Source organism: Pseudophryne corroboree, chromosome 8, assembly GCF_028390025.1.
Source record: "Pseudophryne corroboree isolate aPseCor3 chromosome 8, aPseCor3.hap2, whole genome shotgun sequence".
In the NCBI taxonomy this organism is placed as follows: Eukaryota; Metazoa; Chordata; class Amphibia; order Anura; family Myobatrachidae; genus Pseudophryne; species Pseudophryne corroboree.
In genome coordinates, this window is record NC_086451.1 from 158,410,453 (window position 1) to 158,481,996 (window position 71,544).

Below are 71,544 nucleotides of genomic sequence, written 5' to 3' on the forward strand. Positions count from 1 at the left end.
GGCAGTAAGCTGAACCTATGCCCTGCAAGTGGGGGTTAGGATTGTGGATACTCTCCTTGTGTCTATATTTCTATCTCTGACCAAGGAGTTTATTCCCACACCCGTTGGTAACCCTTTGGGGTTTTTTCTGTTGCTCTTAGCAACATAATTTCGGGTGCTCCATATGTTAAATCACTACATCTCGCTTCATTGTCCGCTCTATTCCATCTGAGCATTCCTGACACTAGGGAGACACCCAGTTCCTGAGCCTTCGGGCTTCTCCGTTCACTTTGTGTTTATTAGTTATTCCATCACCTTCTGTGTATGTTATGTTATACTGTCTGTGAGTTCATTTGCTCCGCATCCCCCTCTGTTCATACACCGGTATACTTCTGTTAGCACTGGTGTGTGTAACACCTGCATACCCCTTTTCTCTTTTCATATGCAGATGAGGGTTGAAGCCAACTTTGACCCACTGCTTGGATGACATCACCATATGCAAATCCATCTGCTGCAGGCCTTCCTCCAGGAATGCTTGCACTAGTTGTTGCATTTGGTTTGTTGTTTGGGGGTGCTTCAGTATTAGGCAGCCTTCTGCCCTCCCATGTTCATCTGAAAATATGTGTTCTCCCTGCAGTTGTTGTCCCTAGATGAGAGTTCCCTTGTGCTGCCTCAGTTGAATCTCCTTTACTTGACAGAGATGTGCCTGCTCAGTGTCAGTTTTCAGTAGTATCCTCATCAGTGCTCAGTATCACTGCTCATTGTCTTGTGCTGCATTGTGGTCCTTAGCATACTACAGTACATTACTAATTTTATGACTAGTTAGCTACTATAACTCATGTTACCCCCGGATTAACCATGTTGATATTTTAAGTATTATAACCTTGGATAGCTTTTTCATTCAGAAATGTATCCATTCCTTTTTTAAATCCAATTACAGAGTCCGCCATTACCACCTTCCCTGGCAGGGAATTCCACATCCTGATTGCCCAAACAGTGAAGAACCCTTTCCTCCATTGCGTTCTGAACTTTCCTCCAGTCGCAGCGAGTGACCACGTGTTCTTTTAATAAATAATTCCTCTGATAACTCTTTGTTATGTATCTTTACATATTTGAAGATATTAATAATATCTCCTCTTAGGCACCTCTTTTCTAGTATATACATATTCAGCCTAGTAAGTCTTTCCTTCAGGATCTCTTGCACTTACATGAGCAGCAGAGTGGTGCAATGGAAGCATGCTGGGCCCTTGTAATCAGATTTTGGTGATCTTTAAGTAGACAAGTCAAAATTTCAAACCCCCTCTTATGGTGTAGGGTACCTGGCCTTCTCTGATGTAATCAGAGTTAGATTTGATTAAGTGATTTTATAAAAAAAACAGCTAGGAAGCACAATTTAGCAGTGGGTTGCTGAGAAAAAAAAATATGCTGGCAGAAAAGTCAAATTGAGTGTTTAAACAGCTCTTCATTTTCTGATTTTATGTTTATGCTAACAAATTTGCTCTCTGAAAAGTGTCCACAAAGCCAAGTCTCTGATTAACACCTATGTAGGAATGGTTTTTCACCTATTACTGAATTAAACTTGCTTCATTAGAAAGGCAGCAAGATGCATCCTCATTTCAATGTCTACTGAAATAATACAGGTTGACACCAGGAAACATAAACGTCACTGCATCCTTGCTGCTTCCTCAAGTGGAAGTCTGTTTAATGTGAAAACAAGGTGATATCTAATCAGCACACAGGTAAGGAATTAAGAAAATCTTTCTTTATGGGTGAAGATGTTTCTCACAAAATTGTTGCCCCAATGCATCATTGAAATTCAAGCTGGAAAGATGATTTTAATATATCACTTGTACATTTTGTATTGCTCTTCTGGCGACAATGTAGTTTGTTTTTGTCAATTACCATTTTAATAATAGGGTAAAGAAAATTAAGTGGATTTTTGAAAGAAAACAATACTGTCAATATACTATTAAAACAAATTAAAATGGTAAAAGTTATTGTACTTTAAGTAAAAATAAAAGAGCCAAAATATCAATCCCAGTTTTGGATTACTTTAATTAACAAAAAACAATGCATATAGCAGAGGATAGTTTCAATCTGCCTACCTCTGGATTATGGGCCCAGCATGCTTCCGTTGCAGTACTCTGCTGCTCATGTAAGTGCAAGAGATCCTGAAGCACTCACTCATCATGGGTAAGTACCAATGTGTTTCTTACAAAAACTCTCCCGATTATTGACTTTTTAAAGTTTTTCTAGGAAACGTTCTAGATGAATGCTTATTAGCCTTTGTCAGTATGTACTTTTACGAGGTGTCTCTGTGGTGCAATCGGTTAGCATGTTCATCTATTAACCAAAAGGTTGGTGGTTCAATCCCACCTAGGGATGTAATTGACCTTGTGATCAGATTTTGGTGATCTTTAAGTAGACAAGTCAAAATTTCAAACCCCCTCTTATGGTGTAGGGTACCTGGCCTTCTCTGATGTAATCAGAGTTAGATTTGATTCAGTGATTTTATAAAAAACAGCTAGGAAGCACAATTTAGCAGTGGGTTGCAGAGAAAAAAAATTATGCTGGCAGAAAAGTAATATCTAATCAGCACACAGGTAAGGAATTAAGAAAATCTTTCTTTATGGGTGAAAATGTTTCTCACAAAATTGTTGTCCCAATGCATCATTGAAATTCAAGATGGAAGATGATTTTAGTTTAAAGATTTTATTTGTTTTTTTTTCAATTATGTAATACGTCACATAAAGAGATATGGTAGCATAATAATTGTTAACATTGAGTGATCATGAGATTTACTATAACTAATAAGAACAATACATACAAAAAGCTATGTATAGTACTTAACAAAGTAGAGTAATTATTTGAAGGTATGTGATTACTGATGATTATTACATTAAGAACCAATCAAGATGTATAAGCAGTAATTTCGTATATCAGATTAGAGCTTGAACAAGTAAAATGGGGAAGGGGGGGGTGGGGGGAGGGGGAGTATAGGGGTCGAGACAATACGATCGAGACGAGACAGAAGGGTGAGGTTAGGAAGGAAAGGTAGAGTAGATCTGATGGTAGGGTATGAGGTCGTGACTAAATTCTTTAACTGCTAATACTGGTTTTACTCAATATTTCTCCATATGTCAGTGCGAGTAGTATGGTCTAAAGTAGAGATATATTTTCCCACTTTCGGATAAATTTAGCATATGAATTGTCCGGATTGAGCGACAGAGTTCTTTTATCAAAATATATTAATTGTAGTATCCTGTTTTGTAGAGATGAGCGGGTTCGGTTCCTCGGAATCCGAACCCGCCCGAACTTCAGCCTTTTTTGCACGGGTCCGAGCAGACTCGGATCCTCCCGCCTTGCTCGGTTAACCCGAGCGCGCCCGAACGTCATCATCCCGCTGTCGGATTCTCGCGAGACTCGGATTCTATATAAGGAGCCGCGCGTCGCCGCCATTTTCACACGTGCATTGAGATTGATAGGGAGAGAACGTGGCTGGCGTCCTCTCCGTTTAGATTAGAAGATAGAGACGAGTGACATTTGATTTACTACTAATTTTGGGGAGCAGTTGTTAGGAGTACTCAGTACAGTGCAGAGTTTTGCTGATAGTGACCACCAGTTTTATTATAATCCGTTCTCTGCCTGAAAAAAACGATACATACCATATCTGTGCTCAGCCTCAGTGTGCTGCATGATATATCATCTATGTATATCTGACTGTGCTGAGTGCTCACTGCTCACACAGCTTAATTGTGGGGGAGACTGGGGAGCAGTTATAGCAGGAGTACAGTGCACACTTTTGCTGCCAGTGACCACCAGTATATTGTCTGCCTGAAAAAGTTAAACACTCCTGTGGTGTTTTTTTTTTATTATTCTATAAACGCATTCTGCTGACAGTGTCCAGCAGGTCTGTCATTCATTATATTATATAAATATTTACCTACAGTAGTGTTATATATTTTTTTTCATATCTATCATCTTTATCATCTCTATATTAGCAGATGCAGTACGGTAATCCACGGCTGTTGCTATCTCTGTGTCGTCAGTGCTCGTCCATAATTGTATACCTACCTACCTGTGGTGGGGTTTTTTGTTCTATCTTCTTCATACTAGTAGTTTAGGAGTCTGCTGACAGTGTCCACCAGGTCCGTCATTATATTATATACCTACAGTAGTAATATATTTATTATATTATCTATACTAGCAGACGCAGTACGGTAGTCCATGGCTGTGGCTATCTCTGTGTCGTCAGTGCTCGTCCATAATTGTATACCTACCTACCTGTGGTGTTTTTTTTTTCTATCTTCTTCATACTAGTAGTTTAGGAGTCTGCTGACAGTGTCCACCAGGTCCGTCATTATATTATATATACCTACAGTAGTTATATATATTTTTCTTTTATATCATTAATTATCATCTCTATACTAGCAGACGCAGTATGGTAGTCCACGGCTGTAGCTACCTCTGTGTCGTCAGTCACTCGTCATCCATAAGTATACTAGTATCCATCCATCTCCATTGTTTACCTGAGGTGCCTTTTAGTTGTGCCTATTAAAATATGGAGAACAAAAATGTTGAGGTTCCAAAAATAGGGAAAGATCAAGATCCACTTCCACCTCGTGCTGAAGCTGCTGCCACTAGTCATGGCCGAGACGATGAAATTCGATCAACGTCGTCTGCCAAGGCCGATGCCCAATGTCATAGTACAGAGCATGTAAAATCCAAAACACAAAAGATCAGTAAAAAAAGGACTCAAAAATCTAAATTAAAATCGTCGGAGGAGAAGCGTAAACTTGCCAATATGCCATTTACCACACGGAGTGGCAAGGAACGGCTGAGGCCCTGGCCTATGTTCATGGCTAGTGGTTCAGCTTCACATGAGGATGGAAGCACTCAGCCTCTCGCTAGAAAAATGAAAAGACTTAAGCTGGCAAAAGCACAGCAAAGAACTGTGCATTCTTCGAAATCACAAATCCACAAGGAGAGTCCAATTGTGTCGGTTGCGATGCCTGACCTTCCCAACACTGGACGTGAAGAGCATGCGCCTTCCACCATTTGCACGCCCCCTGCAAGTGCTGGAAGGAGCACCCGCAGTCCAGTTCCTGATAGTCAGATTGAAGATGTCAGTGTTGAAGTACACCAGGATGAGGAGGATATGGGTGTTGCTGGCGCTGGGGAGGAAATTGACAAGGAGGATTCTGATGGTGAGGTGGTTTGTTTAAGTCAGGCACCCGGGGAGACACCTGTTGTCCGTGGGAGGAATATGGCCATTGACATGCCTGGTGAAAATACCAAAAAAATCAGCTCTTCGGTGTGGAAGTATTTCAACAGAAATGCGGACAACAGGTGTCAAGCCGTGTGTTGCCTTTGTCAAGCTGTAATAAGTAGGGGTAAGGACGTTAATCACCTCGGAACATCCTCCCTTATACGTCACCTGCAGCGCATTCATCATAAGTCAGTGACAAGTTCAAAAACTTTGGGCGACAGCGGAAGCAGTCCACTGACCAGTAAATCCCTTCCTCTTGTAACCAAGCTCACGCAAACCACCCCACCAACTCCCTCAGTGTCAATTTCCTCCTTCCCCAGGAATGCCAATAGTCCTGCAGGCCATGTCACTGGCAATTCTGACGAGTCCTCTCCTGCCTGGGATTCCTCCGATGCATCCTTGAGTGTAACGCCTACTGCTGCTGGCGCTGCTGTTGTTGCTGCTGGGAGTCGATGGTCATCCCAGAGGGGAAGTCGTAAGACCACTTTTACTACTTCCACCAAGCAATTGACTGTCCAACAGTCCTTTGCGAGGAAGATGAAATATCACAGCAGTCATCCTGCTGCAAAGCGGATAACTGAGGCCTTGGCATCCTGGGCGGTGAGAAACGTGGTTCCGGTATCCATCATTACTTCAGAGCCAACTATAGACTTGATTGAGGTACTGTGTCCCCGGTACCAAATACCATCTAGGTTCCATTTCTCTAGGCAGGCGATACCGAAAATGTACACAGACCTCAGAAAAAGACTCACCAGTGTCCTAAAAAATGCAGTTGTACCCAATGTCCACTTAACCACGGACATGTGGACAAGTGGAGCAGGGCAGACTCAGGACTATATGACTGTGACAGCCCACTGGGTAGATGTATTGACTCCCGCCGCAAGAACAGCAGCGGCGGCACCAGTAGCAGCATCTCGCAAACGCCAACTCTTTCCTAGGCAGGCTACGCTTTGTATCACCGCTTTCCAGAATACGCACACAGATGAAAACCTCTTACGGCAACTGAGGAAGATCATCGCAGAATGGCTTACCCCAATTGGACTCTCCTGTGGATTTGTGGCATCGGACAACGCCAGCAATATTGTGCGTGCATTATATCTGGGCAAATTCCAGCACGTCCCATGTTTTGCACATACCTTGAATTTGGTGGTGCAGAATTATTTAAAAAACGACAGGGGCGTGCAAGAGATGCTGTCGGTGGCCTGAAGAATTGCGGGACACTTTCGGCGTACAGGCACCACGTACAGAAGACTGGAGCAACACCAAAAACGCCTGAACCTGCCCTGCCATCATCTGAAGCAAGAAGTGGTAACGAGGTGGAATTCAACCCTCTATATGCTTCAGAGGATGGAGGAGCAGCAAAAGGCCATTCAAGCCTATACATCTGACCACGATATAGGAGGTGGAATGCACCTGTCTCAAGCGCAGTGGAGAATGATTTCAACGTTGTGCAAGGTTCTGCAACCTTTTGAACTTGCCACACGTGAAGTCAGTTCAGACACTGCCAGCCTGAGTCAGGTCATTCCCCTCATCAGGCTTTTGCAGAAGAAGCTGGAGGCATTGAAGGAGGAGCTAAAACAGAGCGATTCCGCTAGGCATGTGGGACTTGTGGATGGAGCCCTTCATTCGCTTAACCAGGATTCACGGGTGGTCAATCTGTTGAAATCAGAGCACTACATTTTGGCCACCGTGCTCGATCCTAGATTTAAAACCTACGTTGGATCTCTCTTTCCGGCAGACACAAGTCTGCAGGGGTTCAAAGAACTGCTGGTGAGAAAATTGTCAAGTCAAGCGGAACGCGACCTGTCAACATCTCCTCCTTCACATTCTCCCGCAACTGGGGGTGCGAGGAAAAGGCTACGAATTCCGAGCCCACCCGCTGGCGGTGATGCAGGGCAGTCTGGAGTGACTGCTGATGCTGACATCTGGTCCGGACTGAAGGACCTGCCAACGATTACTGACATGTCGTCTACTGTCACTGCATATGATTCTCTCACCATTGAAAAAATGGTGGAGGATTATATGAGTGACCGCATCCAAGTAGGCACGTCAGACAGTCCGTACGTATACTGGCAGGAAAAAGAGGCAATTTGGAGGCCCTTGCACAAACTGGCTTTATTCTACCTAAGTTGCCCTCCCACAAGTGTGTACTCCGAAAGAGTGTTTAGTGCCGCCGCTCACCTTGTCAGCAATCTGCGTATGAGGTTACTTCCAGAAAATGTGGAGAAGATGATGTTCATTAAAATGAATTATAATCAATTCCTCCGTGGAGACATTCACCAGCAGCAATTGCCTCCAGAAAGTACACAGGGAGCTGTGATGGTGGATTCCAGTGGGGACGAATTGATAATCTGTGAGGAGGGGGATGTACACGGTGATGAATCGGAGGATGATGATGAGGTGGACATCTTGCCTCTGTAGAGCCAGTTTGTGCAAGGAGAGATTAATTGCTTCATTTTTGGTGGGGGTCCAAACCAACCCGTCATTTCAGTCACAGTCGTGTGGCAGACCTTGTCACTGAAATGATGGGTTGGTTAAAGTGTGCATGTCCTGTTTATACAACATAAGGGTGGGTGGGAGGGCCCAAGGACAATTCCATCTTGCACCTCTTTTTTCTTTCATTTTTCTTTGCGTCATGTGCTGTTTGGGGAGTATTTTTTGGAAGGACCATCCTGCGTGACACTGCAGTGCCACTCCTAAATGGGCCAGGTGTTTGTGTAGGCCACTTGGGTCGCTGAGCTTAGTCACACAGCTACGTCATTGCGCCTCTTTTTTTCTTTGCGTCATGTGCTGTTTGGGGAGTGTTTTTTGGAAGGGCCACCCTGCGTGACACTGCAGTGCCACTCCTAGATGGGCCAGGTGTTTGTGTCGGCCACTTGGGTCGCTGAGCTTAGTCACACAGCTACCTCATTGCGCCTCTTTTTTTCTTTGCGTCATGTGCTGTTTGGGGAGTGTTTTTTGGAAGGGCCATCCTGCGTGACACTGCAGTGCCACTCCTAGATGGGCCAGGTGATTGTGTCGGACACTTGGGTCGCTGAGCTTAGTCATCCAGCGACCTCGGTGCAAATTTTAGGGCTAAAAATAATATTGTGAGGTGTGAGGTGTTCAGAATAGACTGAAAATGAGTGTAAATTATGGTTATTGAGGTTAATAATACTATGGGATCAAAATGACCCCCAAATTCAATGATTTAAGCTGTTTTTTAGGGTTTTTTTGAAAAAACACCCGAATCCAAAACACACCTGAATCCGACAAAAAAAATTCGGTGAGGTTTTGCCAAAACGCGTTCAAACCCAAAACACGGCCGCGGAACCGAACCCAAAACCAAAACACAAAACCCGAAAAATTTCCGGTGCACATCTCTACTGTTTTGTAGTTCTCGGATAGTCGGGGCAGATTTTTGTATCCAGTGTATCAGAATGAGCTTCTTCGCCATAGTGAGTACTGTTATAAGAAATTCTGAGGGCAAGCTCTGTGTCGGGGGAGAGTTCCAATCTTTGAAGTTTAGGCATAGACATGCTAGTGGATTGAGATCTAGATTTATTTGTAATGCCGAGTTAAGGAAGGCTATAGTTTTACGCCAAAATTTCAGTATTTTAGCGCAGGACCAGAAACAATGGAAAAATTTGGCGTTGGCCATTGAGCATTTAGAACATGATCCAGATTCTGAGGCAATCATATATTTCCTTTGTGCAGGAGATATATAGATTCTATGAATAGTTTTAAAGTGTACTTCTTAAAGATAAGATGAGTGGAGTATGCTCATTATTTTTTGGAGCTGTGAAGTGATTATAAGGTCAGCTTCTGCAACCCCAGGAATATCAGCACTACAGGCAGACGCAAGGTTGCTTAATCCTGTGTTGTTTAATGGTTCCATAAGTATGGAGTAGAGTATTTTGGTTGTTGTATTGGATACATTTATAGATTTGAAGATAGGATCCAGAGGGTGAGGGATCTTAGTTGGAGAGTTTAGGGATGGTATTGATTGTGCATAATGTCTAGCTTGTAAATATAGATAAAAATGAGAATTAGGAAGGTCACAGGTGACTCTTATAGAAGAGAATGGAAGTTTATGACCACCAGGGTCGAAAAGTTTTGTAGCTAGATTAAGACCTTTCTGTGCCCATAGACGAAAAGCTGGGTTAGTGAGAGAGAGTTCAAAATTGGGGTTACCCCATAGTGGAGGGAAGGGGGAGGATGTATGCGGGAATTTTAGGGTTTTGCTCAGCCAGATCCAGCTGCTATAGGTATCTCTGAATAAGGAGTGGTTTAGAAGGTGTTGAGGGATTAAGTGAGTCAGTGTGTGCAGTAGTGCTCCAGGTGAGAATGGATAGAACAGGGATTGTTCGAGGGATTTATCTGTGATTGTTGAAGATTCTGTTAGCCAATCTCTAATTATTCTAAATTGTGTTGTGATTGTGTACAATGCAAAGTTTGGGATACTAAGACCTCCGGATTTCTTTGCTTTGTATAGCTTCTTTAGAGCAAGTCTAGGTCGTTTGCCCTGCCATAAAAACTTTGATATCTTTTTTTCAAGGGTAGTGAGGTCTTGTTTGGATAGTGTGCAAGGTAACATTCGTAAAGGATAATAGATCTTAGGGAAGATGACACTTTTCAATACAGCTGTTCTGCCAAGTAAAGATAAGGGGAGTTTAGCCCAAGCGTCCAGTTGTGAGAAGATTTTTGCAAAGAGAAGGGCAAAGTTAGCTGAATATAAAGAGTGAGGGTTATTAGTGATCTGTACACCTAAGTATTTGAGTTGCGAGGATTGTATACGGAATTGGGAGAGAACCGGTAAAGAATGGAGATCAAGGGTCTGTCTAGATACTGGGAGAAATTCTGATTTAGAGACATTAATTTTGTATCCTGCTATCAGGCTGAATGATGAAATTATCTGTAATATTACTGGGAGGGATTTAGCGGGATCTGAGATAAAGAGCAACATGTCATCCGCAAAAAGTGAGACCTTTAGTTCTAGAGAGGAAATGTTAATGCCTATGAAGTTGGACGTGGCGCGGAGGGCTATTGCTAGAGGCTCAATTGCTAGGACAAAGAGGAGTGGTGACAGGGGGCAACCCTGTCTCGTACCCTTTTGAATTGGGAAGGGGGGAGATAGAAAACCGTTACATGAGACTTGTGAGGATGAAGAGGTGTATAGTGTTCTAATAAATGATATAAATGTGAGAGGGAAGCCAAATCTTTCCATGGTGAGGAACAAATGAGTCCAGTGTACTAAATCGAAAGCTTTTTCAGCATCAATAGAGAGAATAATTTTTCCACTGGACTCACTTGTTCTCTCATCACACGTCTGGACTGCTGCCAGGACCTTACGTATATTAGTAAGTGAATGTCTGCCCTTGATAAAACCTGTTTGGTCGGGATGTATGACTGAAGGAAGTATAGGATTCAGACGTGTGGCTAAGATTTTTGTAAGGAGTTTGTAGTCTGAGTTTTATAAGGAGATGGGCCTATATGAAGCAGAGAGAGCAGGATCTCTGCCATGTTTGAGTATTAGTTTGATGATTGCCGAATTAAAGTAGGTGGGTAGTTCCGCATTGGAGAGGATAGAATTGAAGACAGATACTAATATTGGGGCAAGACGGCATTCAAATAATTTATAAAAATCGCCACTAAAACCGTCCGGTCCTGGGGCTTTGGCTGATTTTAACGACTTAATGGCTCGTGTGATTTCATTAAGTGTGATCGGTTGTGTCAATGAATGAAAATGGTCGCTTGGAATTTGAGGATAAGATAGTGAGGACCAAAAGGATTGGGAGGAGTTGAGGGAGGGGGAAGGCATGGAGAGTTCAGTATTCGAGGGAACTTGAGGGTGGGAATATATGTTTGCATAGTATCGTTGCATAGTTTGGGAGATCTGTTTATTGGATGTAGTATGTGTACCATCTGCTTGGAGTAGGGGGTGTACTGTCATTGGGAGTCTGGTTCCATTAAGGATATTGGTTAATAATTTACTGGTCTTATTACCATATCTATGAAAGTGGTAGTTTGAGTAGAATTGTGATTTGTCAGCTAGGGCTTGGAGCATCTCTTCAAATTTTTCTTTAGCTACTAGGTATATGGATTTGTTTGTAGGGGTAGGATGTAAACTATAATTTGAATAAGCTTTAGAAAGGGATTGTTGTAAAAACAAATAGGACTGGGAGCGAGTTTTTTTTTCTTTATATTCAAAGTTCAAGATGGAGCCTCTTAAAACCGCCTTAGCTGTCATCCAATATAGCGCTGGATTGGTGGCAAGATATTGTTTATTATGTTCATGAAAATCGTTCCATGAGTGTTCTATATGATTAATGAATCTGGGAGTATTAATCAGGTGTACTGGAAATCTCCATGACTTATGTGTAGATCTTTCGTTTTGGGTTTTGACTGTAATCCATACCATGGCATGGTCTGATATAGTGATAGGTTCAATACCTGAGTCAATGACTTGTGTAAATAGATTATTAGATAGAGTGACGTAGTCTATGCGGGATAATGTGTGGTGTGCTGAGGACATACAAGTGTATCCCCTTTCAGTAGGGTGTAAAGCCCTCCATACATCAATCAATTGCAGCATAGATAAGATCGAGGGGACTCCTAATTTGGGTAGTGAGTGAGGGGTTTTTCTGGAATGGGATCTATCCAGATGTGGGTGTGAGATTAGATTAAAATTCCCCTCCCAAGATTAGGTTGTTGGAAGCATAAGGTAGTAGTTTTTGTAGAATAGACTGGAAGGAAGGTTTAGAATAAGAATTAGGGGCATAGAGTGTAGGAATTAGAGTATAGTTTGATAGTGGAAATAATGTACCTGCCCTCTGGATCGCTATCGGTTGATATGATCTCAATTGGGAGCGAGTTAGTGGTTAAGATCACTACTCCTCTGGATTTCGAGTTAAATGAAGAGGAGGCGAGTAATCGCCAGTTTAGCATTTGAAGCTTAAGTGATGCAGGGCGGGTAAGGTGTGTCTCCTGAATGAATATAATATCCAGTTTTTGTCTGTTTAAATAGGTTAATACCTTGCATCTCTTGGCTGGTGTGCCAAAACCCCCAACATTCACAGAGCCAACCCTCAATGTAGTCACTTCAGCGCTTGGCATAGGAGGTTCCGTGAGTGGGATGACATATCAAAGAGAATGTGGTAAAACCTGTAGTGGAAATGGAGACAAAAAGGGAGGACACAAGAGGGATGGGGGAGACAAGACAAATACGAAAGAACATCAGGGTTGTAAATCTCATATAAAGAAATGAGTTAGCATGAAAACATGCATAGTACTTTCGCAAAAGGGAAAAAAAAGGAAATAAGAACAAAACACTAAACACAGTGCTTAAACATGGTATAGTAGCATAACGGGGCATAGCAAGCGTTCTATTACCCTAGCGAAATAGAAATTAAGCCTCTGAGGCATACATGGCGGATAGTATAATTCCTAAACATTCCATATATATGTTAGTACATTTCAAACATAATTATTCAAATATAAGATATAGCATTGGTAGGTGGAAGAGCTTGAGTCTATGAGGATATATCAAGAAATATATAGCAGTATATAAGCTGCAAGAGATGCAAAATAGTGCGAAACAAGGGGGGAGGGGGGGAGATTTTAAGGTAACGTTCGATGTGTTGAGATATACTGTATGTTACAGGCAGGGTAGTGATAAAGATTTACTGATGGTCAGGAAATGTGTCGGTTATATCTTCAGCTTGGGCATGGTTTCGTCGATCTTCGTTGAGAAAAGCTTGCGCATCTTCAGGTGTGTTGAAGTCATAATGTTTATCTGCATAGAATATGCGCAGACGCGCCAGGTACATAAGAGCAAATTTCTGCTTAGCAGAGACCAATGCTGAACATATTGGGGAGAAGGCTTTTCTTGCTCTGGTGAGCTCAACTGAAAAATCTTGAAATAAATGAATGCAATTGCCTTCCCAGGAAAGGTCTTGGATCTGTCTGGAGGCCTTCCATATAGCTAACTTGTGCAGGTAGCTAAGGCATTTAAAAATCACAACACGCGGTCTCTTATCGTGTGGTTTAGGGGGAGGACCGACTCTGTGGACTCTTTCTATTATTAAATCTTTACATTCTGCTTCAATTTTCAGTAGTTGTGGTAGCGTAACAGACACGAGGTTTAAAAGGGCAGGGCCCTTCACAGATTCCGGTATCCCTACCAGTCTTATATTCGATCTCCTAGAACGATTTTCTATATCATCCACCTTGTTCCACAGTTGATGGTTTTCTTTTTGCAGCTTTAGAATAGCACGCTGTGCCTCAGATAAATCATAACAGATAGAGGCTACACGATGTTCAGTGTCAGTGACTCTCCCCTGCAGGTGATGTAGCTGCTGTGTAATGTCTGTCACAGCTTGTGTTAGCAGGGGGGTCATAGTGTTCTTTATAGCGTCTACTATGTCTTGATATGTGGCAGGAGAGTCTGGGGAACGTCGTACCTGTGGTGAGTTTTCATCTGCCAGCGCCTCGGCAGCAGCTTTCTTTGAAGCTGGGATGTTATGGGCTGCTTCTGTGTCAGGCGCCATGATGGGGTCAGCGCGTCGCTTCTCCGGGCGGGTCTGCGGCGGCTTAACGGCGGGCGGCAAGGCAAGGATTTTCTCCATCAGGGAGCTGATAGATTAGGTTGTGCAAGTATCGAGGCACTGGAGGCTATATAAGCCTTTAGAAGGTAAATATAGCTAGGTATAGAGCAGAGAGACGTGATCATGCTGTGCTCTGCATGCAACCGGAAGCGGAAGCCCCTGGAAGATGATTTTAATATATCACTTGTACATTTTGCATTGCTCTTCTGGTGACAATGTAGTTTGTTTTTGTCAATTACCATTTCAGTAATAGGGTAAAGAAAATTAAGTGGATTTTTTAAAGAAAACAATGCTGTCAATATACTATTAAAACAAATTAAAATTATAAAAGTTATTGTACTTTAAGTAAAAATAAAAGAGCCAAAATATCAATCCCAGTTTTTGATTACTTTAATTATAAAAAAAAAATGCACATAGCAGAGGATAGTTTCGATCAATCGACCTCTGGGTTATGGGCCCAGCATGCTTCCATTGCACTACTCTGCTGCTCATGGAAGTGCAAGAGATCCTGAAGACTAAATTGATTAAAGGCCTAAAAGTACTGGACTATAAGGAAAGACTTACTAGGCTGAATATGTATACACTAGAAAAGAGGTGCCTAAGAGGAGATATTATTAACAGTGCCGTAACTAGGCATTTTAGCGCTGTGTGCAAGAACCGACATTGGTGCCCCACCCCCCCCGTACAAGATAGGCGCAGTGCGCGCCGTAGGCGCGTGAAAAATATATAGGGGCGTGGCTTCACGGGGAAGGGGCGTGGCCACAAAATAATAGCAATTCATACTACGGTGCACAGTAGTCTCCATTATTCAAATTACGCTGCACAGTAGCGCCACTACACCAGGTAGAGCCCCTTTTATACATTACAGCAGACAGCGTCCCCCTTTTTACACATTGCGGCAGCCGGGACCCCTTTTTACACATTGCGGCAGCCGGGACCCCTTTTTACACATTGTGGCAGCCGGGACCCCTTTTTACACATTACGTCAGCCAGTCCCCCTTTTTACACATTGCGGCAGCCAGGACCCCATTTTACACATTGCGGCAGCCAGTCCCCCTTTTTACACATTGCGGCAGCCAGTCCCCCTTTTTACACATTGCGGCAGCCGGGACCCCTTTTTACACATTGCGGCAGCCGGGACCCCTTTTTACACATTGCGGCAGACGGGACACCTTTTTACACATTGCGGCAGACGGGACCACTTTTTACACATTGCGGCAGACGGGACCCCTTTTCACACATTGCGGCAGCCAGTCCCCCTTTTTACACATTGCGGCAGCCGGGACCCCTTTTTACACATTGCGGCAGCCGGGACCCCTTTTTACACATTGCGGCAGACGGGACACCTTTTTACACATTGCGGCAGATGGGACCCCTTTTTACACATTGTGGCAGACAGGACCACTTTTTACACATTGCGGCAGACGGGACCCCTTTTTACACATTGCGGCAGACGGGACCACTTTTTACACATTGCGGCAGACGGGACCCCTTTCTACACATTGCGGCAGCCGGGACCCCTTTTTACACATTGCGGCAGATGGGACCCTTTTTACACATTGCGGCAGACGGTGTACCCCAGAGAGAGAGAGAGAGAGAGAGAGAGAGAGAAAGAGAGAGAAAGAGAAAGAGATATACTTACCTTCTCCCCGCTGACAGGCTCCTCGTGTAGCTTCCTCTCGGTGCAGGCAGTGAGCGAGGTGAGAAGGAGGAGGAGGGAGGGGGAGCAGGGAGCCGCAGCAGCGATATTTGATTGGTAGTAAGCGCCGCTGCAGCATCCCCCTCTCCTTCTGTATTGGCTGCCTGGCGCTGCTGTGGATGCTGGGATGCATCCCAGCATCCACAGCAGCGCCAGGCAACCAATACGGAAGGAGAGGGGGATGCTGCAGCGGCGCTTACTACCAATCAAATAGCGCTGCTGCGGCTCCCTGCTCCCCCTCCCTCCTCCTGCCCGGTGCTGCTCTCTCCTCTAGCGCGGCTGCGGCGCACGGCGCAGAGACTTCAGAGGCGGCATGTAATGAGTCAATTTGACTCATTACATGCCGCTGGCCGTGCGCCCCCAGGGCAACTGCGCTGTGTGCCAAGCCCCCTTGGCACACACGTAGTTACGGCCCTGATTATTAATATCTTCAAATATGTAAAGATACATAACAAAGAGTTATCAGAGGAATTATTTATTAAAAGAACACAGTTTAGGACACGTGGGCACTTGCTGCGACTAGAGGAAAGTTCAGAATGCAATGGAGGAAAGGGTTCTTCACTGTTAGGGCAATCAGGATGTGGAATTCCCTGCCAGGGAAGGTGGTAATGGCGGACTCTGTAATTGGATTTAAAAAAGGAATGAATACATTTCTGAATGAAAAAGCTATCCAAGGTTATAATACTTAAAATATCAACATGGTTAATCCGGGGGTAACATGAGTTATAGTAGCTAACTAGTCATAAAACATTATTCAGCAAATATGTAAAATCATCACAACTTAAAACAGGTTGAACACGATGGGCAATTTGCCTCTATTCAACCTCAAAAACTATGTTATACTACAGTAACATAGTAATATAGTAACATAGTATCTGAGGTTGAAAAAAGACAATTGTCCATCGAGTTCAACCTATTTGTGGTGTCCTATGCATGATGATTTGACTAAAATTTCTGACTGATGCTGCTGTCAGCCATTGCATTTTATCCATATTTATAGTAACTATAATGCATGACTATGCACCATACCCCTGGATATCCTTATCCAATAGGAATTTATCTAACCCATTCTTAAAGGTGTTGACAGATTCCGCCATTACAACTCCCTCGGGCAGGGAATTCCAAACACGTATTGTCCTTACCGTGAAAAAGCCTTTACGCCGTATTGTGCGGAATCTCCTCTCCTCTAACCTGAGCGAGTGTCCACGAGTCCTCTGTGTTGATCTAACCAAAAACAGGTCCCGCGCAAGCTCTGTGTTTTGTCCCCTTATATATTTGTAGATGTTGATCATATCCCCTCTTAGTCTCCGCTTTTCCAATGTAAACATGCCTAGTCTTTCAAGCCTTTCCTTGTATTCCATCGTCTCCATGCCCTTAATTAGTTTGGTCGCCCTCCTCTGTACCTTTTCAAGCTCCAGGATATCCTTTTTGTAGTACGGTGCCCAGAACTGTACACAGTATTCAAGGTGTGGCCTTACTAGTGATTTATATAATGGGAGTATAATACTCTCGTCCCTAGCATCAATACCCCGTTTTATGCATGCTAATATCTTATTAGCCTTCTTTGCTGCAGTCCTACTTTGGATACTACTTCTTAGCTTGCTATCTATGAGGACACCTAAGTCCTTTTCCAGTACAGAATCCCCTAATTTTACCCCATTTAGTAGGTAGGTGTAATTTTTGTTCTTGTTACCACAGTGCATTACCTTACACTTGTCTGTGTTGAAGCGCATTCTCCATTTGGCTGCCCATGCTTCTAATTTAACTAAGTCGTTCTGAAGAGACTCGGCATCCTCCTCTGTATTTATAGCCTTACACAATTTGGTATCATCTGCAAAAATTGACACCATGCTCTTTAGACCTTCTGTTAGGTCGTTAATGAAAATATTGAACAATAGCGGTCCTAATACTGAGCCTTGCGGCACACCACTTAGCACTTCAGTCCAAGTTGAAAAAGATCCATTAACCACAACGCGCTGCTTCCTATTATCTAACCAGTTTTTGACCCAAGTGCATATTGTGCTTCCTAGCCCTGATTCTTGTAGCTTGTATATAAGTCTCATGTGTGGTACAGTATCGAATGCTTTGGCAAAGTCTAAAAAGATTACATCCACGTCTTTACCCTGATCTAGGTTTGCGCTTACTGTTTCATAAAAGCCAAGTAAGTTGGTTTGACAGGATCTGTCCTTCATAAACCCATGTTGATTCCTTTTAATGACCTTATTGGTTTCAAGGAACTTCTGAATACTATCTCTTAGAATACCTTCCAATACTTTCCCCACTATAGATGTAAGACTAACTGGTCTATAATTACCTGGTTCAGCTTTACTTCCCTTTTTGAATATAGGCACTACTTCCGCTATACGCCAGTCTTTGGGAACCATACCTGATATAACTGAATCCTCAAAGATCAAAGATAGCGGTTTTGCCAGTTCAGAGTGAAGCTCCATTAGAACCCTTGGATGAATACCATCGGGCCCTGGTGATTTATTAATCTTTAAATGTTTTAATCGGTCACAGACTACTACCTCACTTAAATAAGTACCTATCAGTGTGATATTGTCATTATTGAGATTGTGTGTCAGTCCCTGAATTGGGTCCTCTCTAGTGAATACTGTTGAAAAAAACTCATTTAGTGTGTCCGCTATGTCATTATCATTTTTGCTTAAGACTCCCAACTTGTCTTTCAAAGGGCCTATACTCTCCTTTTTTAATCTCTTGCTATTAATGTATTTAAAGAATTTTTTGGGATTCGCTTTGCTTTCCTTTGCTACTAGTTTTTCAGTTTCTACTTTAGCCGCTCTTATTTCCTTTTTGCAATTTTTGTTACATTCCTTATAGTGCTGAAATGACTCTGCTTCCCCGTCAGATTTGTATTTTTTAAATGCTCGCCTTTTCTTGCCCATAAGTTCCTTAATCTTTTTGTTAAGCCACATCGGTTTATGATTTTTATTCCCTTTTTTGCTACTCATAGGAATATATTTGAGTGTATTTTTAGCTAGCAGGAATTTTAGTACCTCCCATTTCTCCGTAGTATTTTTTCCTAAAAACAAACCTTCCCATTCAATATCCCTGAAAAATACCCTCATCATTTCAAAGTTGGCTTTGCTAAAGTTTAAAGTCCTAGTTGAGCCAGTATAGGGCTGTTTGTAGAAACTGATATTGAATGTGACCATATTGTGGTCGCTGTTTCCTATGGGTTCCCCTACTATAATACCCGATACCAAATCCTGATTGTTTGTTAATACCAGGTCTAAGATTGCATTGTACCTAGTTGGTTCCTCAATTAGTTGGACTAGGTAGTTATCATTTAGTGTGTTTAAAAACATACTGCCCCTAGCAGTATCACATGAATCGTTTTTCCAGTTTATCTCTGGATAGTTAAAATCTCCCATCACTACTATGTCTCCTACTCCTGCTGCTTTTTCAATTTGCTTTAGTAACAATTCATCATCAGATGCGTTGATACCAGGCGGCCTATAGCATACACACAATACTAACTTTTTTGTTCCTTTTTCCCCGCATGCAATTTCTACCCATAATGTCTCAACAGTGTCTACAGTCCCCTCCTGAAGATCTTCCCATATATTAGGTTTTAAAAACGGCTTGACGTACAGACACACCCCTCCACCCTTTTTATTTAGTCTGTCTCTCCTAAACAGTGTATAGCCCTCTAGATTGACTGTCCAATCATGAGATTCATCCCACCAAGTTTCAGTAATGCCTATAATATCATACTGTTTGCTTGCTGCAAGTATTTCTAGTTCACCCTTTTTACCAGTAATGCTTCTGGCGTTTACATACATACAACTAAGATAAGTATTTTCCCTTGCGTTAGGGACATCTTTCACCTTATGTGGCAAGGCTGACCTGTAATCGTCATTGGTTAGTGCTTTGGTAAAATCCCTTTTAGTACCCATGTTAGTAACCTTACTGCCTGCTCTTACCCTCCCCCCAACTTCTCCCCCATTTCGTTTACTACCGCCGTCCCCACTATTCTCACTGCATGACCCGTAGTTTCTAGCTAAACCCTCCCCCCAGGCTCCTAGTTTAAAATCTCCTCCAACCTTCTAACCATCCTTCCCCCCAGCACCACTGCCCCCTCCTCAGTCAGGTGCAATCCGTCACGACAAAAGAGATGGCGCCTGACTGAGAAGTCCGCCCAGTGTTCCAGGAACACAAACCCCTCTTTCCTGCACCAATCCCTAAGCCACACATTTACGTCCCTAATCTCCCTCTACCTCCCTGGACTAGCGCGTGGCACGGGTAATAATTCCGAGAATATTACCTTAGATGTCCTTGCCTTCAGTTTCTTTCCTAAGTCCCTATAGTCTTTCTTAAGGACATCCCACCTTCCGCTAACTTTGTCATTGGTGCCAACGTGCACCAAGACCGCCGGGTCTTTGCCAGCCCCTCCCAACAATCTATCTACCCGGTCCGCGATGTGCCGTACCCGAGCACCCGGGAGACAACAGACTGTACGGCGATCACGGTCCCGGTAGCAGATTGACCTATCTGCCTTCCTGATGATAGAATCCCCTACCACCACCATTTGACTAGGTACCTCTCTATCTTTTATCCCAACCGCGCCAGAGGGACCGCACCTCTGGATGCTAGAGGGAGCAGTCTCCTCCGGCACCGTCATTTCTTCACTATCATCCTCCGATTCCTCGTCCAATCGGGCAAATTTGTTCGGGTTTGATAGTTCGGAGATGTCGTGCCTCCCCCTCTTTTTCTTCCTTCTAACTGTGACCCAACTGGCTACCTGATCATCATCCTCTTCTACCAGTGACCCCTCCCGCAACTCCTCCACCGTTCTGTCTAAACTACGCTCGAGATTGTGAATCTCCCTCAGTCGCGTAACGGTTTGCTCTAGATCAGTTACCTGGGCTTCCAGGGCAACCGTTCACACACACCTCGTGCAGATGTATTCACACTGGGCCGGTAGCTCCAGGTGTGCATACATCTTGCACGACATGCACTGAGTGAGGTCCTCAATCACAGCCCCTCCCATATTGTTTGCAAGGTCTAACTCCCTGTTACACTCAAAGAAAAAGCAGCAAAAATAAAAAATAGAAGACAAGCAATATCACTTATACAATAATTAAGCTGGCTTATACTTATCTATCTTTGTGCGGTTCTTGGTCCTTCACTTTTATGCAGCCGTAGTACTCTCTCCTGTGGCACCTATACTCCACTTAGCAGTTGCAGTTGTTCCAGCTCACTGCTCCTCCTTTTCACTCAGCTTCCAGCTCCTGCTAAGAAATGAAAAAAAAAAATGCCCCTCACACACGCACAATCACAGCCCTTTTGCTACTCCAAGTAAGAGACCCTCTCACTCACTCACAAGGTCAGCCCCTTACAGCCTCACCAGAAGTTTACTGGTACTGCAAATGTGTGTTCCTGATTGTGTATTATAAAACTCAAACTCACCTTTTTAATGTTTCCAACTCACACTTAGAAATCCCAGCAGCACTTGGAAGAGACCAGCCCCACAGAGCAGGCTCCAAGAGTCTAGTCACTGCTTATATAGGCTCACCCAGCTGCTTCAATCAGCCCCTCCCCCTCCTGATTACTCACACCTGAGTTAACCCCTCTGGCTATCACCTCACACTTTATTTGTTTTTTTATTTTTTTCCCTCCAAAAGAAGGGACGTGGCCTGGTGGCCTGAATCTACATTTTGTTGCTCCGGGTGTCCCGGGGGTTGGGGGCTGCACCCGGGGACTAGTGTGTGAGCGGTGCTGGCTCCTGCACAGTGACAGGGCATGGCCACCCAGCATGACGCCTCCCTTCTTGACCATGCTGTAATTGCAGTCGCACTGCAGTTCAGCGTGATCATAAAAAATGGTGTAGCCTCCTGCTGGTGCAGACTGTATGTGCGCGCAGGAAGCCGCCACCATTTTTGTGATCACAGCGGCTGAATGTGATGTCATACAGCCGCTGTGACCACGCCCCCTGTGTCTCCTCCGTTGCAGACACCATTTTGAAGCCTTGCCCCTGCACCGCTCCATCCCTGACTTGGAAATGGAGTGTTGCTGACCCCCCTCTCCCCCCCCGCCCCGATTGACAGGCAGAGGCGATTGCATTCTCTGCGGGGTGCCGCAGAAAATGCAGGCACATGCGTATGCTCTTAGCAATTTTTGCAGTTGGATCACTTATTGTGATTGCAATCCAACCTGAATCAGGCCCTATTACCTATCACAATGCGCTGCGGGCAGTACAAAATGGGGTTAATATAGGAGAAAAACCCCCAGACCTGTGCTCCTTAACTGTACCTGGTGGCTAGTGGAGCGGCTGCCCAGTAATCAGTGTCCACGCCAGTGCGCACACGGCCCACCCCCTACGGCCACGCTGGATCACGGTATAGTGTGGGCACAGAAGTTCCTTACCTCCCCTTCATCAGCCGCCTCGTGATCCAGGAGGGCGGTGTGTGTGTGACTGACCTTAGGAAGAAACCGGAGCCTCTGCTGCAGTGACCCAGCAACCAGGGCACGGGAGTATACAGCGCCGCTGGGAGTGATGAAGCTGCAGTAAAGATGTCTATTAGACCTAGCCTGCTGCAGCCCTTGTAGATTCTCTTAAAAAAAGTTCTTCTTTTCTTGTCAAAATTAATAGCTAAGAATAGGCTGCCTGAGGCAGGCCCCTGTTAAGTGGCCTGCTACTAAAGGGACCAACTACAAACTGAGCTCCCTGTTCATGGAAGTGGGGTTATAGAGGAGGATGCACTGAGCATCTTGGGTACAGTCAAAAGCTTTGAGCCGGTTGGTGCCTCAGATCAAGATCCTACTCTACACCCCAATGTGAATCCTTGTGGAGTCCAGTGTACCCCACAGAAGAAATTAATGTGTCACACCCATTGGCAGCAACCTTAGAATAGCTGCTGATGGGCACAATTGAGAAAGGAAAGGGGGTGGACATTTGAATCCAGCACATAGATGCAATTCAAATATGTAATTTGTACCTTCCTATTTTAAAATATAATGGATGAACTCACCCTGTGAGAACAATCTTCATGATCAAGAGATCTCATATGCAAAATAAGTATGAGTTGGGATAGGGCTGGGGAGGGTGGCTGCTCGGGCAGCCCCTCCCCCGTCAAGTTAAGGAGATTCAACTGAGGAAGCACAAGGGAACTCTCATCTGGGGACAACAACTGCAGGGAGACCACATCTTTTCAGATGAACATGGGAGGGCGGAAGGCTGCCAAATACTGATGCACCATCAAATATCAAACCATATGCAACAACTAGTACAAGCATTCCTGGGGGAAGGTCTGCAGCAGACGGATTTGCATACGGTGATGTCATCCAAGCAGTGGGCCAAAGTTGGCTGGAACCCTCATCTGCATATGAAAAGAGAAAAGGGGCATGCAGGGCATGGCAGCCTTTTGCGGTGCTTGGATGACCCCTAGTTCGCATTAAACACCCCCACCCTCCTTTGGTGTGGGGCTCATGTTGGCCATGCCCCATCCCCTGAAGCATTCAAGCTGATTTCTTGCAACAGCTGGGCACTGTAACAGCTCCAGAGCTGCTCTGTAAGGCAATTAAAAGGGTGTGGACCCTGCAGCACCACCTGTAGTTCGCATTTTGCGTTGGAAGGCACAAAGTAAGCAGACGGGAGGAGAAGTCAGGATAGTGCGCAAGGGCATCCTTTTCTCTTAGTCCGTAGAGGATGCTAGGGTCACATTAAGAACCATGGGGTATAGACGGGATCCGCAAGAGACATGGGCACTTTAAGACTTTCAAAGGGTGTGAACTGGCTCCTCCCTCTATGCCCCTCCTCCAGACTCCAGTTATAGGAACTGTGCCCAGGGAGACGGACATTTCGAGGAAAGGATTTATTGTTAAACTAAGGTGAGCATCTTACCAGCTCACACCTTAAGCATGCCGCAGAACGTGGCATTCAACAGAACACAAGCCAACGGCATGAACAATTGCAGCAAAAAGCTGACCAGAACCGTAACACAACATGTGTATAACCACAAGTAATAACTGCAGACACAGTATGGACTGGGACGGGTCCTCTACGGACTAAGAGAAAAGGATTTACCGGTAGGTATTAAAATCCTATTTTCTCATACGACCTAGAGGATGCTGGGGTCACATTAAGAACCATGGGGTTATACCAAAGCTCTTGAATGGGTGGGAGAGTGCGTACGACTCTGCAGCACCGAATGACCCAACTTGAGGTTATCATCGGCCAAGGTATCAAACTTGTAAAACTTAGCAAATGTGTTTACTAAATAGCTGCTCGGCAAAGTTGCAATGCCGAGACTCCCCGACCAGCCGCCCAGGATGAACCCACCTTTCTGGTAGAATGGGTCTTCACCTAATTCAGTAACGGCAATACTGCCGTGGAATGAGCATGCTGAATCTTACCACAGATCCAGCGCATAATGGTCTGCATGGAAGCAGGACACCCAATCCTGTTGGGAGCATACAGGACAAACAGAGCCTCTGTTTTCCTAATCTGAACCGTTCATGTGACATAAATTTTAAAAGTTCTGACCACAGCCAGAGACTTTGACTCAACGAAGGTGTCAGTGGCCACAGGCACCATGTGGAAAGATGAACCACCTTCGGCAGAAATTGTTGACGTGTCCTCAATTCTGCTCTATCTTCATGAAAGATCAAATAAGGGCTCTTGTGATACTGCATGGTTTGTACTGTTTTCCATGTGCTCCCAGATCTTTCAAGCAAGTAGCATGGTCAAAAAAGTTCTGTTTGAAAAGAAACAAACATTTACTGTCATTTCTATGCAAATGAACTTACATTAAAGCACACTCGTTCTGTCTTTAAACCGATAAAAGAAACCCCAATAATATGGGGCATGCAAAAATTGAGATAAAACTCAGTTTTGCTCCTCTACACGGAAATCTTCAGCAAAAGGTGAAAGATTTGTTCGTTCTGACGAGAAACCAGAGCATGACCAAGATTCCACCTGTCGCCTGAGTGCCATGCCAGCAGTCCTCATTCAGCTCAAAGTGAGCACCCAATTTGAAAGAAAGAAAGCTGATTTCTCACCAGGCTTCCCCTTGCTATAAGCATGGTTTGTACTCTTTTCCATGTGCTCCCAGATCTTTCAAGCAAGTAGCATGGTCAAGAAAGTTCTGTTTGAAAAGAAACAAACATTTACTGTCATTTCTATGCAAATGAGCTTACATTAAAGCACACTCGTTCTGTCTTTAAACCGATAAAAGAAATCCCAATAATATGGGGCATGCAAAAATTGAGATAAAACTCAGTTTTGCTCCTCTACACGGAAATCTTCAGCAAAAGGTGAAAGATTTGTTCGTTCTGACGAGAAACCAGAGCATGACCAAGATTCCACTTGTCGCCTGAGTACCATGCCAGCAGTCCTCATTCAGCTCAAAGTGAGCACCCAATTTGAAAGAAAGAAAGCAGATTTCTCCCCAAGATTTCCCTTTGCTATAAGCATGGTTTGTACTCTTTTCCATGTGCTCCCAGATCTTTCAAGCAAGTAGCATGGTCAAGAAAGTTCTGTTTGAAAAGAAACAAACATTTACTGTCATTTCTATGCAAATGAGCTTACATTAAAGCACACTCGTTCTGTCTTTAAACCGATAAAAGAAACCCCAATAATATTGGGCATGCAAATATTGAGATAAAACTCAGTTTTGCTCCTCTACACGGAAATCTTCAGCAAAAGGTGAAAGATTTGTTCGTTCTGACGAGAAACCAGAGCATGACCAAGATTCCACCTGTCGCCTGAGTGCCATGCCAGCAGTCCTCATTCAGCTCAAAGTGAGCACCCAATTTGAAAGAAAGAAAGCAGATTTCACACCAGGCTTCCCCTTGCTATAAGCATGGTTTGTACTCTTTTCCATGTGCTCCCAGATCTTTCAAGCAATTAGTATAGTCAAGAAAGTTCTGTTTGAAAAGAAACAAACATTTACTGTCATTGTTATGCAAATAAACTTACATTAAAGCTAACAAGAAAGCACACTCGTTCTGTCTTTAAACTGATAAAAGAAACCCCAATAATATGGGGCATGCAAAAATTGAGATAAAACTCAGTTTTGCTCCTCTCCCCGGAAATCTTTAGTAAAAGGCGAAAGATTTGTTCGTTCTGAAGAGAAACCAGAGCATGACCAAGATTCCACCTGTCGCCTGAGTGCCATGCCAGCAGTCCTCATTCAGCTCAAAGTGAGCACCCAATTTGAAAGAAAGAAAGCAGATTTCTCACCAGGCTTCCCCTTGCTATAAGCATGGGGGTAATTCCAAGTTGATTGCAGCAGGAATTTAGTTAGCAATTGGGCAAAACCATGTGCACTGCAGGGGATGCAGATGTAACATTTGCAGAGAGAGTTAGATTTGGGTGGGTTATATTGTTTCTGTGCAGGGTAAATACTGTCTGCTTTATTTTTACACTGCAAATTAGCTTGCAGATTGAACACACCCCACCCAAATCTAACTCTCTCTGCAAATGGTATATCTGCCTCCAACTGCAGTGCACATGGTTTAGCCCAGTTGTTAAAAATGTCCTGCTGCGATCAACTTGGAATTACCCCCATGGTTTGTATTATTTTCCATGTGCTCCCAGATCTTTCAAGCAATTAGTGTGGTCAAGAAAGTTCTGTTTGAAAAGAAACAAACATTTACTGTCATTTCTATGCAAATGAGCTTACATTAAAGCACACTCGTTCTATCTTTAAACCGATAAAAGAAACCCCAATAAGATGGGGCATGCAAAAATTGAGATAAAACTCAGTTTTGCTCCTCTCCACGGAAATCTTTAGTAAAAGGCGAAAGATTTGTTCGTTCTGAAGAGAAACCAGAGCATGACCAAGATTCCACCTGTCGCCTGAGTGCCATGCCAGCAGTCCTCATTCAGCTCAAAGTGAGCACCCAATTTGAAAGAAAGAAAGCAGATTTCTCACCAGGCTTCCCCTTGCTATAAACATGGGGGGTAATTCCAAGTTGATCGCAGCAGGAATTCTGTTAGCAACTTGGCAAAACCATGTGCACTGCAGGTGTGGCAGATATAACATGTCCAGAGAGAGTTAGATTTGGGTGTGGTGAGTTCAATCTGCAATCTAATTTGCAGTGTAAAAATAAAGCAGCCAGTACTTACCCTGCACAGAAATAAAAGAACCCACCCAAATCTAACTCTCTCTGCAAATGTTATATCTGCCACACCTGCAGTGCACATGGTTTTGCCAAGTTGCTAACAGAATTCCTGCTGCGATCAACTTGGAATTACCCCCATGGTTTGTACTCTTTTCCATGTGCTCCCAGATCTATCAAGCAATTAGTATAGTCAAGAAAGTTCTGTTTGAAAAGAAACAAACATTTACTGACATTGTTATGCAAATAAACTTACATTAAAGCTAACAAGAAAGCACACTCGTTCTGTCTTTAAACTGATAAAAGAAACCCCAATAATATGGGGCATGCAAAAATTGAGATAAAACTCAGTTTTGCTCCTCTCCACGGAAATCTTTAATAAAAGGCGAAAGATTTGTTCGTTCTGAAGAGAAACCAGAGCATGACCAAGATTCCACCTGTCGCCTGAGTGCCGTGCCAGCAGTCCTCATTCAGATCAAAGTCAGCGCCCAATTTGAAAGAAAGAAAGCAGATTTCTCACCTGGCTTCCCCTTGCTATAAGCATGGTTTGTACTCTTTTCCATGTGCTCCCAGATCTTTCAAGCAAGTAGCATGGTCAAGAAAGTTCTGTTTGAAAAGAAACAAACATTTACTGTCATTTCTATGCAAATGAGCTTACATTAAAGCACACTCATTCTATCTTTAAACCGATAAAAGAAACCCCAATAAGATGGGGCATGCAAAAATTGAGATAAAACTCAGTTTTGCTCCTCTCCATGGAAATCTTTAATAAAAGGCAAAAGATTTGTTCGTTCTGAAGAGAAACCAGAGCATGACCAAGATTTTCATCTGAAAATATGTGTTCTCCCTGCAGTTGTTGTCCCCAGATGAGAGTTCCCTTGTGCTGCCTCAGTTGAATCTCCTTTACTTGACAGAGATGTGCATGAGCAGCGGCCCTCCCCAGCCCTATCCCAAATCATACTTATTTTGCATAGGAGATACCATTAGTGATGAGCACCGGAAATTTTTCGGGTTTTGTGTTTTGGTTTTGGCTTCGGTTCCGCGGCCGTGTTTTGGGTTCGAACGCGTTTTGGCAAAACCTCACCAAATTTTTTTTGTCGGATTCGGGTGTGTTTTGGATTTGGGTGTTTTTTTCAAAAAACCCTAAAAAACAGCTTAAATCATAGAATTTGGGGGTCATTTTGATCCCAAAGTATTATTAACCTCAATAACCATAATTTCCACTCATTTTCAGTCTATTCTGAACACCTCACACCTCACAATATTATTTTTAGTCCTAAAATTTGCACCGAGGTCGCTGGATGACTAAGCTCAGCGACCCAAGTGGCCGACACAAACACCTGGCCCATCTAGGAGTGGCACTGCAGTGTCACGCAGGATGGCCCTTCAAAAAAACTACTCCCCAAACAGCACATGACGCAAAGAAGAAAAAAAAGAGGCGCAATGAGGTAGCTGTGTGAGTAAGCTAAGCGACCCTAGTGGCCGACACAAACACCTGGCCCATCTAGGAGTGGCACTGCAGTGTCACGCAGGATGGCCCTTCCAAAAAACACCCCCCAAACAGCACATGACGCAAAGAAAAAAAGAGGCGCAATGAGGTAGCTGTGTGACTAAGCTAAGCGACCCTAGTGGCCGACACAAACACCTGGCCCATCTAGGAGTGGCACTGCAGTGTCACGCAGGATGGCCCTTCAAAAAACTACTCCCCAAACAGCACATGACGCAAAGAAGAAAAAAAAGATGCGCAATGAGGTAGCTGTGTGACTAAGATAAGCGACCCTAGTGGCCGACACAAACACCTGGCCCACCTAGGAGTGGCACTGCAGTGTCACGCAGGATGGCCCTTCCAAAAAACACCCCCCAAACAGCACATGACACAAAGAAAAAAAGAGGCGCAATGAGGTAGCTGTGTAACTAAGATAAGCAACCCAAGTGGCCGACACAAACACCTGGCCCATCTAGGAGTGGCACTGCAGTGTCACGCAGGATGGCCCTTCCAAAAAACACACCCCAAACAGCACATGACGCCAAGAAAAAAAGAGGCGCAATGAGGTAGCTGTGTGACTAAGATAAGCGACCCAAGTGGCCGACACAAACACCTGGCCCATCTAGGAGTGGCACTGCAGTGTCACGCAGGATGGCCCTTCCAAAAACTACTCCCCAAACAGCACATGACGCAAAGAAGAAAAAAAAGAGGCGCAATGAGGTAGCTGTGTGAGTAAGCTAAGCGACCCTAGTGGCCGACACAAACACCTGGCCCATCTAGGAGTGGCACTGCAGTGTCACGCAGGATGGCCCTTCCAAAAACTACTCCCCAAACAGCACATGATGCAAAGAAGAAAAAAAGAGGCGCAATGAGGTAGCTGTGTGAGTAAGCTAAGCGACCCTAGTGGCCGACACAAACACCTGGCCCATCTAGGAGTGGCACTGCAGTGTCACGCAGGATGGCCCTTCCAAAAAACACCCCCCAAACAGCACATGACGCAAAGAAAAAAAGATGCGCAATGAGGTAGCTGTGTGACTAAGCTAAGCGACCCTAGTGGCCGACACAAACACCTGGCCCATCTAGGAGTGGCACTGCAGTGTCACGCAGGATGGCCCTTCAAAAAACTACTCGCCAAACAGCACATGACGCAAAGAAGAAAAAAAAGATGCGCAATGAGGTAGCTGTGTGACTAAGATAAGCGACCCTAGTGGCCGACACAAACACCTGGCCCATCTAGGAGTGGCACTGCAGTGTCACGCAGGATGGCCCTTCCAAAAAACACCCCCCAAACAGCACATGACGCAAAGAAAAAAAGAGGCGCAATGAGGTAGCTGTGTGACTAAGCTAAGCGACCCTAGTGGCCGACACAAACACCTGGCCCATCTAGGAGTGGCACTGCGGTGTCACGCAGGATGGCCCTTCAAAAAACTACTCCCCAAACAGCACATGACGCAAAGAAGAAAAAAAAGATGCGCAATGAGGTAGCTGTGTGACTAAGATAAGCGACCCTTGTGGCCGACACAAACACCTGGCCCATCTAGAAGTGGCACTGCAGTGTCACGCAGGATGGCCCTTCCAAAAACTACTCCCCAAACAGCACATGATGCAAAGAAAAATGAAAGAAAAAAGAGGTGCAAGATGGAATTGTCCTTGGGCCCTCCCACCCACCCTTATGTTGTATAAACAGGACATGCACACTTTAACCAACCCATCATTTCAGTGACAGGGTCTGCCACACGACTGTGACTGAAATGACGGGTTGGTTTGGACCCCCACCAAAAAAGAAGCAATTAATCTCTCCTTGCACAAACTGGCTCTACAGAGGCAAGATGTCCACCTCATCATCATCCTCCGATATATCACCGTGTACATCCCCCTCCTCACAGATTATCAATTCGTCCCCACTGGAATCCACCATCTCAGCTCCCTGTGTACTTTGTGGAGGCAATTGCTGCTGGTGAATGTCTCCACGGAGGAATTGATTATAATTCATTTTAATGAACATCATCTTCTCCACATTTTCTGGATGTAACCTCGTACGCCGATTGCTGACAAGGTGAGCGGCGGCACTAAACACTCTTTCGGAGTACACACTTGTGGGAGAGCAACTTAGGTAGAATAAAGCCAGTTTGTGTAAGGGCCTCCAAATTGCCTCTTTTTCCTGCCAGTATAAGTACGGACTGTCTGACGTGCCTACTTGGATGCGGTCACTCATATAATCCTCCACCATTCTTTCAATGGGGAGAGAATCATATGCAGTGACAGTAGACGACATGTCCGTAATCGTTGTCAGGTCCTTCAGTCCGGACCAGATGTCAGCATCAGCAGTCGCTCCAGACTGCCCTGCATCACCGCCAGCGGGTGGGCTCGGAATTCTGAGCCTTTTCCTCGCACCCCCAGTTGCGGGAGAATGTGAAGGAGGAGATGTTGACAGGTCGCGTTCCGCTTGACTTGACAATTTTGTCACCAGCAGTTCTTTGAACCCCAGCAGACTTGTGTCTGCCGGAAAGAGAGATCCAAGGTAGGTTTTAAATCTAGGATCGAGCACGGTGGACAAAATGTAGTGCTCTGATTTCAACAGATTGACCACCCGTGAATCCTTGTTAAGCGAATTAAGGGCTCCATCCACAAGTCCCACATGCCTAGCGGAATCGCTCTGTGTTAGCTCCTCCTTCAATGTCTCCAGCTTCTTCTGCAAAAGCCTGATGAGGGGAATGACCTGACTCAGGCTGGCAGTGTCTGAACTGACTTCACGTGTGGCAAGTTCAAAAGGTTGCAGAACCTTGCACAACGTTGAAATCATTCTCCACTGCGCTTGAGACAGGTGCATTCCACCTCCTATATCGTGCTCAGTTGTATAGGCTTGAATGGCCTTTTGCTGCTCCTCCAACCTATGAAGCATATAGAGGGCTGAATTCCACCTCGTTACCACTTCTTGCTTCAGATGATGGCAGGGCAGGTTCAGGCGTTTTTGGTGGTGCTCCAGTCTTCTGTACGTGGTGCCTGTACGCCGAAAGTGTCCCGCAATTCTTCTGGCCACCGACAGCATCTCTTGCACGCCCCTCTCATTTTTTAAATAATTCTGCACCACCAAATTCAAGGTATGTGCAAAACATGGGACGTGCTGGAATTTGCCCAGATTTAATGCACACACAATATTGCTGGCGTTGTCCGATGCCACAAATCCACAGGAGAGTCCAATTGGGGTAAGCCATTCCGCGATGATCTTCCTCAGTTGCCGTAAGAGGTTTTCAGCTGTGTGCGTATTCTGGAAAGCGGTGATACAAAGCGTAGCCTGCCTAGGAAAGAGTTGGCGTTTGCGAGATGCTGCTACTGGTGCCACCGCTGCTGTTCTTGCGGCGGGAGTCCATACATCTACCCAGTGGGCTGTCACAGTCATATAGTCCTGAGCCTGCCCTGCTCCACTTGTCCACATGTCCGTGGTTAAGTGGACATTGGGTACAACTGCATTTTTTAGGACACTGGTGAGTCTTTTTCTGAGGTCTGTGTACATTTTCGGTATCGCCTGCCTAGAGAAATGGAACCTAGATGGTATTTGGTACCGGGGACACAGTACCTCCAACAAGTCTCTAGTTGGCTCTGCAGTAATGATGGATACCGGAACCACGTTTCTCACCGCCCAGGATGCCAAGGCCTCAGTTATCCGCTTTGCAGCAGGATGACTGCTGTGATATTTCATCTTCCTCGCAAAGGACTGTTGGACAGTCAATTGCTTGGTGGAAGTAGTAAAAGTGGTCTTACGACTTCCCCTCTGGGATGACCATCGACTCCCAGCAGCAACAACAGCAGCGCCAGCAGCAGTAGGCGTTACACGCAAGGATGCATCGGAGGAATCCCAGGCAGGAGAGGACTCGTCAGAATTGCCAGTGACATGGTCTGCAGGACTATTGGCATTCCTGGGGAAGGAGGAAATTGACACTGAGGGAGTTGGTGGGGTGGTTTGCGTGAGCTTGGTTACAAGAGGAAGGGATTTACTGGTCAGTGGACTGCTTCCGCTGTCGCCCAAAGTTTTTGAACTTGTCACTGACTTATGATGAATGCGCTGCAGGTGACGTATAAGGGAGGATGTTCCGAGGTGGTTAACATCCTTACCCCTACTTATTACAGCTTGACAAAGGCAACACACGGCTTGACAAATGTTGTCCGCATTTCTGTTGAAATACTTCCACACCGAAGAGCTGATTTTTTTGGTATTTTCACCAGGCATGTCAATGGCCCTATTCCTCCCACGGACAACAGGTGTCTCTCCGGGTGCCTGACTTAAACAAACCACCTCACCATCAGAATCCTCCTGGTCAATTTCCTCCCCAGCGCCAGCAACACCCATATTCTCCTCATCCTGGTGTACTTCAACACTGACATCTTCAATCTGACTATCATGAACTGGACTGCGGGTGCTCCTTCCAGCACTTGCAGGGGGCGTGCAAATGGTGGAAGGCGCATGCTCTTCACGTCCAGTGTTGGGAAGGTCAGGCATCGCAAACGACACAATTGGACTCTCCTTGTGGATTTGTGATTTCGAAAAACGCACAGTTTTTTTGCTGTGCTTTTGCCAGCTTGAGTCTTTTCATTTTTCTAGCGAGAGGCTGAGTGCTTCCATCCTCATGTGAAGCTGAACCACTAGCCATGAACATAGGCCAGGGCCTCAGCCGTTCCTTGCCACTCCGTGTGGTAAATGGCATATTGGCAAGTTTACGCTTCTCCTCCGACAATTTTATTTTAGATTTTTGAATCCTTTTTTTACTGATATTTGGTGTTTTGGATTTTACATGCTCTGTACTATGACATTGGGCATCGGCCTTGGCAGACGACTTTGATGGCATTTCATCGTCTCGGCCATGACTAGTGGCAGCAGCTTCAGCACGAGGTGGAAGTCGATCTTGATCTTTCCCTATTTTTGGAACCTCAACATTTTTGTTCTCCATATTTTAATAGGCACAACTAAAAGGCACCTCAGGTAAACAATGGAGATGGATGGATACTAGTATACTTATGGATGGACGAGCGACTGCCGACACAGAGGTAGCTACAGCCGTGGACTACCGTACTGCGTCTGCTGCTAATATAGACTGGATGATAATGATATAAAAAATATATATATATCACTACTGCAGCCGGACAGGTATATATTATATAATGACGGACCTGCTGGACACTGTCAGCACTGCAGACTCCTAAAGTAAGCTACTAGTATCAATAAGATAGAAAAAAAAAACACCACAGGTAGGTGGTATACAATTATGGATGGACGAGCGACTGCCGACACAGAGGTAGCTACAGCCGTGGACTACCGTACTGCGTCTGCTGCTAATATAGACTGGATGATAATGATATAAAAAATATATATATATCACTACTGCAGCCGGACAGGTATATATTATATAATGACGGACCTGCTGGACACTGTCAGCACTGCAGACTCCTAAAGTAAGCTACTAGTATCAAGAAGATAGAAAAAAAAAACACAACAGGTAGGTGGTATACAATTATGGATGGACGAGCGACTGCCGACACAGAGGTAGCTACAGCCGTGGACTACCGTACTGCGTCTGCTGCTAATATAGACTGGATGATAATGATATAAAAAATATATATATATCAGTACTGCAGCCGGACAGGTATATATTATATAATGACGGACCTGCTGGACACTGTCAGCACTGCAGACTCCTAAAGTAAGCTACTAGTATCAATAAGATAGAAAAAAAAAAACACCACAGGTAGGTGGTATACAATTATGGATGGACGAGCGACTGCCGACACAGAGGTAGCTACAGCCGTGGACTACCGTACTGCGTCTGCTGCTATATAGACTGGATGATAATGATATAAAAAATATATATATAACTACTGCAGCCGGACAGGTATATATTATATAATGACGGACCTGCTGGACACTGTCAGCACTGCAGACTCCTAAAGTAAGCTACTAGTATCAAGAAGATAGAAAAAAAAAAAACACAACAGGTAGGTGGTATACAATTATGGATGGACGAGCGACTGCCGACACAGAGGTAGCTACAGCCGTGGACTACCGTACTGTGTCTGCTGCTAATATAGACTGGATGATAATGATATAAAAAATATATATATATCACTACTGCAGCCGGACACTTATATATTATATAATGACGGACCTGCTGGACACTGTCAGCACTGCAGACTCCTAAAGTTAACTACTAGTATGAAGAAGATAGAAAAAAAAAAACCACCACAGGTAGGTATACAATTATGGACGAGCGACTGCCGACACAGAGGTAGCTACAGCCGTGGACTACCGTACTGCGTCTGCTGCTAGTATAGACTGGATGATAATGATATAAAAAATATATATATATATCACTACTGCAGGACAGGTATATATTATATAATGACGGACCTGCTGGACACTGTCAGCAGAATGCGTTTATAGAATAAAAAAAAAAAACACCACACGAGTGTTTAACTTTTTCAGGCAGACAATCACAATATACTTGTGGTCACTGGTCACACTGGCAGTGGCACTCTGGCAGCAAAAGTGTGCACTGTTAAATATATGTACTCCTGCTATAACTGCTCCCCAGTCTCCCCCACAATTAAGCTGTGTGAGCAGTGAGCACTCAGCACAGTCAGATATACATAGATGATGCAGCACACTGAGGCGGAGCACAGATATGGTATACTGTGTCACTGTGTATCGTTTTTTTTCAGGCAGAGAACGGATTATATTAAATAATAATAAAACTGCACTGGTGGTCACTGGTCAGTCACTAGTAAACTCTGCACTCTCTGAGTACTCCTAAGCTCCAGTAAATCAAGTGTCTCACTCTCACTATCTATTTCTATTCTAAACGGAGAGGACGCCAGCCACGTCCTCTCCCTATCAATCTCAATGCACGTGTGAAAATGGCGGCGACGCGCGGCTCCTTATATAGAATCCGAGTCTCGCGATAGAATCCGAGCCTCGCGAGAATCCGACAGCGGGATGATGATGTTCGGGCGCGCTCGGGTTAGCCGAGCAAGGCGGGAAGGTTCGAACCTGCCTCGGACCCGTGTAAAAAGGCTGAAGTTCGGGGGGGTTCGGATTCCGAGGCACCGAACCCGCTCATCACTAGATACCATGGTCATGAAGATTGTTCTCCCAGGGTGAGGTTCATTCATTGCATTCTGGGTATGCTGACCCCTGTGATTTCCCCAAATGTGGGAAACTCGACTGCATTATTTGTGGTAGTGGGGGACTGTGTTTGTGCTTTCCTCTGGTCAGCTCTGGTAAAAGTCAGATTTCTTTGTCTCAGATCTTCCTCTAGCCTTGTTCTTCTTTCGAGAGTTCCCTAGTGCTGCCTCAGTTGGATCTCCTTCACTTGACAGGGGGGAACCCGAGCAGCGACCCTCCCCAGCTCTAGCCCAACTCCTACTTACCTGCCAGGTGAGATACTATGATCATGAAGGTGCTTCTCCCAGGGCAAGGCTCACCCATTGCACTCTGGGTGTGCTGCTCCTGCGATTTCCCCAAATGTGGGAAACTTGACTGCATAATTTGTGTTTCCCCTGGTCTGCTCTCGTATAATTCAGATCTCTTTGTCTCAGGTCTCTCTCCAGCCTAGTTTGCTGTCTGTTTCCACTTCTCTTTTCTTGAGCCGCTCCCTTCTATGCCCTTGCGCACTATCCTGACTTCTCCCGTCTGCTTACTTTGTGCCTTCCAACGCACAATGCGAACTACAGGTAGTGCTGCAGGGCCCACACCCTTTTACTTGCCTTACAGAGCAGCTCTGGAGCTGTTACAGTGCCCAGCTGCTGCAAGAAATCAACTTGAATGCTTCAGGGGCTGGGGCATGGCCAACATGAGCCCCACACCGAAGGAGGGTGGGGGTGTTTAATGCGAACTAAGGGTCATCCAAGTGCCGCAAAAGGCCGCCATGCCCTGCATACCCCTTTTCTCTTTTCATATGCAGATGAGGGTTCCAGCCAACTTTGGCCCACTGCTTGGATGACATCACCGTATGCAAATCCCTCTTCTGCAGACCTTCCCCCAGGAATGCTTGTACTAGTTGTTGCATTTGGTTTGTTGTTTGGGGGTGCTTCAGTATTAGGCAGCCTTCTGCCCTCCCATGTTCATCTGAAAATATGTGTTCTCCCTGCAGTTGTTGTCCCCAGATGAGAGTTCCCTTGTGCTGCCTCAGTTGAATCTCCTTTACTTGACAGAGATGTGCCTGAGCAGCGGCCCTCCCCAGCCCTATCCCAAATCATACTTATTTTGCATAGGAGATACCATGGTCATGAAGATTGTTCTCCCAGGGTGAGGTTCATTCATTGCATTCTGGGTATGCTGACCCCTGTGATTTCCCCAAATGTGGGAAACTCGACTGCATTATTTGTGGTAGTGGGGAACTGTGTTTGTGCTTTCCTCTGGTCAGCTCTGGTAAAAGTCAGATTTCTTTGTCTCAGATCTTCCTCTAGCCTTGTTCTTCTTTCGAGAGTTCCGTTGTGCTGCCTCAGTTGGATCTCCTTCACTAGACAGGGGGGTACCCGAGCAGCGACCCTCCACAGCTCTAGCCCAACTCCTACTTACCTACCAGGTGAGATACTATGATCATGAAGGTGCTTCTCCCAGGGCAAGGCTCACCCATTGCACTCTGGGTGTGCTGCTCCTGCGATTTCCCCAAATGTGGGAAACTTGACTGCATAATTTGTGTTTCCCCTGGTCGGCTCTCGTATAATTAGGATCTCTTTGTCTCAGGTCTCTCTCCAGCCTAGTTTGCTGTCTGTTTCCACTTCTCTTTTCTTGAGCCGCTCCCTTCTATGCCCTTGCGTACTATCCTGACTTCTCCCGTCTGCTTACTTTGTGCTCTCCAATGCACAATGCAAACTACAGGTAGTGCTGCAGGGCCCACACCCTTTTACTTGCCTTACAGAGCAGCTCTGGAGCTGTTACAGTGCCCAGCTGCTGCAAGAAATTAGCTTGAATGCTTCAGGGGCTGGGGCATAGCCAAGATGAGCCCCACACCGAAGGAGGGTGGAGGTGTTTAATGCGAACTAGGGGTCATCCAAGCGCCGCAAAAGGCCTCCATGCCCTGCACGCCCCTGTTCTCTTTTCATATGCAGATGAGGATTGAAGCCAACTTTGACCCACTGCTTGGATGACATCGCCATATGCAAATCCATCTGCTGCAGGCCTTCCCCCAGGAATGCTTGCACTAGTTGTTGCATTTGGTTTGTTGTTTGGGGGTGCTTCAGTATTCGGCAGCCTTCTGCCCTCCCATGTTCATCTGAAAATATGTGTTCTCCCTGCAGTTGTTGTCCCCAGATGAGAGTTCCCTTGTGCTGCCTCAGTTGAATCTCCTTTACTTGACAGAGATGTGCCTGAGCAGTGGCCCTCCCCAGCCCTATCCCAAATCATACTTATTTTGCATAGGAGATACCATGGTCATGAAGATTGTTCTCCCAGGGTGAGGTTCATTCATTGCATTCTGGGTATGCTGACCCCTGTGATTTCCCTAAATGTGGGAAACTTGACTGCATTATTTGTGGTAGTGGGGGACTGTGTTTGTGCTTTCCTCTGGTCAGCTCTGGTAAAAGTCAGATTTCATTGTCTCAGATGATTTAATCCGCTGTCCAATCATTTCTGCCTTGCTGACAGTGATGTCAGCGAGGCACTTCTAGAGATGCCGCATTGCCTATGTTTTTCAATGGGCTTTTACAGCCCAGTTCTTGGCCCCGCCCCCCGCTCGATCCCTGTTTCCATTATCTACAGGAGGCACTGCTATCAGTGCCTCCCAAACCTATTTCAAGCCCTAAAATTATTAGAATAAAATAAAGAACATACTTATGACACAGAATATGTGTCATAAGTATGTTCTTTGTGTTATTTTAATAATTAATCACAGGGGAGGCACTGCCTCCCCTGCCTCCCCTGATTGAACGTCCCTGTATCTCTGTCACCCCTGCCTCAGTCAACCACTATCTCCATATCACCCCTGCCTCAGTCACCCACTATCCCTGTCACCCCTGCCTCAGTCACCCACTGTCACCCTATCACCCCTGCTTCAGTCACCCACTATCCCTGTCACCCCTGACTCAGTCACCCACTACCTCCCAGTCATCCCTGCCTCAGTCAGCCACTATCACTGTCACCCCTGCCTCAGTCTCCTACTGTCCCTGTCACCCCTGCCACACTCATCCACTATCTCCCTATCACCCCTGCCTCAGTCATTTATTATCCCTCTCACCCATTTTCTTCCCATACTTACCCAACCCTTTCCTATCACCCCTCCCTCGGTAACCCACTATCTCCCTGTCACCCCTGCCTGTCACCCACTATCTCCCAGTAACCCCTGCCTTAGTCACTGACTATCTCCCAGTCACCCCGGCCTCAGTCACCCACTATCTCCCACTCATACATGCTTCAGTCACCCACTATCTCCCAGTCATCCCCGCCTCAGTCACCTACTGACACTCTCCAGCATGAACATCCTGACGACTGAGGAAATCCGCTTCCCAGTTGAGGACTCCGGGAATGAACACTGCCGATATTGCTGGCAGATGACGTTCTACCCAACGGAGGATTTTTGATACTTCCAGCTTTGCCATGCAGTTTCGAGTGCCGCCTTGATGATTTGTCTACACTACCGTGGTGGCGTTGTCCGATTGTACTTGAACAGGCCTGAATTGAACACTGCCCGCAATTCCAGAATGTTTATCGGGAGGAGAGATTCCTCCCTGGTCCACCGACCCTGGAGAAAGTGTTGCTCCAACACCGCGCCCCAGCCCAGCAGACTGGAATCCATTGTCAGGAGTACACTGTTGGAGATCCAGAAGGGATGGCCCCTGCTCAGCTGTTGGTCCTGTAGCAACCAGCTCAGTGACAGACAAACCTCCGGAGTCAAGGAGATCATTTGAGACCTTATCCGATGAGGTAGGCCGTCCCACTTGGAGAGGATTAACCTCTGCAGAGGGCGGTAATGAAATTGAGCGTACTCTACCATATCGAAAGCCGACACCATGAGGCCTAGTACTTGCATCGCCGTGTGTATCAACACTCTTGGGTGAGAGAGGAAGTATCTAATACTGTCCTGAATTTTCAGGACTTTCTCTGGAGACAGAAACAATCGTTGGCTGTGTGTGTCCAGCAGTGCCCCCAGGTGCACCATGTTCCGAGCAGGGACCAGCGAGGACTTTTCTCAGTTGATGAGCCACCCGTGGACTTGTAGGAATTGGACCGCTAGTTCCAGATAACTGTGGAGAACCTCTTGGGAGTTCACCAGGATCAGCAAGTCGTCCAGATTTGGCAGGATCCTGATTCTCTGATGGTGAAGGGTCGTGGCCAAACCAGAAGGCAGGACCTGAAATCCAAAAACTAACCAGGCACAACACTGCTTAGCTTCCAACATCAGATGAAATTGGACATATCCAGTGTGATGCGGCAGTAGATGATTTTTGCTGTTTCTAACTTCTACTTCTAACTACTGGTACATTAATGAATAAGTTTCAAAATAGAATGCATCAAGATATCAGGTGATATTGGGCATATACAGTGTGGTGTGGCTGTAGATGAGCTTAGTGGTTTCTGTTAGAGTTCTTCTACTTCTAACTACTCGTACATAAATGAATAAGGGCCGATTTATTAAACCTGGTGGAATGATAATTTGCATGGTGATAAAGTACCAGCCAATCAGCTCCTAATTGCCATGTCACAGGCTGGGTTTGAAAAATGACAGTTAGGAGCTGACTGGCTGGTACTTTATTACCTTACACTTTATCAGTTCACCAGGCTTAATAGATCTGCCCCAATGTTTCAAAATGGAATGCACCAAGAGAACGGTGTTGGTATTGTAAAAAAACACACAGCTCCTGGTATTTCCTGGTGGTCTCCCATCCAAGTACTAAAACCAGGACCAACACTGCTCAGCTTCCATGATCAGGAGAGTTTGGGCGAATCCAGTGTGCTGTGGCTGTAGATGAGCTCGTGGTTTCTGTTAGAGCTCTTCTACTTCTAACTTCTGGTACATAAAAGAATACGTGTAAAAATTAAATGTACCAAGAAAAGGGTGTTGGTAGTTTAAAAACACCTAAAGAATCTGATACTACCAAGCAGTCTCCCATCCATGTATTAACAAAGTCTTATACTGCTTTGCTTCAAAGATCAAATGAGATTGGGCATATCCAGTGTGGTGTGGCTTTAGATAAGCTTTGTGGTTTCTGTTAGAGCTCTTCTACTTCTAACTACTGGTACATTAATGAATATGTATAAGTTTGTAGTTTATCCAATATGCCTTTACTACCTTACCCCCCCCCCTCCCCTCCCCTCCCCTCTTCTCCTTATAGCTTCCTTTGTTCTCTCCTCCTCGTGTGTGCGTTATTTGTTTTCTCATACGTCCTAGAGGATGCTGGGGTCACATTAAGAACCATGGAGTATAGACGGGATCCGCAGGAGACATGGGCACTTTAAGACTTTCAAAGGGTGTGAACTGTCTCCTCCCTCTATGCCCCTCCTCCAGACTCCAGTTTCAGAATTGTGCCCAGTGAGACTGGATGCACTACAGGAGAGCTCTACTGAGTTTCTCTGAAAAGACTTATGTTAGTTTTTCTTATTTTCAGGGAGGCTGCTGGCAACAGTCTCCCTGCTTCGTGAGACTTAGGGGAGAGAAGTATGACCAACTTCTAGTGAGTTCAATGGTTCTGCTTCTGGCTGACAGGACACCATTAGCTCCCGAGGGTGCTGATCGCTGGGTACGCCTAGATGCCCACTCCCGTAGCCTGCCGTCACCCCCTTACAGAGCCAGAAGACAGGTGAGTAGCAGAAGAACAGAAGACTTCTTCTCCAGTGACGGCATTCTGAGGTACCGCGCAGCGAGCGGAACGCTGCGCGCCATGCTCCCACACAAACACAGGCACTGCAGGGTGCAGGGCGTGGGGGGGGGGGCACCCTGGGCAGCATAAATTCCTCACAAAAGGCTGGCAAAAGTGGACATTAGTGTGCCTGGGCACTGTCCTTACCCCGCCAGCGTAATTAATTATTTGTTTCTGAGCGGGACAGAAGCGTGCCATTACAGCGGCGGGGCTTCTTCCTCACCTCACCAGCACATCTATAGAGCGTTACAAGTCTATCACTATAGAGTTTATTATTTCCCAGACTGTGTACTTTTGGCGCTGGGTTGTGAGCTGAAAAATCTTCTGTTTCCCTCTGACAGATTTACTGAAGGTCTATCCCCCATAAGCCGGTGTGTCTGTGGGTACTTGGTACATGTGTGTCAACATGTCGGTGGCTGAATGTTTTTCCCAAGAGGAAACTATATTAGGAATGCAGACAAATGATGGTGGCCCTGTTGGCACCACCAATAACTGACTGGGTCAAAGTTTCAGTAATATCAGAGTAAGGTTGGATAAACCTGTGTCCCAGACACAGACGTAGAGAAAAGATGTGATGTTCATGGCTATGCTTCTTTTCCCTCAGGCTATGCTTCTTTTGCCCAGTTACTACACACTGATACTGACACGGATATTGATTCCTATGTCGACCATAATGTTTCCTGATTAGATCCAATATTGGCAAGGAGCATTCAGTACATGATTGTGGATATTAAGGACATATTAACATCACTGAGGACCCTGCTGTTCCTGACAAAGGGGTCTTTATGTAAATATATATATTTTTTTATATATATACATATATGTATATATAGATATATATAATGAAAGCTGATGTAACGTTGCTCCATCTCTGTTTGAGAAAGTCTGTACCAGCTCGACAAGATGGTTTCAAATCCCCAAAAGGTTTCCGGTTGTTTATTCATTTCCCGCCGCGGACAGAATAAAATGGGAGTCACCCCCTGTTCTGCACGGGGCCCTGTCACAAATTCAGCGGATCGTATGCAGGAAGCTACATTATTTCTAGTTATGTAACCACGGGTACATTACTTAGACCTGTCATTACATGCGCATGGGTGAGTAGTAGTATTCAAGAATTGGTCGAATACCTTGTCATCCGATATAGATACCCTGGAGAGATGGGATACTCCTTACGTTGGATCATATCAAGGACACTGCAGCATACTTACGTGAGACTGCAAGGGATATAGGACTCTTGAGTTCACGGGCCAATTTCATGGCAGTCTCGGATAGGAGGGCATTGTGGATTCACCAAGGGAATGCTGATGCTGACTCCAAGAAGAAAGGGAGTCTCTTCCCTATGATGGTGAAGCCTTGTTTGGTGATGGCCTAGTTAATTTGATCTCGGCAGTTCCCGCAGGTAAGTCAACCTTCTTGCCCTATGTTCCCTCTCAACGGATGAAGACGCATCATTATCTGACGCAGTCATTTCGGCCCAATAGATATGCAAGAAGTTAAGATTCCCCTTTCTTTGCAGGTAGAGGAAGGAGAAGAGGGAAGAGGTCTGCAGCCTCTTCAAGATCGCAGGAGCAGAGATCGTCCTCTGCTACTGCCAAATCCACTGCATGACGCTGGGGCTCTCTTGCAGGAGCCCGCACCAGTGGGAGCACGTCTAAAACTCTTCAGTCAGTTCTGGATTCATTCGGACCTGGACTCGTGGGTTTTACAAATAGTGTCCCAAGGGTACGAACTGAGGTTTCAAGACGTTCACCCTCACCGATTGTTCAAATCGGCCTTAGTATGCAGGGGGAAGGTTTTTATTCGAGCCTCTTCGCGGTCCTGAAGCCGGACGGCTCAGTCAGACCAATCTTAAATCTGAAATCCCTCAATTTCTACCTAAAGAAATTCAATTTCAAGGTGGAATCTCTCAGGGTAGTGATCTCTAATCCAGAGGAAGGAGATTTCATGGTTTTGGTAGAAAATGATTGTGTATCATCCAGCTAGTGAGAGAGAAAACTCACGCAGGAGTGTGCCTGCTTGTCAGTGGGTTATGCACCTTGCCAGACGCCACATCTACATGGAGCAGCTGAAGGGAACAAGAGCAGGTTTGCAAAATATAGATAGAAGAGCATATATGCTGGCGCATTCTCCATGATTGTGTCAGCTTATGTTTTGGTGCACTGCACTGCACTTTCCTCCACCCCTGTCACGATCCGGGTATCTGGACGCCATTTCTTACCCATTAGATGCCTCCTAAGGCTGGCTCAGCGCTCCAGGACCGGATCCCATCTGTTATCCTGATGTGTACATTCCTGTATCCTCTCCTGTCACTCTGGGACGCTGTCACAGTAAACGCCATATTACACCTGGCATGGCGTCTCCCGCGGCCTCCGCCGCCGTCCCTGAACTTCTGCATGCAGAGTGTCTGAGTGGCGATTACGTCAGCCGCGGCCTCCGCTGTGTCCGCGTGGTTGGATGTGCATCTGTCAGCCTGGCGCCTCCTGTCTCCGGTGGCCGGCGCCGCCATTACTGTTTTCATTACCACATGGATTACAAACCAAACTTCCCTCCAAGTGTCTGCATGGGCGCAGCCATCTTGGATTCTGTCAGCTGATCATTTCCACCAATCTGTTCTCAGTATTGATAATCTGCATAATTGCCTAGCCAATCCCTTCCTTGCTGCAGGTATAAATACACTGTGCCTGAGCAAGGAAGGCGTCAGTGCTTTGGTTGTCAAACCTAGTTCCTGTTTGTCTCTCTCCTGTGATTGTCTTCCAGGTTCCAGCTCCTGTCTCAAGACTTCCACCATAGAGACCCGCACCAGCATTCCACCTGCGGTGTAGCCTGACTCTCCAATCCATTGTGGATTCATCTGTTTCCAGCTACAACATTACCTGCTTCCAGCTCAGCTTCCAGCAGAGTACAGCTTCCCTTAAAGGGCCGGTGTCCTTTCTACACTTTACCACTCTCCACCGGTATTATTATTTCTCCGCTCTCAAGTTCTACATTTCAGTTCATATTTCATCGCTCCCAAGTTCATTTATTATTTAACTGGTTCCAGCCAGTATCCACTCCGTGCTAACAACAGTCTGGTTCCAGCCAGTATCCACAGCAGCTGTTTTATCTTCAGCAACCCAGCTTTTCCTGGAACACCAGCTGGCACAATCCTGGGTTATCTCCATTGCTACAGTCGGGCCTGGTAAGGACTTTCCATCTAGAAGATCATAAGAACTATCTCACACTACCAGTGCCCTGTGGCTCCTGCCATCCTGTAGTACCCAGGAACTGTATTTATTCTTTGCTGACTTTTACGTTTTCTTTTACTGCTGCTGTGTTGCGGAGTTGTCATAATAAACATCATTGACTTTTATCCAAGTTGTCGTGGTCACGCCTTCGGGCAGTTATTATTCATGTTACTTACATGTCCAGGGGTCTGATACAACCTCCCAGGTTCCGGTACATCTCAGCCCCTACAACTGAGGCTGCCTCCCGTCAGCTCAGGCCCTCAGTTGTGACAGTAAGCACTGACCTAATGAATCCAGCCGGAGACCAGGATCAAGCGGCCAGGCCGATGCAAGAACTGGCAGCCCGACTAGAACATCAGGAGGCTGCACAGGGCCACATCATCCGCTGTCTCCAGGATCTCTCTACTCGGCTGGATGGGATTCAGACAACTCTCCGTGGATCAGGCGCGTCTGGTGCGTCAACCCCAGTGACTCCAGCTATAACCCCACCCACCTTACCCATTTCTGCTCCACGTCTTCATCTTCCAACGCCAGCAAAATTTGACGGATCTCCAAGATTCTGCAGGGGATTTCTCAACCAGTGTGAGATTCAGTTTGAGCTACAACCTGGCAATTTTCCCAGTGACCGTACAAAAATTGCCTACATTATTTCTTTTCTCAGTGGCTCAGCCCTTGATTGGGCATCACCGTTATGGGAGAGGTCCAACACCCTGCTATCTTCCTACACTGCCTTCGTGTCAACATTCAGGCGCATCTTCGACGAGCCAGGCCGGGTAACCTCAGCTTCATTCGAGATTCTCCGTTTACGCCAGGGGTCACGTACTGTAGGACAATATCTGATACAGTTCCAGATCCTGGCATCCGAACTGGCATGGAACGACGAGGCCCTGTATGCTGCATTCTGGCATGGCTTATCTGAGCGTATTAAAGATGAGTTAGCTACCAGAGACTTACCTTCTAAGTTAGATGAGCTAATCTCACTCTGCACGAAAGTTGATTTACGTTTCAGAGAGAGAGCAACTGAGCGTGGAAGATCATCTGCTCCAAAATCTTCTGCTCCTCCTCCTCGTCAACTGTCACCATCTAAAGATGAGCCCATGCAACTTGGCCGTTCCCGTTTAACTCCTGCTGAGCGCCGAAGACGTCTCTCCGAGTTTCTCTGTCTCTATTGTGCAGCTCCGTCTCACACCATTAATGCCTGTCCCAAACGTCCGGGAAACTCCAAATCCTAGCTCGCCAAGGAGAGGGCCGGCTAGGAGTAATGATCTCCTCTCCATCTCCTCAAGATTGTAATCTCCCAGTCTCGCTTCAAGTTGCTCAACGTTATCGGAACGTCATTGCCCTCCTTGATTCCGGAGCAGCTGGGAACTTTATTACCGAAGCCTATGTTAAACGGTGGTCCCTACCCACCGAGAGACTTCCTTCGTCCATTTCTTTAACTGCCGTGGATGGCAGCAAAATTTTTGATGCAGTTATTTCTTTAAGGACTCTACCAGTTCGTCTGAGAGTGGGAGTTCTTCATTCCGAACTTATTTCTTTTTTAGTGATTCCAAGAGCCACACATCCTGTGGTCCTGGGCCTTCCATGGCTCCGTCTTCACAATCCTACAATTGATTGGACGACTACGCAAATCCTGGCATGGGGTTCCTCCTGTGCTGAGACATGTTTGTTTAAAGTATTGCCTGTCTGTTCTTCCTCCCCCAGGTCGTCTGATGTTCCACCTCCTCCATATCAAGATTTCACGGATGTGTTCAGTAAAGCTTCTGCTGATATCCTTCCTCCTCATAGAGAATGGGACTGTCCGATTGATCTCGTTCCAGGGAAGGTTCCACCTCGAGGCCGAACTTATCCGTTGTCTCTGCCTGAGACGCATTCTATGGAGGAATATATTAAAGAGAACCTAGCAAAGGGGTTCATTCGACCTTCTTCTTCTCCAGCCGGCGCAGGCTTCTTTTTTGTAAAAAAGAAAGATGGTGGTCTGCGGCCGTGCATCGACTACAGAGGTTTGAACGACATTACCATCAAGAACCGTTATCCTTTACCCCTGATTACTGAGCTCTTTGACAGAGTTAGCGGAGCTACCATCTTTACAAAGCTGGACTTGCGAGGTGCATACAATCTCATCCGGATCCGTGAGGGTGACGAGTGGAAGACCGCCTTTAACACCCGTGACGGACATTATGAGTACCTCGTCATGCCCTTCGGATTGAGCAATGCTCCAGCTGTCTTCCAGCATTTTGTCAATGAGATCTTCAGAGACATTCTATACCGTCATGTCGTGGTCTATCTAGACGATATCCTCATTTTTGCCAACGATTTAGAGGAACATTGTTTTGGGTTAAAGAGGTTCTGTCCCGTCTCCGTGTCAATCATCTCTATTGCAAATTAGAAAAATGCGTCTTTGAAGTCAAGTCCATTCCGTTTCTAGGGTACATTGTGTCCGGTTCCGGACTAGAGATGGATCCTGAGAAACTACAAGCAATCCAAAATTGGCCGGTACCCTTAACCCTCAAAGGGGTCCAGAGGTTCTTAGGGTTCGCCAACTATTACCGAAAGTTTATACGAGACTTTTCCACCATTGTGGCGCCTATTACTGCTTTCACTAGGAAGGGTGCTAACCCGTCCAAGTGGTCTGAAGAAGCCATGCAAGCATTTCATCTTTTAAAACAAAGGTTCATCTCTGCGCCTGTTCTGAAACAGCCTGACATCGACTCTCATTTCATCTTAGAGGTGGATGCCTCCTCCGTTGGAGTAGGAGCGGTGTTATCTCAGAGGGCTAAAGATGGCCATTTACACCCTTGCAGTTTCTTCTCCCGGAAGTTCTCCCCAGCTGAGCGCAACTATGCCATTGGCGACCAGGAGTTGCTAGCCATCAAGCTCGCTCTAGAAGATTGGAGGTATCTGTTGGAGGGAGCTTCTCATTCAATCACCATACTTACAGACCACAAGAACCTTTTATACCTGAAGGGCGCACAATGTCTCAACCCTCGTCAGGCCAGATGGGCACTTTTCTTTTCCAGGTTCGACTTTAAACTCCAGTTCTGTCCGGGCTCTCAGAATCGCAAGGCCGATGCCCTTTCCCGCTCATGGGAGCAAGAAAATGAGTCAGAGTCTTCAGACAAGCATCCTATTATAAATCCGTTGGCATTCTCCACGGTAGGGATGGACTCTACGCCCCCATCAGGGAAAAGTTTTGTGAAGCCGATGCTAAGGAAGAAGCTCATGCATTGGGCCCATGCTTCCCGTTTTGCCGGACATACAGGTATCCAAAAAACCCTGGAGTTTATCTCTAGGTCCTATTGGTGGCCAACTCTGAAAAAGGGCGTCTTGGAGTTTATTGCATCTTGCCCAAAGTGTGCCCAACATAAAGTATCCCGCCAGTCGCCTGCGGGGCAACTGGTTCCACTATCCGTTCCCCGTCGACCATGGACCCACTTGTCGATGGATTTCATTACAGACTTACCCATGTGCAACAAGTTCAATACCATCTGGGTGGTAGTTGACCGGTTCACCAAGATGGCACACTTCATTCCTCTCACCGGTCTTCCGTCAGCTTCCAAGTTGGCTCAAGTATTCATACAAGAGATCTTCCGACTCCACGGTCTTCCTGAAGAAATTATCTCAGATCGAGGAGTTCAATTCACAGCCAAATTCTGGCGAAGTTTATGTCAAGTCCTCCAAGTCAAGCTAAAGTTTTCCACGGTCAAACCGAGAGGGTGAATCAGGACTTGGAGGCCTTCCTCCGCATCTATGTGTCCTCCTCTCAAGATGACTGGGTTCAATTACTTCCCTGGGCCGAGTTCTGTCATAACAACCAGTATCATTCTTCATCTGCTTCAACACCATTCTTCACTAACTTTGGATTCCACCCTAAAGTCCCTGAGTTCCAACCGCTTCCAGCAACTTCTGTTCCCGCAGTGGATATCACCTTGCGTCAGTTTGCCAATATCTGGAAGAGCGTACGATCAGCTCTGCTCAAGGCATCGTTCAGGTACAAGAAGTTTGCGGATAAGAAGCGTCGAGCAGTTCCTGCTCTCAAGGTGGGTGATCGGGTATGGTTATCCACGAAGAATTTGAGGTTAAGAGTTCCCAGTATGAAGTTTGCACCTCGCTATATCGGTCCTTTCAAGATTGAACAAGTCATCAATCCTGTTGCTTACAGACTCCAGTTGCCTCCCTTCTTAAAAATACCCAGGACATTCCATGTTTCCCTGTTGAAACCGCTGATCTTGAATCGGTTTCATTCCTCACTTCCTCCAACTCCGAAAGTCCAAACTCAACGAGGCGTTGAGTATGAAGTGGCCAAGATCCTGGACTCACGTCACCGTTACGGTCAACTACAATATCTTATTGACTGGAAGGGTTATGGTCCTGAGGAACGTTCATGGACCAATGCTTCTGATGTCCATGCTCCTGCCTTGGTCCGGAGATTCCATTCCAAGTTTCCTCAAAAGCCAAAGAAGTATCCTGGGGCCACTCCTAAAGGGGGGGGTGCTGTCACGATCCGGGTATCTGGACGCCATTTCTTACCCATCAGATGCCTCCTAAGGCTGGCTCAGCGCTCCAGGACCGGATCCCATCTGTTATCCTGATGTGTACATTCCTGTATCCTCTCCTGTCACTCTGGGACGCTGTCACAGTAAACACCATATTACACCTGGCATGGCGTCTCCCGCGGCCTCCGCCGCCGTCCCTGAACTTCTGCATGCAGAGTGTCTGAGTGGCGATTACGTCAGCCGCGGCCTCCGCTGTGTCCGCGTGGTTGGATGTGCATCTGTCAGCCTGGCGCCTCCTGTCTCCGGTGGCCGGCGCCGCCATTACTGTTTTCATTACCACATGGATTACAAACCAAACTTCCCTCCAAGTGTCTGCATGGGCGCAGCCATCTTGGATTCTGTCAGCTGATCATTTCCACCAATCTGTTCTCAGTATTGATAATCTGCATAATTGCCTAGCCAATCCCTTCCTTGCTGCAGGTATAAATACACTGTGCCTGAGCAAGGAAGGCGTCAGTGCTTTGGTTGTCAAACCTAGTTCCTGTTTGTCTCTCTCCTGTGATTGTCTTCCAGGTTCCAGCTCCTGTCTCAAGACTTCCACCATAGAGACCCGCACCAGCATTCCACCTGCGGTGTAGCCTGACTCTCCAATCCATTGTGGATTCATCTGTTTCCAGCTACAACATTACCTGCTTCCAGCTCAGCTTCCAGCAGAGTACAGCTTCCCTTAAAGGGCCGGTGTCCTTTCTACACTTTACCACTCTTCACCGGTATTATTATTTCTCCGCTCTCAAGTTCTACATTTCAGTTCATATTTCATCGCTCCCAAGTTCATTTATTATTTAACTGGTTCCAGCCAGTATCCACTCCGTGCTAACAACAGTCTGGTTCCAGCCAGTATCCACAGCAGCTGTTTTATCTTCAGCAACCCAGCTTTTCCTGGAACACCAGCTGGCACAATCCTGGGTTATCTCCATTGCTACAGTCGGGCCTGGTAAGGACTTTCCATCTAGAAGATCATAAGAACTATCTCACACTACCAGTGCCCTGTGGCTCCTGCCATCCTGTAGTACCCAGGAACTGTATTTATTCTTTGCTGACTTTTACGTTTTCTTTTACTGCTGCTGTGTTGCGGAGTTGTCATAATAAACATCATTGACTTTTATCCAAGTTGTCGTGGTCACGCCTTCGGGCAGTTATTATTCATGTTACTTACATGTCCAGGGGTCTGATACAACCTCCCAGGTTCCGGTACATCTCAGCCCCTACAACTGAGGCTGCCTCCCGTCAGCTCAGGCCCTCAGTTGTGACAACCCCATTTCAGCCTACAGCTAAGTTTTAGCCGTTTTGGTTAAGATCAAGTGTAGTTGCTTCTCGGCCTATTGGTTCAGAAAAAGCATTCCCTGTATGTGTGGTGTGTCGGTACACGTGTGTCAACATGGCTGAGGAAGAAGGCTATATTAGAGAGGAGCGGGAGCAAATAAATGTGGTGTCTCCGCCGACAGCGCCGACACCTGATTGGATGGATGTGTGGAGTGTTTTAAATGCTAGTGTAAACTCATTGCACAAAAGATTAGACAAGGCTGAAGCTTTGGGACAGTCAGGGTCTCAACCCATTCCTGATCCTATGTCGCAGGGACTGCCAGGGTCTCATAAGCGCCCACTATCCCAGATTGTTGACACAGATACCGACAAGGATTCTGACTCCAGTGTCGATTACGATGATGCAAAGTTACAGCCAAAATTGGCAAAATCCATTCAATATATGATTATGGCAATAAAATATGTTTGCACATCACAGAGGAACCCCCTGTCCCTGACAAGAGGGTACATATGTACATGGGAAAGAAACCTGAGGTAACCTTTCCCCCCTCACACGAGCTGAACGAGTTATGTGAAAAAGCTTGGGAATCTCCAGATAAAAGACTGCAGATTTCCAAAAGGATTCTTATGGCGTATCCTTTCCCAGCAACGGATAGGTTACGATGGGAATCCTCCCCTAGGGTGGACAAAGCATTAACATGCTTATCCAAGAAGGTAGCCCTCCCGTCCTAAGATACGGCTACCCTAAAAGAGTCTGCTGACCGCAAACAGGAGATTACCTTGAAGTCCATTTATACACATTCAGGTACCTTTCTCAGACCGGCAATTGCGTCGGCCTGGGCGTGTAGTGCTGTAGCGGCATGGACGGATACCTTATCTAAGGGGATGGATAGCCTAGATAAGGATACTATTTTATTGACCCTGGGGCATATAAGACATGCTGTCCTATATATGTGTGTATGCAAACTACAGGTGGTGCTGCAGGGCTCACACCCTTTTACTTGTCTTGTAGAGTAACTCTGGAGCCGTTACTGGGTCCAGCTGCTGCAAGAAATCAGCTTAAATGCTTCAGGGGCTGGGGCATGGCCAACATGAGCCCCACACTGATGGGGGGTGGGGGTGTATAAAGCGATCTAGGGGTCATCCAAGCGCAACCCCACAAAGGCCGCCGTGCCCTGCGTGACCCTTTTCTCTTTTCATATGCAGATGAGGGTTGCAGCCAACTATGCCCACTGCTTGGATGACATCACCATATGCAAATCCATCTGCTGCAGGCCTTCCCCCAGGAATGCTTGCACTAGTTGTTGCATTTGGTTTGTTGTTTGGGGGTGCTTCAGTATTAGGCAGCCTTCTGCCCTCCCACATTCATCTGAAAATTTGTGTTCTCCCTGCAGTTGTTGTCCCCAGATGAGAGTTCCCTTGTGCTGCCTCAGTTGAATCTCCTTTACTTGACAGAGATGTACCTTAAACTCGACTGCATAATTTGTGGTAGTGGGGGACTGTGTTTGTGCTTTCCTCTACTCAGCTCTGGTAAAAGTCAGATCTCTATGTCTCAGATCTTCCTTGTTCTTCTTTCAAGAGTTACCTTGTGCTGCCTCAGTTGGATCTCCTTCACTTGACAGGTGGGTGCCCGAGCAGCGACCCTCCTCAGTTCTAGCCCAACTCCTACTTACCTACCAGGTGAGATACTATGATCATGAAGGTGCTTCTCCCAGGGCAAGGCTCACCCATTGCACTCTGGGTTTGCTGCCCCTGCGATTTCCCCAAATGTGGGAAACTTGACTGCATTATTTGTGTTTCCCCTGGTCGGCTCTCATATAATTCAGATCTCTTTGTTTGAGGTCTCTCTCCAGCCTAGTTTGCTGCCTGTTTCCACTTCTCTTTTCTTGAGCCCCTCCCTTCTATGCCCTTGCGCACTATCCTGACTTCTCCTCCCGTCTGCTTACTTTGTGCCTTCCAACGCACAATGCGAACTACAGGTGGTGCTGCAGGGCCCACACCCTTTTACTTGCCTTACAGAGCAGCTGTGGAGCTGTTACAGTGCCCAGCTGCTGCAAGAAATCAGCTTGAATGCTTCAGGGGATGGGGCATGGCCAACATGAGCCACACTCCAAAGGAGGGTGGGGGTGTTTAATGCGAACTAGGGGTCATCCAAGCACCGCAAAAGGCCGCCATGCCCTGCATGCCCCTTTTCTCTTTTCATATGCAGATGAGGGTTCCAGCCAACTTTGGCCCACTGCTTGGATGACATCACTGTATGCAAATCCGTCTGCTGCAGACCTTCCCCCAGAAATGCTTGTACTAGTTGTTGCATATGGTTTGATATTTGATGGTGCTTCAGTATTTGGCAGCCTTCTGCCCTCCCATGTTTATCTGAAAAGATGTGGTCTCCCTGCAGTTGTTGTCCCCATACGAGAGTTCCCTTGTGCTTCCTCAGTTGAATCTCCTTAACTTGACGGGGGAGGGGCTGCCCGAGCAGCCACCCTCCCCAGCCCTATCCCAACTCATACTTATTTTGCATATGAGATCTCTTGATCATGAAGATTGTTCTCACAGGGTGAGGTTCATCCATTATATTTTAAAATAGGAAGGTACAAATTACATATTTGAATTGCATCTATGTGCTGGATTCAAATGTCCCCCCCCCTTCCTTTCTCAATTATGCCTGTCAGCAGCTATTCTAAGGTTGCTGCCAATGGGTGTGACACATTAATTTCTTCTGTGGGGTACACTGGACTCCACAAGGATTCACATTGGGGTGTAGAGTAGGATCTTGATCTGAGGCACCAACCGGCTCAAAGCTTTTGACTGTTCCCAAGATGCTCAGCACATCCTCCTCTATAACCCCGCTTCCATGAACAGGGAGCTCAGTTTGTAGTTGGTGCCTTCAGTAGCAGGCCACTTAACAGGGGCCTGCCTCAGGCAGCCTATTCTTAGCTATTCATTTTGACAAGAAAAGAAGAACTTTTTTTATAAGAATCTACAAGGGCTGCAGCAGGCTAGGTCTAATAGACATCTTTACTGCAGCTTCATCACTCCCAGCGGCGCTGTATACTCCCATGCCCTGGTTGCTGGGTCACTGCAGCGGAGGCTCCGGTTTCTTCCTAAGGGCAGTCACACACACACCGCCCTTCCGGATCACGAGGCCGCTGATGAAGGGGAGGTAAGGGGCTCCTGTGCCCACACTATACCGTGATCCAGCGTGGCCGTAGGGGGTGGGCCGTGTGCGCACTGGCGTGGACACTGATTACTGGGCAGCCGCTCCACTAGCCACCAGGAACAGAATATCACACTGATAGGTACTTATTTAAGCAAGGAAGTAGTCTGTGACCGATTAAAACATTTAAAGATTAATAAATCACCAGGGCCCGATGGTATTCATCCAAGGGTTCTAATGGAGCTTCACTCTGAACTGGCAAAACCGCTATCTTTGATCTTTGAGGATTCAGTTATATCAGGTATGGTTCCCAAAGACTGGCGTATAGCGGAAGTAGTGCCTATATTCAAAAAGGGAAGTAAAGCTGAACCAGGTAATTATAGACCAGTTAGTCTTACATCTATAGTGGGGAAAGTATTGGAAGGTATTCTAAGAGATAGTATTCAGAAGTTCCTTGAAACCAATAAGGTCATTAAAAGGAATCAACATGGGTTTATGAAGGACAGATCCTGTCAAACCAACTTACTTGGCTTTTATGAAACAGTAAGCGCAAACCTAGATCAGGGTAAAGACGTGGATGTAATCTTTTTAGACTTTGCCAAAGCGTTCGATACTGTACCACACATGAGACTTATATACAAGCTACAAGAATCAGGGCTAGGAAGCACAATATGCACTTGGGTCAAAAACTGGTTAGATAATAGGAAGCAGCGCGTTGTGGTTAATGGATCTTTTTCAACTTGGACTGAAGTGCTAAGTGGTGTGCCGCAAGGCTCAGTATTAGGACCGCTATTGTTCAATATTTTCATTAACGACCTAACAGAAGGTCTAGAGAGCATGGTGTCAATTTTTGCAGATGATACCAAATTGTGTAAGGCTATAAATACAGAGGAGGATGCCGAGTCTCTTCAGAATGACTTAGTTAAATTAGAAGCATGGGCAGCCAAATGGAGAATGCGCTTCAACACAGACAAGTGTAAGGTAATGCACTGTGGTAACAAGAACAAAAATTACACCTACCTACTAAATGGGGTAAAATTAGGGGATTCTGTACTGGAAAAGGACTTAGGTGTCCTCATAGATAGCAAGCTAAGCAGTAGTACCCAAAGTAGGACTGCAGCAAAGAAGGCTAATAAGATATTAGCATGCATAAAACGGGGTTTTGATGCTAGGGACGAGAGTATTATACTCCCGTTATATAAATCACTAGTGAGGCCACACCTTGAATACTGTGTACAGTTCTGGGCACCGTACTACAAAAAGGATATCATGGAGCTTGAAAAGGTACAGAGGAGGGCGACCAAACTAATGAAGGGCATGGAGACGATGGAATACAAGGAAAGGCTTGAAAGACTAGGCATGTTTACATTGGAAAAGCGGAGACTAAGAGGGGATATGATCAACATCTACAAATATATAAGGGGACAATACACAGAGCTTGCGCGGGACCTGTTTTTGGTCAGATCAACACAGAGGACTCGTGGACACTCGCTCAGGTTAGAGGAGAGGAGATTCCGCACAATACGGCGTAAAGGCTTTTTCACGGTAAGGACAATACGTGTTTGGAATTCCCTGCCCGAGGGAGTTGTAATGGCGGAATCTGTCAACACCTTTAAGAATGGGTTAGATAAATTCCTATTGGATAAGGATATCCAGGGGTATGGTGCATAGTCATGCATTATAGTTACTATAAATAGGGATAAAATGCAATGGCTGACAGCAGCATCAGTCAGAAATTTTAGTCAAATCATCTTGCATAGGACACCACAAATAGGTTGAACTCGATGGACAATTGTCTTTTTTCAACCTCAGATACTATGTTACTATGTTACTATGTCTGGGGGGTTTTCTCCTATATTAACCCCATTTTGTACTGCCCGCAGCGCATTGTGATAGGTAATAGGGCCTGATTCAGGTTGGATTGCAATCACAATAAGCGATCCAACTGCAAAAATTGCTAAGAGCATACGCATGTGCCTGCATTTTCTGCGGCACCCCGCAGAGAATGCGATCGCCTCTTCCTGTCAATCGGGGCGGGGGGGGAGAGGGGGGTCAGCAACACTCCATTTCCAAGTCAGGGATGGAGCGATGCAGGGGCAAGGCTTCAAAATGGGGTCTGCAATGGAGGAGACACAGGGGGCGTGGTCACAGCGGCTGTATGACATCACATTCAGCCGCTGTGATCACAAAATGGTGGCGGCTTCCTGCGCGCACATACAGTCTGCACCAGCAGGAGGCTACACCATTTTTTATGATCATGCTGAACTGCAGTGCGACGGCAATTACAGCATGGTCAAGAAGGGAGGCGTCATGCTGGGTGGCCATGCCCTGTCACTGTGCAGGAGCCAGCACCGCTCACACACTAGTCCCCGGGTGCAGCCCCCAACCCCCGGGACACCCGGAGCAACAAAATGTAGATTCAGGCCACCAGGCCAAGCCCCTACCTATGAAACCATGCCTCCTTTTTACCATTGCGCTGCTTATCTGCGCGCACTGCATTACAATCTCCCTCGCCACCTCTCTGGGTGTCACCAGTGATAGTGACACCTCTGCCATGCTTGTAGCAGCTGGTCCTAAGATCTACGCCTCAAGCCCTGAGTGTTTGCCCTTGTGACTTGTTGATCATCATAGCGAAGCAGATGCTTACAGAAAACTGCAGGGGCTTAGATTGAAAAGAAAAAAATGAATGGGTATAAGGTAGAGAGGAGCGGGTTCGGTTCTACGAGAACCGAATTCCCCACGAACTCCACGTGGTTTACACTGGTCCGAGGCAGGCTCGGTTGTTCCCGCCTGACTCGGAAAACCTGAACAAGGGAAAATGTCATCATCCCGCTGTCGGATTCTCGCGAGATTCTGATTCCATATAAAGAGCTGCGCGTTGCCGCCATTTTTACTCGTGCATTGAAGAGAGAGCGGAGAGGACGTGGCTATGTTCTCTCAGTGGAAATCTCAATATCAGTGCTCAGTATCAGTGGTTACTTATTGCTGCTCAGTTATACTAGTAGTGTGTCTCTCCTGCTCAGTGTCAGTTCTCAGTAGTATCCTCATCAGTGCTCAGTATCACTGCTCATTATCTTGTGCTGCATTGTGGTGCTCAGCATACTACAGTACATTACTAATAGTCCAGTGCTGCATCTTGCTGCTCAGTGTCAGTTCTAGTATCCTCATCAGTGCTCACTATCACTGCTCATTGCATTGTGGTGTTCTGTTACTTCTGTATACTACAGTAACATAGTAATATAGTAACATATAGTAACATAGTTTTTGAGGTTGAATAGAGGCAAATTGCCCATCGTGTTCAACCTGTTTTAAGTTGTGATGATTCTACATACTTGCTGAATAATGTTTTATGACTAGTTAGCTACTATAACTCATGTTACCCCCGGATTAACCATGTTGATATTTTAAGTATTATAACCTTGGATAGCTTTTTCATTCAGAAATGTATCCATTCCTTTTTTAAATCCAATTACAGAGTCCGCCATTACCACCTTACATGGCAGGGAATTCCACATCCTGATTGCCCTAACAGTAAAGTACCCTTTCCTCCATTGCGTTCTGAACTTTCCTCCAGTCGCAGCGAGTGACCACGTGTTCTTTTAATAAATAATTCCTCTGATAACTCTTTGTTATGTATCTTTACATATTTGAAGATATTAATAATATCTCCTCTTAGGCACCTCTTTTCTAGTGTATACATATTCAGCCTAGTAAGTCTTTCCTTATAGTCCAGTACTTTTAGGCCTTTAATCAATTTAGCCTTCAGGATCTCTTGCACTTGCATGAGCAGCAGAGTAGTGCAATGGAAGCATGCTGGGCCCATAACCCAGAAGTCGATTTATCGAAACTATCCTCTGCTATGTGCATTTTTTTATGATAATTAAAGTGATCAAAAACTGGGATTGATATTTTGGCTCTTTTATTTTTACTTAAAGTACAATAACTTTTATCATTTTCATTTGTTTTAATAGTATATTGACAGCATTGTTTTCTTTAAAAAATCCACTTAATTTTCTTTACCCTATTACTGAAATGGTAATTGACAAAAACAAACTACATTGTCACCAGAAGAGCAATGCAAAATGTACAAGTGATATATTAAAATCATCTACCATCTTGAATTTCAATGATGCATTGGGACAACAATTTTGTGAGAAACATCTTCACCCATAAAGAAAGATTTTCTTAATTCCTTACCTGTGTGCTGATTAGATATTACCTTGTTTTCACATTAAACAGACTTCCACATGAGAAAGCAGCAAGGATTCAGTGACGTTTATGTTTCCTGGTGTCAACCTGTATTATTTCAGTAGACATTGAAATGAGGATGCATCTTGCTGCATTTCCAATGAAGCAAGTTTAATTCAGTAATAGGTGAAAAACCATTCCTACAAAGGTGTTAATCAGAGACTTGACTTTGTGGACACTTTTCAGAGAGCAAATTTGTTAGCATAAAAATAAAGTCAGAAAATGAAGAGCTGTTTAATCACTCAATTGGACTTTTCTGACAGCATGATTTTTTTTCTCTGCAACCCACTGCTAAATTGTGCGTCCTAGCTGTTTTTTATAAAATCACTTAATCAAATCTAACTCTGATTACATCAGAGAAGGCCAGGTACCCTACACCATAACAGGGGGTTTGAAATTTTGACTTGTCTACTTAAAGATCACCAAAATCTGCTAACAAGGTCAATTACGTCCCTGGGTGGGATTGAACCACCAACCTTTTGGTTAATAACCGAACATCCTAACCAATTGCACCACAGAGACACCTCGTAAAAGTACATACTGACAAAGGCTAATAAGCATTCATCTAGAACGTTTCCTAGAAAAACTTTAAAAAGTCAATAATCTGAAGAGTTTTTGTAAGAAACACATTGGTACTTTCCCATGATGAGTGAGTGCTTCAGAATCTCTTGCACTTACATGGGCTATTAACCAAAAGGTTGGTGGTTCAATCCCACCCAGGGACGTAATTGACCTTGTGATCAGATTTTGGTGATCTTTAAGTAGACAAGTCAAAATTTCAAACCCCCTCTTATGGTGTAGGGTACCTGGCCTTCTTTGACGTAATCAGAGTTAGATTTAATTAAGTGATTTTATAAAAAACAGCTAGGAAGCACAATTTAGCAGTGGGTTGCAGAGAAAAAAATAACATTTTAAACCTACCGGTAAATCTTTTTCTTGTAGTCCGTAGAGGATGCTGGGGACTCCGTAAGGACCATGGGGGATAGACGGGCTCCGCAGGAGACATGAGCACTTTAAGAAAGACTTTTGATCTGGGTGTGCACTGGCTCCTCCCTCTATGCCCCTCCTCCAGACCTCAGTTTACTACTGTGCCCAGAGGAGACTGGGTGCTTTTCAGGGAGCTCTCCTGAGTTTCCTGACAGAAAGTATATTTGTTAGGTTTTTTATTTTCAGGGAGCCTGCTGGCAACAGACTCCCTGCATCGAGGGACGAGGGGAGAGAAGCACACCTACTTCTGTGAGTTGAAAGGCTCTGCTTCTTAGGCTACTGGACACCATTAGCTCCAGAGGGATCGGTACGCAGGTCTCACCCTCGCCGTCCGTTCCCAGAGCCGCGCCGCCGTCCCCCTCGCAGAGCCGGAAGATAGAAGCCGGGTGAGTATGAGAAGAAAAGAAGACTTCAGAGGCGGCAGAAGACTTCATGATCTTCACTGAGGTAAAGCACAGCAGTAAAGCTGTGCGCCATTGCTCCCATACACCTCACACACGGCAGTCACTGTAAGGGTGAAGGGCGCAGGGGGGGCGCCCTGGGCAGCAATATAGACCTCTCTTTGGCAAAATAAATATATATGCAGCTAGGCACTGTATATATATAAGAACCCCCGCCATTTTTTTACTATATTTGAGCGGGACAGAAGCCCGCCACTGAGGGGGTGGGGCTTCTCCCTCAGCACTCACCAGCGCCATTTTCTCCACAGCACCGCTGAGGGGAAGCTCCCTGGACTCTCCCCTGCTTTTTCCTGGGTATATAGCGCTGGGGTGTGTGCTGGCATACTCTCTCTCTCTCTGTCTCTCCAAAGGGCCTTGTTGGGGAACTGTCCTCAGATAAGAGGATTCCCTGAGTGTATGGTGTGTCGGTACACGTGTGTCGACATGTCTGAGGTAGAAGGCTCTCCTAGCAAGTCATTAGAATACTTTACTGCTAATGTTATAAGACATATGCATTCAATATTTCAGTAAACAAAGATAAAATAAAGCTATCTAATGAGTTTCACTAACAAGTCCATTGGAAGACTTGACTATTGTAGTTAAAAGACATATGCATTCATATTATAGAGCCACAAACCACAATGCAGACTAATGAAATAAATAATGCTTACATGAGATTCAAACCAATGACAGTCTTAATTTGAAACTGCAAACCCAACACCTTTACTACTGTGCTAACCAGTCTGCATGCTAGTCTCTCGATTTATCAGGGATTAAGAAAATAAGCTACAGCGTTCATGGTACTAAACATGATATATTATATGGGGTGTCATAAGCAAGTCATTAAAATACTTTACTACTAAAGTTATAAGACATATGCATTCAATATGTGAATAAAGAAAGATAAAATAAAGCTATCTATTGGGTTTTACTGACAAATACATTGGAAGACTTGACTATTGTTGTTAAAATACATATGCATTACATAGTATAGAGCCACAAACCACACTACTAAAAAAAACATGCTTATATGGGATCCAAACCAATGGCAGTCTTGATTTGATAGTGCAAACCCAACACCTTACCAACTGTGCCAAACAGTGTGCAAACAAGCATCACGATTTATCAGAAATTTAAGTAAGTCAGCTACAGTGTCCAAGGTACTAAACATGATATATTCTATGTGGTGTCATAAGCAAGTCATTAGAACACTTTACTATAAAAGTTATAAGACATATGCATTCAATATTTTAATAAACAAAGATAAAATAAAGCTATCTATTGGGTTTAACTAACAAGTCCATTGGAAGACTTGACTATTGTTGTTAAAAGACATATGCATTCATATTATAGAGCCACAAACCACAATGCAGAGTAGTAAAATAAATACACACTTACATGGTATTCAAACCAATGACAGTCTTAATTTGAAAGTGCAAACCCAACACCTTTACTACTGTGCTAACCAGTCTGCATACCAGTCTCACAATTTATCAGAGATTAAGTAAATAAGCTACCGTGTCCATGGTACTAAACATGATATATTATATGGGGTGTCATAAGCAAGTCATTAAAATACTTTATTACTAAAGATATAAGACATATGCATTCAATACTTTAATAAACAAAGATAAAATAAAGCTATCTATTGGGTTTCACTAACAAATACATTGGAGACTTGACTATTGTTGTTAAAATACATATGCATTACATTGTATAGAGCCACAAACCACACTAGTAAAATAGTGGAACCCCCTGTCCCTGACAAGAGGGTACATATGTACAAGGAAAAGAAGCCTGAGGTAAACTTTCCCCCCTCACACGAGCTGAACGAGTTATGTGATAAAAGACTGCAGATTTCCAAAAGGATTCTTATGGCGTATCCTTTCCCATCAACGGATAGGTTACGATGGGAATCCTCCCCTATGGTGGACAAAGCATTAACACGCTTATCCAAGAAGGTAGCCCTCCCGTACCAGGATACGGCTACCCTCAAAGAGTCTGCTGACCGCAAACAGGAGATTACCCTGAAGTCCATTAATACACATTCAGGTACCTTTCTCAGACCGGCAATTGCGTCGGCCTGGGTGTGTAGTGCTGTAGCGGCATGGACGGATACCTTATCTGAGGGGATGGATAGCCTAGATAAGGACACTATTTTATTGACCCTGGGGCATATAAGAGATGCTGTCCTATATATGAGAGATGCTCAAAGAGACATTAGTCTACTAGGTTCTAGAATAAACGCTATGTCGATTTCTGCCAGAAGAGTCCTATGGACACGGCGGGATTCGGTCTGAAGATCGACAGTGCCTAGGTCGACAATGTTTAGGTCGACCACTATTGGTCGACAGTCACTAGGTCAACATGGATGGAAGGTCGACATGGTTTCTAGGTCGACATGTGCTAGGTCGACAGGTCTAAATGTCGACATGAGTTTTTTGAAATTTTTATTTTTTTATTTTTTCATACTTAACGATCCATGTGGACTACGATTGGAACGGTAAAGTGTGCCGAGCGAAGCGGTAGCGGAGCGAAGGCACCATGCCCAAAGCATGGCAAGCGAAGCGAGCCATGCGAGGGGACGCGGTGCGCTAATTTGGGATCCCGGTCACTTTACGAAGAAAATGAAAAAAAAAAAAAAAACTCATGTCGACCTTTAGACCTGTCGACCTAGCACATGTCGACCTAGAAACCATGTCGACCTTCCATCCATGTCGACCTAGTGACTGTCGACCTATAGTGGTCGACCTAAACATTGTCGACCTAGGCACTGTCGATAAAACGAACCACACCCGGACACGGCAATGGACAGGTGATGCCGACTCAAAAAGGAATATGGAGGTTTTACCTTACAGGGGTGAGGAATTGTTTGGGGAAGGTCTCTCGAACCTAGTCTCCACAGCTACAGCTGGAAAATCAAATTTTTTACCTTATGTTCCCTCACAGCATAAGAAAGCTCCGCATTATCAAATGCAGTCCTTTCGGTCACAAAGAAACAAGAAAGTGAGAGGTGCGTCCTTTCTTGCCAGAGGCAGGGGCAGAGGAAAAAAGCTGCACAACACAGCTAGTTCCCCAGAACAGAAGTCCTCCCGGGCCTCTACAAATTCTACCGCATGACGCTGGGGCTCCACTGGCAGAGTCCGGCCCAGTGGGGGCACGTCTTCGGAGTTTCAGCCACATCTGGGTTCACTCCCAGGTGGATCCCTGGGCAATAGAAATTGTTTCTCAGGGATACAAGCTGGAATTCAGAGAAGTGCCTCCTTGACGATTTTTCAAATCGGCTCTACCAAGTTCTCCCCAGGAATGGAAGATAGTGTTATATGCAATACAAAAATTGTGTCTTCAACAGGTGGTGGTCAAGGTTCCCCTCCTCCAACAAGGAAAGGGATATTACTCGACCGAGGCCGCGCATCGTTCATCGCTGGTGCCTCCACACTGCACGATATGAACGTTATCTCGTTCATTAATGAACAAGATCGTTCATATCGTGCAGTGATATCGGCATGTGTGTAGGGCCCATAACAGACAGTAAGTTAATAGTATATAGTGAGTAAAGTGGGGTTTAGAAAACAGAGGGAGTGAGACACACAGAGGTGGGAGGCTGAGAGGCACAGAGTGAAAGGGGGGCAGACTGAGAGACACAACGGTGAGATGTGCTGCTGTCAGTGAAGCAGGAATGTGCTGCTGCAGTGAGGCAGAGATATGCTGCTGTCAGTGAGGTGGGGATGTGCTCCCCACTATCTCCCTATCACCCCTGCCTGAGTCACACACTTTCAATGTCACCCCTGCCTCAGTTACCCACTATCTCCCAGTCACCGCTGCCTCAGTCAACCACTATACCTGCAACCCCTGCTTTGGTCACCCACTATCTCTGTGGCCCCTGCCTCAGTCAACCACTATTTCCATATCACCCCTGCCTCAGTCACCCACTATCCCTGTCACCCCTGCCTCAGTCACCCACTGTCACCCTATCACCCCTGCCTCAGTCACCCACTATCCCTGTCATCCCTGCCTTAGTCACCAACCATCTCCCTATCACCCCTGCCTCAGTCACCCACTATCTCTGCCACCCCTGACTCAGTCACCCACTACCTCCCAGTCACCCCTGCCTCAGTCAGCCACTATTCCTGTCACCACTACCTCAGTCTCCCACTGTCCCTGTCACCCCTGCCACACTCATCCACTATCTCCCTATCAACCCTGCCTCAGTCATTTATTATCTCTGTCACCCACTTTCTTCCCATACTTACCCAACCCCTTCCTATCACCCCTCCCTCAGTAACCCACTATCTCCATATCACCCCCTGCCTCAGTCACCCACTATCGCTGTCACCCCTGCCTCAGTCACCCACTATCTCCCAGTAACCCCTGCCTCAGTCACTGACTATCTCCCAGTCACCCCGGCCTCAATCACCCACTATCTCCCACTCATACATGCTTCAGTCACCCACTATCTCCCAGTCATCCCTGCCTCAGTCACCTACTGACACCAGTGCAGACATTTCTGCTGCGGCCTCTCCACTCTCCAGCGTGAACGTCCTGACGACTGAGTAAATCCGCTTCCCAGTTGAGGACTCCGGGTATGAACACTGCCAATATTGCTGTCAGATGACGTTCTACCCAACGGAGGATTTTTGATACTTCCAGCTTTGCCATGCAGTTTCGAGTGCCGCCTTGATGATATGTGTACACTACCGTGGTGGCGTTGTCCGATTGTACTTGAACAGGCCTGTTCTGTACTAGAGGCAGGGCCGGTGTCAATGCATTGAACACTGCCCGCAATTCCAGAATGTTTATCGGGAGGAGAGATTCCTCCCTGGTCCACCGACCCTGGAGAAAGTGTTGCTCCAACACTGCGCCCCAGCCCAGCAGACTGGCATCCATTGTCAGGAGGACACAGTTGGAGATCCAGAAGGGATAGCCCCTGCTCAACTGTGTGTCCTGTAGCCACCAGCTCAGTGACAGACGAACCTCCAGAGTCAAGGAGATCATTTGAGACCTTATACGATGAGGCAGGCCGTCCCACTTGGAGAGGATTAACCTCTGCAGAGGGCGGTAATGAAATTGAGCGTACTCTACCATATCGAAAGCCGACACCATGAGGCCTAGTACTTGCATCGCCGTGTGTATCAACACTCTTGGGCGAGAGAGGAAGTATCTGATACTGTCCTGAATTTTCAGGACTTTCTCTGGAGACAGAAACAATCGTTGGCTGTGTGTGTCCAGTAGTGCCCCCAGGTGCACCATGTTCCGAGCAGGGACCAGCGAGGACTTTTTTCAGTTGATGAGCCACCCGTGGACTTGTAGGAATTGGACCGCCAGTTCCAGATAATTGTGGAGAACCTCTTGGGAGTTCACCAGGATCAGCAAGTCGTCCAGATTTGGCAGGATCCCGATTCTCTGATGGTGAAGGTTCGTCATCATGGCCATGACCTTGGTGAATATCCGAGGTGCCGTGGCCAAACCAGAAGGCAGGGCCTGAAATCCAAAAACTAACCAGGCACAACACTGCTTAGCTTCCATCATCAGATGAGATTGGACATATCCAGTGTGATGCGGCTGTAGATGATTTTTGCTGTTTCTGTTAGAGAGCTTCTACTTCTAACTACTGGTACATAAATGAATAAGTTTCAAAATAGAATGCATCAAGAGAACGGTGTTGGTAGTATAAAACTACCTACAGCACCTGGTATTCCCAGGTGGTCTCACATCCAAGAACAAACCAGGCCTAAGATCAGGTGATATTGGGCATATACAGTGTGGTGTGGCTGTAGATGAGCTTAGTGGTTTCTGTTAGAGTTCTTCTACTTCTAACTACTAGTACATAAATGAATAAGCGGCAGATTTAGTAACCTGGTGGAATGATAATTTGCACGGTGATAAAGTACCAGCCAATCAGCTCCTAACTGCCATGTCACAGGCTGAGTTTGAAAAATGACAGTTAGGAGCTGACTGGCTGGTACTTTATCACCTTGCACTTTATCAGTTCACCAGGCTTAATAGATCTGCCCCAATGTTTCAAAATGGAATGCATCAAGAGAACGGTGTTGGTATTGTAAAAATACACAAAGCTCCTGGTAATTCCTGGTGGTCTCCCATCCAAGTACTAAAACCAGGACCAACACTGCTCAGCATCCATGATCAGGAGAGATTGGGCAAATCCAGTGTGCTGTGGCTGTAGATGAGCTGGTGGTTTCTGTTAGAGCTTTTCTACTTCTAACTTCTGGTACATAAAAAAATACGTGTAAAAATTAAATGAACCAAGAAAATGGTGTTGGTAGTTTAAAAACACCTAAAGAATCTGATACTACCAAGCAGTCTCCCATCCATGTATTAACAAAGTCCAATACTGCTTTGCTTCAAAGATCAAATGAGATTGGGCATATCCAGTGTGGTGTGGCTTTAGATAAACTTTGTGGTTTCTGTTAGAGCTCTTCTACTTCTAACTACTGGTACATTAATGAATATGTATAAGGTTATAGTTTATCCAATATGCCTTTACTACCTTACCTCCCCCCCCTCCCTCCCCTCCCCTCTTCTCCTTAAAGCTTCCTTTGTTCTCTCCTCCTCGTGTGTGCGTTATTTGTTTTCTCATGCGTCCTAGAGGATGCTGGGGTCACATTAAGAACCATGGGGTATAGACGGGATCCGCAGAAGACATGGGCACTTTAAGACTTTCAAAGGGTGTGAACTGTCTCCTCCCTCTATGCCCCTCCTCCAGACTCCAGTTTTAGAATTGTGCCCAGTGAGACTGGATGCACTACATGGGAGCTCTACTGAGTTTCTCTGAAAAGACTTAAGTTAGTTTTTCTTATTTTCAGGGAGGCTGCTGGCAACAGTCTCCCTGCTTCGTGGGACTTAGGGGAGAGAAGTATGACCAACTTCTAGTGAGTTCAATGGCTCTACTTCTGGCTGACAGGACACCATTAGCTCCTGAGGGTGCTGATCGCTGGGTACGCCTAGATGCCCACTCCCGTAGCCTGCCGTCACCCCCTTACAGAGCCAAAAGTCAGAAGACAGGTGAGTAGCAGAAGAACAGATGGCATTCTGAGGTACCACACAGCGAGCGGAACGCTGCGCGCCATGCTCCCACACAAACACAGGCAATGCAGGGTGCAGGGCGTGGGGGGGGGGGCACCCTGGGCAGCATAAATTCCTCACAAAAGGCTGGCAAAAGTGGACATTAGTGCCTGGGCACTGTCCTTACCCCGCCAGCGTAATTAATTATTTGTTTGTGAGCGGGACAGAAGCGTGCCATTACAGCGGCGGGGCTTCTTCCTCACCTCACCAGCACATCTATAGAGCGTTACAAGTCTATCACTATAGAGTTTATTATTTCCCAGACTGTGTACTTTTGGCGCTGGGTTGTGAGCTGAAAAATCCTCTCTGTCCCTCTGACAGATTTACTGACGGTCTGTCCCCCATAAGCCGGTGTGTCTGTGGGTACTTGGTACATGTGTGTCAACATGTCGGTGGCTGAATGTTTTTCCCAAGAGGAAACTATATTAGGAATGCAGACATATGATGGTGGCCCTGTTGGCACCACCAATAACTGACTGGGTGAAAGTTTCAGTAATATCAGAGTAAGGTTGGATAAATCTGTGTCCCAGACACAGACGTAGAGAAAAAATGTGATGTTCATGGCTATGTTTCTTTTCCCTCAGGCCCCGCGGGGTCGCAAAAATGTTATTTTGCCCAGTTACTACACACTGATACTGACTGACACGGATACTGATTCCTATGTCGACCATAATGTTTCCTGATTAGATCCAATATTGGCAAGGAGCATTCAGTACATGATTGTGGATATTAAGGACATATTAACATCACTGAGGACCCTGCTGTTCCTGACAAAGGGGTCTATATGTATATATATATATATATATATATATGTATATATAGATATATAATGAAAGCTGATGTAACGTTGTTTCATCTCTGTTTGAGAAAGTGTGGGCCAGCTCGACAAGATGGTTTCAAATCCCCAAAAGGTTTTCGGTTGTTTATTCATTTCCCGCCGCGGACAGAATAAAGTGGGAGTCACCCCCTGTTCTGCACGGGGCCCTGTCACAAATCCAGCGGATCGTATGCAGGAAGCTACATTATTTCTAGTTATGTAACCACGGGTACATTACTTAGACCTGCCATTACATGCGCATGGGTGAGTAGTAGTATTCAAGAATTGGTCGAATACCTTGTCATCCGATATAGATATCCTGGAGACATGGGATGCTCCTTACGTTGGATCATATCAAGGACACTGCAGCATACTTACGTGAGACTGCAAGGGATATAGGACTCTTGAGTTCACGGGCCAATTTCATGGCAGTCTCGGATAGGAGGGCATTGTGGATTCACCAAGGGAATGCTGATGCTGACTCCAAGAAGAAAGGGAGTCTCTTCCCTATGAAGGTGAAGCCTTGTTTGGCGACGGCCTAGTTAATTTGATCTCGGCAGCTACCGCAGGTAAGTCAACCTTCTTGCCCTATGTTCCCTCTAAACGGATGAAGACGCATCATTATCTGACGCAGTCATTTTGGCCCAATAGATATGCAAGAAGTTAAGATTCCCCTTTCTTTGCAGGTAGAGGAAGGAGAAGAGGGAAGAGGTCTGTAGCCTCTTCAAGATCGCAGGAGCAGAGATCATCCTCTGCTTCTGCCAAATCCACCGCATGACGCTGGGGCTCTCTTGCAGGAGCCCACACCAGTGGGGGCACGTCTAAAACACTTCAGTCAGTTCTGGATTCATTCGGACCTGGACTCGTGGGTTTTACAAATAGTGTCACAAGGGTACAAACTGGGGTTTCAAGACGTTCCCCCTCACCGATTGTTCAAATCGGCCTTAGTCAGCAGGGAGAAGGTTTTTATTCAAGCCTCTTCATGGCCCCGAAGCCGGACGGCTCAGTCAGACCAATCTTAAATCTGAAATCCCTCAATTTCTACCTAAAGAAATTCAATTTCAAGATGGAATCTCTCAGGGTAGTGATCTCCAGTCCGGAGGAAGGTTGCTGCTGCTGCTGCTGGGGAGGGGATTGGGGGTGGGGGGGCAAAGAACAGACAGGGCAGGGAGGATAGCTGCTGCTGGGGAGGGGGGCACAGAACAGACAGGGCAGGGAGGATAGCTGCTGCTGGGGAGGGGGGCACAGAACAGACAGGGCAGGGAGGATAGCTGCTGCCGGGGAAGGGGGGGGCACAGAACAGACAGGGTAGGGAGGATAGCTGCTGCTGGGGAGGGGGACAGAACAGACAGGGCAGGGAGGATAGCTGCTGCTGGGGAGGGGGGCACAGAACAGACAGGGCAGGGAGGATAGCTGCTGCTGGGGAAGGGGGGGCACAGAACAGACAGGGCAGGGAGGATAGCAGCTGCTGCTGGGGGGGGGGGGCACAGAACAGACAGGGCAGGGAGGATAGCTGCTGCTGGGGAAGGGGGGGCACAGAACAGACAGGGTAGGGAGGATAGCTGCTGCAGTGGAGGGGTGGGCACAGAACAGACAGGGCAGGGAGGATAGCAGCTGCTGCTGGGGGGGGGGGCACAGAACAGACAGGGCAGGGAGGATAGCTGCTGCTGGGGAAGGGGGGGCACAGAACAGACAGGGTAGGGAGGATAGCTGCTGCAGTGGAGGGGTGGGCACAGAACAGACAGGGCAGGGAGGATAGCAGCTGCTGCTGGGGGGGGGGCACAGAACAGACGGGGCAGGGAGGATAGCAGCTGCTTTGAGAACCGGGGAAGAGAGGGGGGAACAAAGAGGTACTACTGCTGCTGCTACTACTGCTGCTGTGGAGGCGGGGGGTGGGGGCATGGAGGATAGCTGCTGCTACCGAGAGCTGGGGGAGAGGGTGGGGGGCAGAGAGGTGCTACTGCTGCGGGGGAGGGGGGGGCGGGCATGGAGGATAGCTGATAGCTGCTGCTACCAGAGCTGGGGGAGAGGGTGGGGGGGCAGAAAGGTACTACTACTGCTGCTGCAAGGGAGGTGGGGGTGGGTGGACAGAGAAGTACTACTGCTGCTGCAGGGCGGTCAAGGAGGATATCTGCTGCTACCGAGAGCCGGGGGAGAGAGGGGGGTACAGAGAGGTTATACTGCTGCTGATGCGTGGGAGGGGGGGGCATAGAGGATAGCTGCTGCTACGGAGAGCTGGGGAGAGGGTGGGGGGCAGAGAGGTACTACTGCTGCTGCAAGGGGGGGAGGGTTGAACAGAGAAGAACTACTGCTGCTGCAGGGGGGTCATGGAGAATATCTGCTGCTACCGAGAGCCGGAGGAAAGAGGGGGGGACAGAGAGGTACAACTGCTGCTGCTGGAGGGGGGGCATGGAGGATAGCTGCTGCTACCAGAGCTGGGGGAGAGGGTGGGGGGCAGAGAGGTGCTACTACTGCTGCTGCTGGGGGGGGGGACATGGAGGATAGCTGCTGTAGCTGCTGCTACCAGAGCTGGGGGAGAAGGTGGGGGGCAGAGAGGTGCTACTGCTACTACTGCTGCTGCGGGAGGGGGGGTATGGAGGATAGCTGCTGCTACCAGAGCTGGGGGAGAGGGTAGGGGGCAGAGAGGTGCTACTACTGCTGCTTCGGGTGGGGGGGGCATGGAGGATAGCTGCTGCTACCAGAGCTGGGGGAGAGGGTAGGGGGCAGAGAGGTGCTACTACTGCTGCTTCGGGTGTGGGGGGGGGGGCATGGAGGATAGCTGCTGCTACCAGAGCTGGGGGAGAGGGTGGGGGGCAGAGAGGTGCTACTACTGCTGCTGCGGGAGGGGGGGCAAGGAGGATAGCAGCTGCTACCAGAGCTGGGAGAGAGGGTGGGGGGCAGAGAGGTTCTACTACTGCTGCTGCGGGGGGGGGGCATGGAGGATAGCTGCTGCTACCAGAGCTGGGAGAGAGGGTGGGGGGCATAGAGGTGCTACTACTGCTGCTGCAGGGGGGGGGGGGCAAGGAGGATAGCTGCTGCTACCAGTGCTGGGGGAGAGGGTGGGGGGCAGAGAGGTGATACTACTGCTGCGCGCGGGGGGGGTGCATGGGTGTTATCTGCTGCTGAGAGCCAGGGAAGCGGACGGGCGGACGGACAGAGAACTACTACGGAGGGGGAGGCAGCAGAATGCAGGGAGCCCAGGACAGTGGCAAACGCAGGATTTGCATGGGGGGGTTTCCAGAACTGGGCGGAGCCAATCACGGGGGTGGGGACTGAGGTGACCCAGTATATGCTGGGTCCGTAAAACTAGTGTGTCTGTGTGTATGTGTGTGTGTGTGTATATATATATATATATATATATATATATGTATATATCTACACACACATATATATATATATATATATATATATATACATACACACACACATACATATACACGGGTGGTCTTCAGTATGCCGGCGGTCGGGCTCCCGGCGACCAGCATACCGGCGCCGGGAGCCTGACCGCCGGCATACCGACACTTATTCTCCCTCGTGGGGGTCCACGACCCCCCTGGAGGGAGAATAGAATAGTGTGGCGAGCGCAGCGAGCCCGCAAGGGGCTCATTTGCGCTCGCCACACTATTGGTAGGCCGGCCGCCGGGAGATCGTAGTGAACCCATATACACATATACATAGCATATTAAACATGCATACATATATATATATATATATATATATATATATACACACACACACATACAGTACACATATATACACATGTGTATATATATATATCATATGTGTGTGTGTGTTTATATGTATGTATATACATGTGCATATATGTAGGCACATGGATATATATGTACTATAATTAAAATAAAGTAAACTTTTATTGCACTTGCAAGTGCCACCAGGAAGACAGCAGGCTGCAGAGGACGCTAGACAGTCATTAATAATACTCATGCAGCTAAAAAAAAAAAAAAAAAAAAATTGTTTTTTTTTTTTTTTTAGTGGAGGGGGGTTTCTGGGTACTCGGAACCCCCCCCTGGGTGCGCCACTGGCCCAGGAGGGAGACCAGGGGTTGCACAACAAGGAGTGCTGCGGAGGGGGGAGAAGAGATGGCGGCAGTCATATACTTACTCAGCGCGGCTATGGCATTCTTCTCCCGCTGAGGCTCAGGTAAGGGGACCGGCTTCTTCCGTGGCGCGGCTCCGGCGATCTCCTCCCACTGATGCTCCAGTAAGGGGACCCGGCTTCCTCCGTGGCGCGGCTCCGGCTATCTCCTCCCGCTGACGCTCCGTAAGGGGACCCGGCTTCCTCCGTGTGATGGCTACGTCGTTCTCCTCCCACCGCGCTCCAGTAAGGCTCCCTTCGTTGCTCACGTCCTGGCGATCTCCTCCGTTGTCGCTGCTTGTAGACGCTCCCTCCTTCTCGTCCTCCCGCCGCCTGCAGCTCTCCTCGTCATGCACGAGACACTGCTTCCCGTGCTCTCCTCGTGCCCAACTGCCAGTACAGCCTGAGGCTACTAGAGCCTTCTACCATTATGCCACCAATGACAGAGCCCGATGTACAGCGTCATCCATCTTCCTACACCCAGTTTGCTGAAGCTCATCTTTGTTAACCCCCTGCTGGCGGCCACTGCGCAGCCGCAACAAATTGAAAAGCCCTATCTTTATAATGGGGCATATTTTACTTAATTAAAAAAAAACTATAACTTTCTGAAAAACCACAACCCCAAAAGGCACTACACTGGGACATACACTATCTAATAAAACAAACCCCAAGTCTTTCTTTGTCCTCTACTCTGAGTTATGCCTTCCCAAAAATCTTTCCAT

At 46.4% G+C, this 71,544-nt stretch overlaps 12 non-coding genes and 1 pseudogene across 12 annotated transcripts; 6 read left to right on the top strand and 7 right to left on the bottom strand.

Annotated features, from left to right (window-relative positions):
• Positions 1-24,343: 24,343 nt before the first annotated feature.
• Positions 24,344-24,459, bottom strand: LOC134953751 (U5 spliceosomal RNA). The gene has a single exon (XR_010185756.1). It is a non-coding gene; the product is annotated as a U5 spliceosomal RNA (small nuclear RNA).
• Positions 24,460-24,733: 274 nt separating this feature from the next.
• On the bottom strand, positions 24,734-24,849 carry LOC134953754 (U5 spliceosomal RNA). Its single transcript, XR_010185759.1, has one exon. It is a non-coding gene; the product is annotated as a U5 spliceosomal RNA (small nuclear RNA).
• Positions 24,850-25,124: 275 nt separating this feature from the next.
• On the bottom strand, positions 25,125-25,240 carry LOC134953764 (U5 spliceosomal RNA). The gene has a single exon (XR_010185765.1). It is a non-coding gene; the product is annotated as a U5 spliceosomal RNA (small nuclear RNA).
• Positions 25,241-25,526: 286 nt separating this feature from the next.
• On the bottom strand, positions 25,527-25,642 carry LOC134953717 (U5 spliceosomal RNA). Its single transcript, XR_010185727.1, has one exon. It is a non-coding gene; the product is annotated as a U5 spliceosomal RNA (small nuclear RNA).
• Positions 25,643-26,220: 578 nt separating this feature from the next.
• On the bottom strand, positions 26,221-26,336 carry LOC134953708 (U5 spliceosomal RNA). Its single transcript, XR_010185720.1, has one exon. It is a non-coding gene; the product is annotated as a U5 spliceosomal RNA (small nuclear RNA).
• Positions 26,337-26,927: 591 nt separating this feature from the next.
• Positions 26,928-27,043, bottom strand: LOC134953718 (U5 spliceosomal RNA). Its single transcript, XR_010185728.1, has one exon. It is a non-coding gene; the product is annotated as a U5 spliceosomal RNA (small nuclear RNA).
• Positions 27,044-27,317: 274 nt separating this feature from the next.
• On the bottom strand, positions 27,318-27,433 carry LOC134953732 (U5 spliceosomal RNA). The gene has a single exon (XR_010185740.1). It is a non-coding gene; the product is annotated as a U5 spliceosomal RNA (small nuclear RNA).
• A 7,770-nt stretch (positions 27,434-35,203) lies between these two features.
• Positions 35,204-35,365, top strand: LOC134953375 (U1 spliceosomal RNA). Its single transcript, XR_010185548.1, has one exon. It is a non-coding gene; the product is annotated as a U1 spliceosomal RNA (small nuclear RNA).
• Positions 35,366-35,517: 152 nt separating this feature from the next.
• LOC134951920 (U1 spliceosomal RNA) lies at positions 35,518-35,680 on the top strand. Its single transcript, XR_010184566.1, has one exon. It is a non-coding gene; the product is annotated as a U1 spliceosomal RNA (small nuclear RNA).
• Positions 35,681-36,351: 671 nt separating this feature from the next.
• On the top strand, positions 36,352-36,515 carry LOC134950459 (U1 spliceosomal RNA). The gene has a single exon (XR_010183375.1). It is a non-coding gene; the product is annotated as a U1 spliceosomal RNA (small nuclear RNA).
• A 152-nt stretch (positions 36,516-36,667) lies between these two features.
• LOC134952452 (U1 spliceosomal RNA) lies at positions 36,668-36,829 on the top strand. Its single transcript, XR_010184969.1, has one exon. It is a non-coding gene; the product is annotated as a U1 spliceosomal RNA (small nuclear RNA).
• A 672-nt stretch (positions 36,830-37,501) lies between these two features.
• Positions 37,502-37,665, top strand: LOC134950702 (U1 spliceosomal RNA). Its single transcript, XR_010183575.1, has one exon. It is a non-coding gene; the product is annotated as a U1 spliceosomal RNA (small nuclear RNA).
• Positions 37,666-51,660: 13,995 nt separating this feature from the next.
• Positions 51,661-51,802, top strand: LOC134953139 (U1 spliceosomal RNA; annotated as a pseudogene).
• The last annotated feature ends 19,742 nt before the right edge of the window (positions 51,803-71,544 follow it).